This window comes from Pelecanus crispus, chromosome 2, assembly GCF_030463565.1.
Source record: "Pelecanus crispus isolate bPelCri1 chromosome 2, bPelCri1.pri, whole genome shotgun sequence".
Lineage (NCBI taxonomy): Eukaryota > Metazoa > Chordata > Aves > Pelecaniformes > Pelecanidae > Pelecanus > Pelecanus crispus.
In genome coordinates, this window is record NC_134644.1 from 162,180,608 (window position 1) to 162,242,062 (window position 61,455).

The window sequence follows — 61,455 nt, forward strand, 5'->3', positions numbered from 1 at the left end:
ATATTACTCTTTTTTTCTCACCTCTTCCCTCCTTTCCCCAAAAGAAACAAAGAGCTGATATTAACAAGGCCTTATTTTTCCCCAGAGGAATCAAAGAACTAGAGAATTTAAAAAAAACAAAAAACAACTTGTCAAGGATCAGATTTAAAATAACTGTTTGTGGACTGTAAGACAGAATACCCAAAGTTGTAATCATTTCACAAAAAATAGTCTCCTTCCATCTTAAATTATTTCTTGTAAAGAAATAAAAAAGATTAGTTCTCTACTTGCCCACAAACTTCTCCAACAAATTCAAGTAAAATGTATTAAGAAGTCACATTTGAAAAATAACATACAAGGAGTAAAGTTGTGGGGGTTTGCATCATTTTTAAACAGATACCTACAATGCCAGCAGGGATGTTGTACAGGCACCAATTCCTCCAACTGATCCATGCACAAAAAAATTGAACTCACACGACGCTCCAAAGGTGAACCTTTTGTCAGTCCAGATCCCCACTGAGAAGTTTGGAGGACAGAGAGCTGTTAAGTATTCAACACTGCAAACGAGGCTGGACATTGTGCACTGGTGAATGCTCCAAAAATTCCACCGAAGCTACAAATGTAGCTGAGAATCCTACTGAGAAACAGAAACCCCTGAGTTTTTGTGGTTGCTCCATCTAGCTCACTTGGCAACTGCTGCCAAATGCCTAACTACTCCTGATACAGCTCTGATTTGCAGAGCGCCCTCAGCTCCAACTGACGTTGCTGAAGGCAGCTGACCTATGTATAAAAAGGCAGTATTTTCTACTTCAAGAGTATTCTAAAGATTAACTAGGAATCTCGACTTTTTGAAGACACACACACAGCTGTAGCTAAGGTTTAACTACCAGACTTTTACAGCCCAGGTAGTAATAATTGTACTTTCCTGACTCCTTCCCCATTGTGTCCCCTTTACTCTTTTTAGGACGTACAACATTCCTAGATCTCATTTTGACCTAATTACCAAAACAGAGCCTTACACCCATGCACAGAGCCAGTAGAAGAGTTTTAAAATCAACAGCATTTTGACATATGAAGCATGTCTTTCCACTGTAACACAGGGATGAAGGCAATCACATCAGTACCACGTTTTGTTTATGCTAATACACTGCAATTTTTAGGAAAGCCAAGCTTAGAGTCCTCTACCAAGACTGTCTCAGACTGTATGAACATGCATCTCCATCTGTGAAGTTCTGAGCACCTTTGGAAGGTAAAATAATGTTAAAATAATTACACTCCTAACCTATAAACAAGGATTCAAGCCTTAAAACCTAAATAAAATGATTGCCTAATTCACAGTATTCATTGTAAGCTAACAGCTACTTTCTATCCAATATATGTGGTTCATAAGATGCTTTGAAGATTCAGAGTGCTGAACATGTGGAACTTTTACCATAACCATTAGAAAGTTCAAAAGCTCATTTCTGTTCTTCTGCCTGGTGGGGTGAATTTGGCGCTCGCAGCACTCACAGAACGATGCTGGCTTTGCCAAAGAGCGAGGGCTGGCGTTATGCATGCCTCATTACACAGTTCTGTCTGCCCACTGTTTAAACAAAACTGCCAGCCTTCAAGGCTTGCTTGAGCAACGACTTCAAACTGTGGGTCCCCTGGCAGCGTGATAAATTCCTTCAACTCCTAGTGAGACCAATGGATAAGGAAGGTGAGCAGATGGCAAAATGCCACTGGGGAAGGCCAAGTTGCACAGACTGAACCTGAAATACCAAAGTCACTTTCTTAAATGGCTCCAAACACAATACAAAGCCTGTTCTTTGGAAGTAAAATATATTGATCTCCTTTAGATCTGTTAGGCACAAGCAGAGGTCACACTGCTAAAAGACATCAAGTTCTTTGCTATCTTTTATGTCATTTAAGGAGTAAAAAGTAGCATATTCAAAGTTCTTTACCATTTTTTCTAAAAGTTCTCCCATGTAGCCACATCCATTCCTCTGTCATGAACAACTTGCCTAGTTTCTGTGCTTTAGCATGATACTGCCATTTTTATATTTTTAACGATATAATAAATGTACTCTACATTCCAGTTCTTGCCCCTTTAGATCATATGCTTTTTCAGTGAAGTCTGTTTAACATCTACTATGATCTCACAACTCTTAAGTGTAAGAAAGTGGTACACATCTTCCCACAAGCAACAACAGGAGACTTTTGCTCAATTTGGGCTGATTGCTGAAGCTGCTTAGAAAGGATCCACTTGTAGTAGAGACACTGTTCTATGAAATACATTACAGTTCACTGAACCCTGAAGGATATGAAAGACGCTTGAGTGGACCTTCTCAGGTTCCTTCCAGTTCCTTGACAGAAAGACAGCAGAACTGGAAATGAACCATCAGTTAAACTGATGCAAGGCACCGAATTATGAAATGCCATCTGGCTGGTACAGGATAAGGAAATGTATCATTTTTGGTGGCTTCCACCTCCACAGAAAAAGAAATAACTGTTTATGCAGCAAAGTGGTTTGAGTATTTCGGAAGACCCTGAACTAGCCACAAAAAATGAAAAAAAAAAAAAGAGAGAGAGAAAAAAGGAGAAAAGACAAATTGGAACAAAGACAGTAAATTGGAATTAATAATAATAATAATGCTGAAAACGTAAGTAATCACATCCCTTTGACAGCCTGAAGAAAGAGGCTGCTTTAATGCTTAATTTGACAATATTAGAAACTTAAATACTAACAACACAAAATCGAATTCTTATAGGTACGTATTCAACAACGGTGATGCTACTGACATGTAGTGGGGAGATACATGAGTAGAACACTAAGATCAATATTGCTGCCCATTTAGGAAATAGCAAGTAAACAAAAGAAAAAGGGGAAATGATACTATATTGAAAACTGCATCACTTGTTTACAAGTCACTGACAGCTTGGAGGCAAACCGTCTTGGACATTTATGGATCAGCGACCCCACATCTAAAGCACAAGGAGAGGGAATATTGACCATCAAGACACACAAGAGAACAGCACGTCCATGCACTCAGGTAGAAATGTTCAGAACCTTCCCCCACGCCATGACCCCAAAACTGTTATCACACAGGACTTTAATAAGCAGACACGGAAAAGATCATTCTGAACGTTTTGCAACAGGCTCGGGATTTCTAAAAATTAGAAAACATAAAAATACTGGATTTGACACTGTGGAATTCTTGACTAGACCTCAGCTTGACAGGTAAAGAGAAACTGATCACCAAAGTAAAGATTAGCCGTAGCCCACCTACAAGTGACTGTGCCTTGGCTGTATTTATTATGTGCAAACAGATGAATTAGACCCCGTTTATACGCACTTGGTGCTTTACAAGTTCCAGTTTCATAAAGCTGGAAAAAATCCTGAACTCCAACTTGAGAAGACAATCTGACTTCAAAGATACATGACTATTCTTTAAGTTAAGACTCTTCTGAAGTCACATCCAAACAAAAGGGTCACCACTGTCAATCATAAGTAGATGAAAACAACCACCAAAATTTAATCCTTTCCCTCAGACTACAGAGAAACAAACCGGGGAGAGCTCAAGGATAGCAATAAGACCAAGTAAAATGCTACAGAGCGCTCAGCAAAGCAAAAGCCACAAGAAACGGTCTTTTCGGTACATTAGGAACACAATGAATCCTAACAACAGTACAAAGTCCATTATTTGATAGAAATTCTTCAGTACCGAGAAATCTACAGAAGCCAGAACTGTTCAATACACAGCTCTAACAGTCTCCAGTGATACACTGGTACGCAGTGACAAATACTGTCAAGTCCAATAATAACCAAGAGTGATAAATGACAGCAATTCAGGCTAGCCACCAGCACACTGGATCCAGCTACAGCACGGCCAGGTCATCAAGGGTGTTGCAAGAGAGGAAATAATCCAGAAGAGAGTCCTACGAAACATTAAGAGAGCACAGGAGTATGCCTCACACAGAAAAGCTCCCCCTCAAACTGCTGTGTTTTACAAAGACAAGTTTGGGGACAATCACAGTATACACACACATTCCCCAAATGCGATAGCAGAGGGCTTTTCCGTCTAGCAAAGGTAAAAGAGCCACTAGCCTGAAGTTAAAAGCAAATCATTTCAGTTACAAAAAATGGCATCTACTTCTAATCGGCTTAGGGGAATTCATTTACCACCACAAGTGAAATAGACTGCCTGGCTGGCAATATTTAAAGACAGCAACAAAAGGGTTTTCTAGAGGATGCGTGCTCGCTCAAAGAGGTCCCAATTCAGGGCACTCCTATAGTTTGCATCATGCAGGTTGTTCTAAACAGGGTTCCTCTAAGTATCCACAAGCTTTCTTTTTTTGCCCGAAATCCTCCTAAGCAAAAACAAACAAGCACCAGACTGCTGGTCAAAACCAACAGCACCGCTTTTCAAATCCCTCTCTCATTCCTCCGTTTAAGGGACTATTTGTTTTCACGTAACGAGTTTCGTAACAAAATCCACTTTTTATTTATACAACGTTTATATGCACTTTGACATCCCCAACGTGCTCTCTGCACATCTCCCTCTTACAAATAAGTGGCATCTATCCCAGCTTGCAGACCAAGAGACAGCTCAGCCTTCGCTGTTCTACGTGACGCTTTGTGCAAAGTCAACTTCGCCACCCTCCAGCTGCCTAGTTAACCTACCAGCAAGCCCGAGCAGCAGCTCACAAATAAAGCACAAGTACCTACCAGATAGCCTTCACTCCTGCAGATACTCTGAGCCCTTTTAGGGATCCAGAACTGCCTCCGTTACGCGGTTTATGGAAGTCGGTGTCGATCTCCAGTGCCGCACATCCTGATCTAGGGGAGAGCCGAGCGTCAGAAGGCACCCCAAGACCCCGGCACCCCCAGAAGAGTAAACCAGACATCCTCCCCAACTTTGCCTGCGCATACACCACCGTACGGCTCCTCCACGCTCGCCCCCGCGCTGCAACGCCGCGGGATGCGAGACAACTCCGGAGCCAGAACTTCATGGCTCGCTGGCTGCCGTCAGCCTGTCCCTCAGTCCGTCAGCCCGAGCGCCAGCAGCCCGGGGACACCGGGGGGGAGCTCGCCGGCTCCTCCGGGCGCACCGGCATTCAACTTCTCGACTCCGCGACCGACCAGCCACACCGATCGTCCCCGCCCTGCGGCGAGCAAAGCCGCGCACAGGCTCCCGGCGTCACGGCTGGCACCGGGCGGAGGACGGAAGCACGGCGACAGGACACGGCCCTCGGACCCGCAGGGGCTCGACCCCGCCGCGGGCCGGGCAGCGGGGGGCGCGCAGCGGCCCGCTTCCAAGTTACGCCCCGGCGCTCCCCCCGCCCGGCCTCCCCCCGCCCGCCCGCGGCCCCGCCGCCCCCGGCAGCCGATGCCCCCCGGCCGCGGGGACAGCGCCGGCCGCTCGCCCGCCGCCGCCAGACAATGGGGAGGCGGGCGGGGCGCGGCCGGCCCACCGCGCCCACCCCGCGGGCGGCAGCGGGGCGGCCGCCCCCGCCGGGCCCGGCTCGGCCCGCCCGCCCCCGCCGGCCGGGAGCCGCCCTCGCCCCGGGGAGGCGCGGGGCGCCGGGCGCGCCGGCGCTGCCCCGTCCCCGCCGGGAGAGCACCTGGCCCGCTCCCCGGGGGGCAGCGGGGGCGGGCGGGGGGCACGCCTCCCCGGGGGGGTCGCCCGCCCGCCTCCCGGCGCCGAGAGCCCCTCTCCGCCCGCGCCAGAGGCGGCGGGAGACGCGAGCCCCTACCTGACGGCGCTGCTCCGCCTCGCCCCCTCAGCCCGCGCCCGCGCCGCCCGCCTGCCTGCCCGCCTGCCGCCTTCGCTCACGGCCGCGCCGCCATCTTGCGCTTCGCAAACTACTGCACTTCTTTTGGGGCGGGGGGGCGGCGGGTGAGCCGGGAACTCCCAACGCCGCCGGCCGCCCGGGCCCTCGCCTCGCCGCCGCCCGCAGCGCCCACTCGCATCCTCCCGGCGCCTCGCTGCCCCGGGGCGGGTGCGCGGGGAGGCCGGGCAGCGGCGGCCGGTGCCTCAGCCTCCCTGGCAGGGAGCGGGGGCGGAGCCGCTCCGCCGCCGCCCCGCCCGTCAGGCGGCGGACACCCGCCGGAGGGCGGCCCGGCCCCGCCGAGGCAGCGGCCGGCCGCGGGGGGCTGCCCCGGCGCCGCAGCCCGGGGGCCGCCGGCGCCTCCTCGCCCCTCGGCCAGGCGAGCTGCCGGCGCGCAGCGGCCGCGGCACGGAGACGCGGGGGCGGCGGGCCGGGAGCGCCGGCGGGCCGGGAGCGCCGGCGGGCAGCGGCGCCCGCACAGCCCGCTCCTCCGCCCACAGAGCCGGGCTCCGCGACAGAGCCGCTCCTCCGCCCACAGAGCCGGGCTCCGCGACAGAGCCCCCCGCCACGCAGCCAGGCGGGCGCGGAGGACGGCGGCGTCTCCAGCCGCGCCAGGGCTTCTCCTCCGACGCCAGCCCCGAGTTTCCCCTCGGGCGCCCCGAGCTGTCGCCGAGGGAGGACGTTGCCGCGGGGTCCAGAGCCCCAAACCGGCGGCGAGGGAGCACAGAAGGGACGGCTCTGAGGGAAAATACCAACCCCCGCCCCCTTTTTTTTAGTAGCTACAGAACTTGGAGAAAGGGGACCTCTCCCTTTGGTACCTACCCAGGTACTGTAGGCAATATTTACTTCTAACTCCCACTGCGTACTACTTAAAAATGTTGCGTTTTCGACACACTGTTTCTGTCATCACTGCTTGCGTTTTGGTTCAGACACCATCAGACGACTGGATTCCCTGAGAGAGGAGTGTAAAGATGCGGCTTGTGGGAGCTGTTAGGAGTTAACCGTTAGCAGTTGGTCATGGAAGATCAAGACTTACAGAGCTGTAACGAAGAAGCCCCCAAACCCCTAGAGGTGCAGCGTCCTGTGGAGACCAGTGACAGCAAGGAGTTCGACCAGCGCTTTGAAGAGCAAAAGTCGATCCCAGGAATGCCTCTGGTTCCACACTGCCGCTCTGGTTCAGTTTTTCAGTCAGCCATCTTGGGCAACGCGGTCACCAAACCACCCCCACCGTCCCCTCGAAAATGGGTAAGAGCAGCCAAGGGGGAGATCAAGGACGTTAAGTCCTGTATTCCATTCTAATACACATTAAAATGTGAATTTTCGGTACAACTTTTCGTCCTCCTCCTGGCCTTTGCCATATCACCAATACACCAAGCGCGGAGTAAGCTGCTCACGTGCAGTTCTTATTCCAAAGTCCTAAGACGCATGCTGGGTTTTCGGTGTAAGGTGGTTAATGATCAAAATGATTCTGTGACTAAACTGGAGCAGACAAAACCCCCTAAAAGGATGATTCATTTTTTTATTAATACCCATCCAAACAATACAGAGAAAAGAAAAAATTCTGCATAGTACACAACTGTTTGGACAAACACTAGAAAGAAACAGAAACAGAAAACAAACATACATAAGAAACAAACCACACACAGAGGGATTGCACAGTTGGGCATTCAGCATCACCAGACACTGTGTATGTGAGGTGACATAACACAACAGCAGCGTATCGTGCCACACATTTTATTGCAACTCATATAAAATTTTATTCTCATAAAATTAAACTTCGCCTATCTTATTCTCAGCTTTTTAAAAATAACTATCAAATTAACTGAGAGACAGTTGCTGCTTTGAAGAGGCATACATCTTCAAAACGGGGCATCGCTTTGCTTTGATATATTTAATATATCACCAAAAATATATTCACTTTTTTGTAATAAACACATATATTTCTCTCCAGGTAACTAGGAAACTATGTACAATTTAATTCAACTACAGGCCCCCTGACCCGCAACTAACAATTTATATTAAGGGTTTACTTTTCATATACCAAAAATATATTCATAGGATGAAAATATCAAAAGCAGTTAAAGGACGTTATTTGAGCTTTCTTCATAAACTTTAAGATCTATTTGTTTCAAATATGTACAAATATATATATGTAGAAGTAATCTTTACTAAACAACAGCATGCCATGAAAACATTACAGAGTAGAAGTCAAGACGCTGAAATCAAGTATCACTGAGCATAACTGAAGGCTGTGATTTCTTTCTTCATTTCCTAGTAAGACAAAAAGACAAACTAGCAGTCAGCATGAATAAAGGCTCAAGAACCCTGTTTATTTCTTCATAAAAAGAATAAAGAACCTGTACATACATACAATCGTTAGTAATATTTGGCAAATACATGTGCTACCACCATCACAATGTTTTTCTATACCCACTAGCTTCAAACGCATCCTCACGCATCCAAAAGAGAGAGTAGCCTAGAGAGACCGTATAGATCTGTGTCAAGAGACTACGGGTCTGTATCAACGGTGGTTTCAACAATTAGAAAGAGGAGACAGCTCCTGAAAAGCCACAACTGAAAGCTGGAAATGTTATTTCCTGCGCTCTGAGTAACTACTTGTTAAAGCCTCCCTCTCCATACAGCAGAGCTTGCTCCTGACGGACTTGCACAGTCACTCTCATAGGAGATGTTTTTTTGTTAAAGCTAAAGGTAGAAGTAGAAACAAGTAGAAATCAAGTCCGTTTCCATTTAAGCATTCACAGTGAAGTCACAAAAGCTCACAAGCCCTGAGGTAACATAAATAAAGTCATTCTCATGCTAAAACACAGCACTATACTAGGGGGGAGAAGGGTGCAGTTTTCAGGAATGGCCTCCCTGAATCCCAATAATCCTCACTGTTGCACAGTCAGAACGGAGCGTCCGTTCTAAACTCTTTATCAGGTGTGGAAGAAGCGATCGAGACGGCCAGGGCCAAAGAGAAGAGGCTTCCTCTTTTTTAAGGCCAGACTGAGAGGCATAAAGAATTTTCGCTGTTCTCAGGCCCAAGCATCTCAAAGACAAATGGATTCGAGGATCTTGACTCTGAAGACAGAATGGCCAGCCTGTCTAAATGGGCTCAATGCTGGGAATGCCCGACCGGGACCCCGGGTGCCTCTGCAAGATTCCTGCCCAGTTCCGACAACTCGGAAATCCTCTCTTACAGGCACAGATCAGAGAATCCGACTCATTAGCATTAAACTGCCATAGGCAGAAATCTCCCCATAGGTCAAATTGAAGATGCTTGAGCCATGCTAGTTCAAAAGAGATTATGGGGGCACTAGAGAAAAGTCTCAACCTCTTGTTACATCTCATACTGAATTTCTTTGCAAGAATGGAATGGCTACTAGACGCACCATTACCACGCCTGACTGCCTGTAAGGGCAGAAAGAGGAAGTGCCGGACTGAGAAAAGCACCCTCCTTTCACAGCCCCCCGCCCCTAAAAAGGTTCTGGAGAAGGACTATTGACAGACTGAGGTTAACTGCTTTGAGAGGGCTGCGTGGGTGGACCCATTGTCTTCAAGTTCAAGCCTTTTCCTGCTGAGACTGCCAACAGCGATGCCAAATACAACAATGGTTTTGCAATATGGATAAATGTCTTCCAGACTGAAATGAAAAAGTCTTGTAACACAGGCGACTAAACACTAAAGAGTCATGCTAAATAAGCGTGACGTCCAGAGCGCGGACATACGCATGCATAACACACACGAGCATAACAGTGATAGGAAGTGCTGTAAGACAAAAAACCAAAAACTTACCTTCACTAATTCGGTTTTGTCGTAATCTTCCCGATGTTGGTAAATGCACTGACTAAGAACACCATACAGTTTTTCCAAGTGAAATATATTGAAGTTCTTAGTTACCACAGTGACAAAATGCAACAGTTGCTGAAGGAAAAAATGGAAACTACAAGGTTAGAAGAGCGCAAGATCTTTTGAATGGGCTCGTCATGTTTTCAGAAGCTAAGCAATAACAACACAACACAGGTGACATCCTAACCTTCTTCTGTTGTTAAACAAAAGATGAATGACACTTCAGAGAAGAGATTAAATCTCTCCCAAGATTTAACTGGAGAAAATGAGTTAATTTTTCACACTTCAGAGAAAAGGAAGGCTTACATTTCAGACAATATTTCATTACTAATCAATCTATCACATCAACGAACATAACTGCAAAGCAACCGCTTCCAGAACAGCAGGGAATGACACAATCCACTTTGTCGTAGAGTTGCTGCCGCCGCAAAGCCACTGTTGCATTTCATTAGAGAAACTCTTGCTGCAATGCAGGGCACCGTAAAATGCATCTTTGGAAGCCAGGCTACCGATCTTCTAGATACAGCTGTGCCAGCTGGAAACGGAAGCATCCGTAGGTGCTCACCTTTACCCGTTAGCTGGACACGTACCGTGCCTACAACTCTGCTGGCAGAACACACTGCTCGCGTGTCTGAAGCAGGCGAGTTAGCTCCTGCCTTTCAACTGTGGAGTGGATAAACTAGCAGAGTGCCTCTGCCTGTAGCAGATTACCAGTCTCTCACACAGTCGTTTCTGTTACCAAAGATGTGAATGGGATAATCTCTGGGAAAGCAACAACAAGCTCATGGCAGCGCCTTCTTCCACTGCAGCGGCTGTTCAGTATCTGCGTGTCGTGTGAGGCTGTGAAGATGTAGCTTAAGAGAGCAGCCACACCAAACGCAAATATTACTGCCTCACAACTGCCCGTCATCAAACTCTGCCTCCCTCACATCAGCTGCCACAAGATTTGAGTATTCCCCCCAGCTTCTTTCTATACAACACACAGGTAAAACGCACAAAAAGCACGCAGCGTGCTTTCAGCTGCTGCAAACAGAAAAGGTAGGATGTGACAGAGGTGTAGGGTCAACATCCCCTGTGAAACTATTTTGAATTGCTGCCACATAGACGACTCCAGGCTCTTCTGTATGTCCATAAAGTTCTAGGCCTATTCCCAAGCAAATAAACAAACAAAATAAACCCCAAACAAACAGAACCAAGCAGCTATGCTTTGGAGGTTCACCTCGCTTATTCACTGCAGGTGAGTTCCAAAGAGGCTCTCTGGCACGAGCCGCTAGTTCCAATGGCACCCACGTCAATGAAACAAGTTTTCTAAAAGATGCGTTTCCTGACCGTAGCTCTCCTCATAGCTGAAACATGTATAAGCTGCAACATATAGAAGGGCTCTACCGTACCTCTTCTCCAGTGGGCAATAACTTCAGAGCACGTGCTATGACTCTATGAAAAACCTATGTGGCTTCTCTGCATACACAGGCAGGCATGAACAACAAACCCCCCTGAAACCTGCTTCCTTAGGAAGCCAGCTTTAAAAAGTTAGTTTCACCTCTACGAATTAGGTCACAGCTTAAAAATGTGACAGAAATTGTGTCGACAAGCCCCTTCGCTCACCAAAGGGGATTCCCATCTGGTCACAGTCTCCCCGCACAGGGGAAACATCCATGTAATACTCCCTTTCTCATCGTAAGGCAGGTAAACAGCAGCCCTCCTCTGTGTTGGCCAACTTCCAGGACTCCGACCTAGCAGTTCTCCTCATTTTCCTCACTGCAATATCCCCTGAAGATCAGGTCCTTGTTCTACCCTCTCCAATTCACGCAAAGGAACCCAATTTTACCCCTTGCAGCTAGGCCCATTTTTAACCCTTTTCCCAACTGTAGCCTAGGACAGCAACTTCTCTCCTACGATGGACTGGAAAACCTTTCTAACACCGTAACTCCACGCAATGCAAAATTCTAACACTGGATTTTGACAGAATTTCAGAAAAGTACCAATTAGTATTTTATCCATGATGAGCTTTATGTCAACCTGCTACCTTCAGGTTTAAAGTCACCACTGCTAGAAATAAAGGCCCTTTTCAGGTTCCTAATAAATGAAAACATGCAAAAGCCAAACCAAACCAAAACCCCCAAGTCCATCATAAAAACTCTTAAGACACTAACAACCAACAGTACTAGCAGGTTATCAGTGGGAAAAAAATTCAAAAAAATTCAACAAGCCCTTTTACATTAAAAGTTAGGAAGAGAACCCAGTCTCCTAAAATTTAGTTCGTCAAAAGCAAGAACAGCAGTCCACACCAGGTGTGGAAACACAACAGTCACGGTCCGTTACAGGTTGAGTTGTTTCACAAGCTATATAGCCTTCCCATAGATTGTTTTAATTGGCATTGCTTAACAACTGACTTAATTTACAACTGTACAGGTAGCAAGGAAATGTCCTACTTCGGTATTAACAAAACTGAATTTAGACTTACTTTGAGCTCATAGTAATCCACAATCACTCGTTGTGTGAGAACTTCCACTGCTGTCTCGACACCTATCACCTGTTGCTCTTCTACCCGAGAAGATCTCGCATGAGGTGTACAGTGTACCCACGAATCTGGAACGACACAAATTTCTTCAGTCAGGATTTCTCTTTATCTGGAATACAGTTGTAAGTCAAGTATCCTCTACCTGGAATACAGTCTCTCTGTGCAATGTGAGAGACAGACCCGTTAGCATTTTTTCACTGAGAAACGCTTGGCTTTTACTTTCCTTCTGGCAGAAGTCACTGCTCCATAAAAATTAGAAACTCAGACACACAAAAAAAAAAGGCACTAGAGAAAAAGGCAAGGTAAAAACAGGAAAAAAACCCAGTCACGTTGCCATTACAGCACTGCATGGTAAAACTCCAAAGCCGTTTCGGTTAGGAAACACATCTTACATTGCAAACATTAGGACATAAGTCTTCTACTCCACATGTGACTCTGGGTCCACACTGCTTGAAGCACAGCTTTTTAACTTATGCTGCTCATTACTGGGAGGAAGACACTCATCCAACAGAAGAACGTCAACGATTATTTTTCAGTTAGGTACCATTCGAAAAACAAACTTCAGAATCAAAAACCCAGCAGCTGCAGAAAAACATGAGTTTGGCTAGCAGAACTAGAGGGGCAGCATCATCATGCAAGAACACGGTGTGCTGATTTGAGAGCGCTACAACAGTAAGAACAGAATGGAATTACAGAAGGCTAAAACCTAATAAATAGTGTAATCCTCCTCCGGAAGAAAAAGGAACTACATGACCTGCTTGATCTTTCACTTACCATTTGAACCTCCCTCTTCAGAACTTCCTGCTATTTGGCAATCCAGCATTTCACTCTCCTTTCTTAGGTCTGAACGTTCAGGAATCATGACGCTCTTCTTTTCAGAAGCAGATTTAGCCACGAGGAGGGCTCGCTCTCTTTCATTTTCTGTCCCAGATTTATTTTCATTCCCATTTTTGTGTCGTTCTTGAAGTACATTTTCATTTTCTTCCGTAGAAGACTCCTGTGCGGACCCGACTTCAGGGCGATCTGTGTTAGAAACACGTTTTTCCGGAGACTCTTCATCACTCTCTTCTTCATTTTGGTCTTCCGGAACTTTATTCTCTTTATTGAACTGAAGATTCCTCCTCTTTGCTGCGATTCTTGAAGACCCTTTGTTCCTTCTGCGTTTTCTTTTGGACATATCTACAAAGAGATATCAGGAGAAGTAATCCAAAACTACCAAAACAATTCTTCCTTCAAAATCCAGCGTCCTCATCTCACTTGACTTACAAGGCGCTCAAGTACCATTGTCTGTTTCCCTACAATAGGTCTAGAGAAAGAGTTCCAAGTTCATGAGGTCAATTTGCTATTACATTTTAAAAAGCCAGCTGCAGAACCTCATTGACAAAACCATCAGCTTCCAGATTTTATGAGCAGAAAAGTCTTACTTTAGATAGGAAATATTACCGCAAAGCAAGGTTATTAGGTGAAGTTGCTTCCTGTCTTACGACGTGAACTAACAGGGATGAGCAACGGAAAAGTGTTTGGAGACAAGCCCTTCTTCAAACCTGTTACAAAGCTGTAAACGTCAAAAGCTAAACACACGTTGGGCAGAGTTAGAGACAATTTTAAGGGAATATTTGCTGGAGAAAAAGTTGTCTGTAAAGACTTACACCTCATATGCTTTCTGATGCAGTGAACCCCTTGTTTAAAACAAACTTCGCATTTTTGCCTTCCCGAAAAGCCCACCATTCTTTGTATTCACGGAGTACTGCACAAAGCATATGGGTGAAGTCAGTGGCAAAATTCCCAGTCATGCCAGTGAGACCAGGAAACTTCACACCATGTCATGCGCTTTAACTGGAAGAGACCCAGGTCCCCTTGTTCTTTCATGGCCTTTTCACAGGAAAAATTGAGGAAATAACGATCTTTCCTTTACATATCTATTATTATTGCTCCCCTATTTTTTTCCCCTTTCCCCCCTTCAGTCGGAAATCACAGGAAGAGGTGGCATAGATGTTAGCATTTGAGGGCAGGGAAGGGAAAAATACTGTTTCATGTAACTGAAAACTAGGGGAGTATTCAGAAACCTGTTCTGTCACAAGAACAGAGAAGCTACCAGTGAGTTTAGCACCTTCTCCCAGAAAGTCTGAAAAAAATGCAACTTGCCATTAGAGCAGGGTGTACTGGAATCCACAGGCGCTGCTGGCATCTTCGTTTTTTCGTTACACTGTGGGTCCGTTTTCTTACGCTCGGGAACAGAGTTCTGCTTTGGCATTACGTGGTAGTAAGATGGAGCATACTTGGAAGAGCTACAACCTTGCAATAAAGAACAGGTAGCAAAGAATTGTGTCTTGCATTGCTGGCTACAAGTACTGAGACAAGTCTTAAAATCCTTAGCATCAAAAACCATACCTCTTCTCTTACGAGATTCTTGAATTTCTTCACAGCACTGCTCAAATTCTTCATCCATTTCTTCCCTTACTATGGCGTAGGCAGTATCTCTCAAAGTACAAGCTCTGTGCCTAATGAGACGATCTGAAATTTTACAGTCGGAACTGAGTATGTTCTACCAGCCAACGAAATCCTTTCTTTTGATTACTGAGAAAGATTTTGCTCTTTCCATAGGTAGGTTCTCAAAGGTTCTCCCACTCAATATTTTCATCATAACAGCATGAAAGTTAATTATTAAAGCAAAAGCACTCGTTGCTGATCAACACTTCTATCACAATTTCATGCCCAAGCAGTTTAATGCTACAGCATTTACAACCTGGCAAGAAATGCTCTCTGTGGATGCTTAAAATGATCTAATCCCAAGTCTACTGTCCACAGGCGACATTTACCAATTCATAGATTTTAAATTTTCTCCAAATTAGGGATAAAACCACATCCTCACCTCCAGGATCTTTATCTGGGTTGTACTCTAAAGCATTGCTACAGATTAGATCGATGTCTTTTAGAAAATCTCGTGCAGTTAGGTACTGGTGCAAGTCAATTTTAGAGAGAACTGCTGAAAGGTCCATGGGCTGTTTGATAACTGCATCATAATCGGGCACCTACAAATGAAACGTACGTGCTCAGAGATTTAACATAGTATCGACCAAACCTAATTATTTTAATGAAGTCAAACAAAGGATTTCTTAAAAACCCCAAGTATTTACGACATGTCCAAAGATGCAGAAATGAACCAGTTAGTTGCTTGAAAATAGAAGGGCTGTTTCAACTGGCTTTGAAGAGACAGGCCAGAAGAGGGAAAAACGAAGCAGGCAGGTCAGAAGCATGTGTGGGGCAGAGAAGGGAAACGACACCCAGAGTGGGATTCATTTCACGTCGCTTCAGAAAATCACAGCAAAGAAACCTTTCTCCGTAAAGCCACCCGAGAGTCTCTTTGCTGTTGGCGGCAAGAAAAAGGCTGCAGGAGCTGCACCTTTGAAGTACCTGTCCTACGCATCTACTTTAGAATGAGACAACTGGACCCAGAGGTGCTGATTTCTTTACTCAGACCCCGAAAGGAGCCTAGTGACTAGTTTAGATGAGGACAAGAGACCTAAGAAGTGTATGGGAGGACGAAGAAACCACACAGCCCTTATGGTTGATGTTATACTGAGAAGCCCCAGACAAAACAGAGAACAGAATCTTAAAATTTATTTTAAAAACTGCTGCTTCTATTCCTGTTCTCACAGAAACTATTGACAGTCAATTAAAGAGCCTTAGGCTTTATTAAAACAGTCTTATAGATACTGTTGATAATTATAAAGGAAGACACCTCTCTGCTTTCCAGTGCTGCAACATGCTGACACACCAAAGCCTTTTCATGAGCAAAATGTCTTGGCATTTGGTCTAACTGGCAGTTGGACTAGATGACCGTTGTAGGTCCCTTCCAACTGAAATATTCTAAAGTTCTAAAGACGTTTCAGAAGGAACCTGGCGCCTTCAGCAAATACTCAAATAGCAGACATTTGAGAGCTTTAAGGAGTCAGCAAAAGTAAAAGCAAAATTCACTTCCTGCTTCTTGAAAAATCAGAATAGTACGGTCCTGCAACCAAAAGACAAACCTTCCTACAAACAGCACGCAAACACTGAGAAATACAAACGCGGAAAAATTATGAATACACACAGGTACAATGGTATTACAGATCAACACTAATTTACCTCCTCTGGGTCAACAGGCTTTGTAAATGCTCTGAAACGTCTGTCAACAGCAAGTCTGTCAGTCACATCCCTTAAGAAAATCCTAAGTTCACGCAACGTATCCTCCTCCTGCTCCTCCAGCTGTCTCATTTCTTCCTCTGTCAGCTGTCGAGGCTTAGGCGGCGGTGCTACAGGCAGCACTTCCAACGTCCGCCAAGCTTCAATTATTCAGAAAATTTTAGTCAATTGATGGTACTCAAATACAAGTATATGAAAAATTATTGATAGGAAATTACCACCAAAGCAAATACTGTATAACTACTATCTTGACAGTTAGCAACGTTTTATACGTAGAATATCCTCACCCGTGGTGTTTTTTGATGCAGGAGGTTTAGCAGCTTGATTCATAATCAAGTCCTCAAAAAACGTTCTTCTTTCTTCATTATTAGGCAACTGGATCTTGAAAACTTCTTCATAACTCTTAATAAACAATTGTTTTATCTAAAGCATGAGGAGAAAAGAGATTTCAGCTCTAAGGCCACACAAATCCTTATTCTATTCCAAAAAGACGAGTACCTTTCTAAATGAAACTGAACAATCACCTGGATAAGACAAACTGTGAAAAGTTATCTTCTTGGCCTTAAAAGGCTGGATTTTCATGGGTTAGCATGGCAAATTCAAATATCTTCTCTAAGGAACGCCTCTAGAGTTAAAGCTCAATGAAGGGACCATATGATACACTGATAAAGTGGTGACATTCACCACCCCCAAAGACTGCTTGTTTTGTATTTACCTGCCTTGCTGTCCTTCACTTTGAATCTTTATGGCAGCTATAGAGGGAACAGGCAGGGTTCAGGAGACAAGTGTGGGCTTTTTGGTAAGGTGGGTTTGGGTTTGTTTTTTTTTTTAAATTAATTTAAGTGAGGTGTCTGAAGTTGCACACTTCCAAGTTTTACTCCATTCTTCAATCCCTACTACCAAAAGGTATGGAAAGAATTTCCACACTTATTTTAGAAGGAATTTATTAACAGTACAAAAACTTCTGTAGAAAGTTAAGCCCTTTCAAAGCATTTGATGACAAACACATCTAGGTAGCAGCTCCCAACCCCGCCCCGCCCTGTAGCTGAGACAAAATAATCACAGCAGCATATTCACATTTTGAACACCTTCCTTTAGTGCACACTCTCAGATGCCTAGAAAGATGATAAGCCTGTACTCTTACTGAATTGTGTTAAATACAACTAAAAACTGATTTCCAAGTTACTTAACAGAAGTTGCAACTTAGCTTTCTAATTTGTAAAGCTTTCACCTACAGGAAGAAATTGGAATTTTTATTAAAGAATTTAAATGTGAAATTACATTCCATCATTAACAGCGTGACCGTCATACTTTTTCAGTAAAAATACCTTTCACTTGTCAGTAAAAATGTTTTCAGTAAAAATATCTTTTTCCCATTTACATTTCAAGCACCGTAGATTCTTGACTAAGTACATACCTAACCATCTTGAAGTCCCTGGAATTACTGTCTGAAGTAAATTTATACATCTGTCTAATAAGCATGAGCGTGTGAGAAGGGGGAAAAAGTTGTGTCCAAGCCAACCTCTTTACTCAGAAAACACTGTAGACAAATGGTTTCAGCATTGTTTTGTCTAAGCAAACTTTAAGAGACCTGGCCAGGGTGCCTGAGTACTAACAGGATGAATTTGCTTAAGAGTGCACAGTACTCCAATGTTTCAAGGATTTCTAAATTAACAAGAAATTAAAAAAAAAAAACCACATAAGAAAAGTATGGACAGAAGTACCTCTTCCGGGAGATCTGCGTAACACACATCAGATGTTGCAAGCAGCAAAACTGGAGCAAATGTTGGAATGTTCTGCAGCAGTGTTGTAAAAGTAGCTTTCAGTGTAGCTCCAACAGTCTCCCACCACAAATGGATATGTGGGATATAAATTATACTTGGTGCTGTTCTTTGAGCTTCTTGCATCAACTGGTAAAATGAAAGCTTGGATAAGAAAACTAAACCATGTAGAACAGGCTAATAACTAACTACGTATCAGTCAAACTATCTTACGAAATAGGAGTACGCAAAGCCAAAACGTCAAAAACAAACCAACAACAGAAAAACTCCTTACCAAGGTAAAATTTTCACTCTGACACAACTATAGACATTGCTCTGCAGACAGAAACAGACCTGAATCTCTGCCTGATTTCAAAACTACTTAGGTGTAACAAAACTCCTGAAGAGCCTCACAGCTCCGCTGGTGTGGTGGCGTGCCTGAAAAAACAAGACTAACCCTTCAGCAAGAGGCATCAGCCTGGGTAAATCGCGACACGACTGCCACTACACCATTTTCAATTCAGAGCGGGCACATATCCAAGTCAGTCTGGAGCACAGGCTGAACAAACAAAGACCTATGTGAAAAGATGAGGGCTGACACTGTAAAAGAAGCCTGCTCGCAATTCATAATTTCAAGCACATTTATAAGAGGTGACCAGTCTTCAGCCTGCCTGAAGAGCTAAATCACTCACAGCCTCTCATTACCAAAGGATCCATCAGACCAGATTGCGTGCTTTGGAAGACCACAAGCCATTGCCTACAGATGGTACCTCAATCACAGAGGAGGACACGCATCTACCGCATGAAGGAAGTGGCAACAGTCCTTTCACCTGACAAATTTCTCCATGCACCCCTTTCAGATTATCAATATTCAGGGAGTTCCTGTCACAAGATGGGAAGCGCACGTGGTATATGCGGGCAGCGACTAGACGTGGTAGTTATTTGACTGCAGATGCAACCATCACGTAACAAAAAAGGAATTGTTCCTCTTACGTGACAATTGAGTACCCACGCATTTCATGTGTCCGTCCTTACTTGTACAGCTCTCAAACGCTGCTACTAAAGGTCAAAATATTTTAATACAGTGATGCCAAACAACAAAATGGATTTCCTGCCTAAAAGTGAAAAGGAAGACAGCACTAAGTCTGCTTATATTTAATTTTCCCAGTTCAGAAAAACACACCAGTGTACAAATGTAAGCGTTCCAGGAATTTTAATGCTTTTACATAAAGCATTATACAGCAGTAGAAGCTGTATATGTACATGTAAAAAAAGAAACACTTCCTTTCCCCAAAACCTTGACTGCCTCACAAATATAATAAAAGAGGCAGCTACAAAAGTGCGTGACGCACAGTCAGGCTGATGCAGAGCCATCTACTGGGAGCACAGAGCCTTAAGGAGCAATGAAAACCGTTTTCTGGATCCCACCAAGATGGGCAGGATTTCTTGCCATAAAGAGGGCTTTATTAGCAGCACCTCCCAGCTTCCCGAGCTGGTAGCAACATCCTCACTGTTGAATTTGGAATGGAAAATACGGCCACGTACAACACCCTTAATTCGGTATCATTCGATCGAGAAGAAAAGTGGATTTTCAGACAGAAGTAAACAGAACAGCACATTCAAACCAGGCCACCTCCGTTAACAACAAATTTTGCTTACTTCACTAGCTTATGTACAGTTCATGAATCCTACGAGATTAAAGAGGAAAGAAAGATACCTGTACGCATGTTTCTTCTGGTGATGTGACGCTCACAAACAAAACAGATAGGCTTAGTGTATAAACTGGAAACTTTTCCAAGGCATGTATTACTGCAGGTGCCAAATAAGCAGCTTGCCCACATCCTGGCTCTCCAACTAGTAAGAACCGTGGTCTGCAAGCTGTTGGCTGGTAGTAAGCATTTCTAGAAAAATAAGAAGAAAATAAGTTTAAAAATGAAGTGATAAATAGGCACACAGACGTTAAAGGTTTTTTCCTGTACTTTTTTTTTTTTGTTTGTTTTTTTTTGTAAATACTCTCCATATTCCAGTAAATAATGAGCTGGTCTGTGACCAGGAAGACCAGCAAAGACCATTTTCTTACAAACTTGTACCACACCTGCCCAAAGAAATCCTGCCAATCCCCAGCATGTCTGCTATTTGTTTGGCTGGGTTAAGTAACAGCTCTTAAATCACACGGGGAGACTGTCCAGCTAAATACACACACGACAACTGGTCAGTAACCTGATGCGGGAGAGTAACAACTCTCTCTCTCTCAGCACACACCAGCCTCGATCTCTTCACCACCCGTACACACCAATTTTCAGTAGGTCTTGAGTTTAAGTCACTGTGAGATCTCTACATCTGCCAAGTTTTGCTGAAATTCAACCATAGTTACTGGAGACAGTGGGAAGGAAGGAGCAGAACAACATTTCAATTAACATGGGCAGTGAAACACAGTAGCTGTATCTGAAGAAGTACACAATTGGATTGGTTAAATTACAGCAGTACACTAAATACATGTAAGATTCATATTTACTTTGTTCAGTCATTCCAGTCGTTTCATCTTTGAATTGTGTTTTAATGACCTAGTAATCTTGCTTTACTAGCATGAAACACATTTGCGAAAAGCATTTGGTTTTTCCACCACTCCCTTTGCTGGCTGAAGACAAAGATCCTAGAGACCTAACCAAGCTCAGCAGGTCAGAACATTTTCTGGACAGGACAGCAATAGAAATTGAGAAAAATAACTGACCCAACAGTAATGACAACAATCTGGTTTTTCAACTGTTGGCTTGTACAACTTCCACATTAACATGTCAAAAGATTAACATAAATTTCATAGGTTAAAGGTACAAAATGCAGACATTGTTTTTCTCACAGCGTCTGAACAAACCATGTCTCAATTTTGTTTCTGCTGCATAATTTGCTACTAGTTAAAACAATCTTGGAAGGCACAAGGGCAAAAGATGGCTACACAAATCCATACAGGTTTTATCATTAAAAGGAGAGACAGCACATGCGTTTGGTCTTGAGTCTTTCCAGGAATACCATGGATTAAATCAACACATTCTAATACTCTGCGGATCGCTTTGACTGAGGAAACGAGGGCTGGGCCGTTCAGTTTGATGGGTTATGGCAGTGTACGCCATTAGAATATTAGTACCCAGCTGGATCTTCCTGCTTACTTCTTGCAAATATTGATCACCCCCGCTACACATTTTACTCCTTCATCTACCACCCCTCACACCAAAACCATTTATAGACCCAGCCATCTTAAAAAGGTAAACAGAAAGGGGACAAACATTCACCTGCTGAAATTGAGGAATTTTTCCTTTTCTCTACCAAGCATTTCATCCATTGGCTTATCTTCAAAGATTGATGGCGATTCCTCGTCACTGTCAATTGCATCATTTCTTAAAACACGATTTAAACTGTCTGAAAGGCAAAAGAGGTTTGTTAACTTTCCTGAATAGTCCATCTCTCCCCCTCGCGTTAAAACAGCGATTAAATTAAACTCTAGATCAGTGCTGGAAACCCCTCATCTTGTATTTCTTCATTTGAGGGCACACGCTGAATGCTATCTTCTGAAAAGTCCATCCTACCACAGATCTAAGGACATTGCACAAGTCTCTACAAAGCTGTCCGACGTCCCATGACTTGCGTAAGGTATATCTCTCCGTTGGTGAAAACTTGGAGGTTGTTTCCTTAGAATAAAGATGATTAGGAGCAACTTCTGTAGTTAGTAACTACTCCTGAAAAACCCAACAAAGCCACTTCTTTCTGCAGCACGTTCCCCCACTGGAAGTGGGGGAATTCAGTGAACACGATGGCCACAGACTTCCATTTGTCTACGACTAGGGAGTCAGCTATACAGACCTACACATCTTTTCAATAAGGCTCCTCAAACATCACGGAAGGAGGAGATAATGGAAGGCAGGCAACGGAGAGGGAATGCAATTACTAATTCCCCCAGCCTCTCTGCTTTTCTTTTGCTGGTGGATTTCTGCCCCTATTTTACCAATGCAAACCTATCTCCCAGCTCTGCCGGGAGTAATACTGGTAGGATAGTCTCAAGGGTTTAGCATAATAACTAACTATTCATGGATCTCCATTAATCAGGAGTGCAGTGAGTTTATCAAGTTATCTGCTCTCACCAACTGACAGACTAAACTTGACCAGGCCTCATGCAGTCGGGAGCATCAGCTCACATATACTGTGCAAGCCAAGCCCCAAAGTATACGCTACTAAAACATTCTGATCTCACGTGCATGTGTACAGTGTGATGCACAAACATTTAAATTAAGAGATTATGGTTAAAAATCAGGATAGCTAAAACAGGATTTAGCTTAAACCACTTACACTTGTACCGTGGTCTTGACGCTCCTCAGACAGGAATTAGAAGCATTCATGTAAAAATGCCCTTCTCCCCCCATTTAAATACTTCTTTTGAAAGAGGTGCCTCATACATTAAACCTTAAGCCCATCTCTACAAATGATAAATATGATGCTAGCTCCTGTCAGAAACAGGGTGCTCTGGTAGAGAACGCATATTTCTCTACTGCGAATTGCGAGTCATTCACAGCTCCCACCCAGCACTTCAGTTTAGAATCCAGAATAAAAACTATGCACGATATTCCCAAAATAAAGGCGTGCACATGCATATTATAAAATTCTACTGTTATTGCAGCTGAGAGGTTTGTGTACGTTGATTGCACAAATCAGAAGTTTTTGCTTTGGCAGAATTGTAAAGAAATGGATGTTACTGTTATACCTTGCTGTTGGTCCTTCTTTAGCGCAAGCTCTGCATGGGGAAACACTCTCTGCAAGGCTTGTAAAATTCTTGCTAGTGTGTTTTCAAACAGTGGTTTTGAAATAGGTGATAGCGCTTGCCCAGGTGAAGCCACAGCCCTCTGTGAAGCCGGAACAGTCTTCTGCATAGCCATGACAAAATCCTTTGCTGTTACTTTAATAGAAGCGGTATCTAACTGCAGTTTCTCATTACTTTGGTATATCTGGGGATAGCGGCGGCGCAAAGCACAGAGGACAGCTTCGGCACATAAGGATTTAATATCAGCACCACAGTATCCTAATAAACAAAACAAGAATCAAATGTTACGTCAGTCTCGGGCAACACAGAAGTCAAGGCCAAGGTTTCCAAAGGGCAACACTGAAAGACTTTGTATGCAGCCAAAAATTATCAGGCTAAGAGAGAATTTAAAGAGTTACTGCACTGCAGAGAAGTTTTGTTACATGTCTCGCGGCCTGATACCCTGCACGTATGAAGCAGCCTCCTAATCAAAACTTTGCTCCTGAGGAAGATGCCCCAAACCCATCCAATGTTCTGAGAGACAACAAGAAAATTAAAAGAAAAGAAGCATCTAACTTTGTTTGCTCTCAAGGCGTGCCAGCTGCCTCACCGCCTCGCTCTGCAGCAAGGCACAAGAGCTCGGGTACTGCCTGGTACAAGCTCGGATTCCTTAGGACTCAGTCACATGCAGTAACTCACTTTCTTTTCAAACTTACCAACACATTTTTCAGCTAGCTCTTCAAGAAACACGTCCAATGGCTTAGGGGTCCAGTCTCGTGTGTGAATCTTGAAAATCTCTTTTCTAGCCTGGAAACAAAATGGTTGCATTTTAGTTGGTCCTAAGTTTTCTCTTCAAAAAATCCCAAACACCACAAAACCCAAAACCCCCTCACATTAATACAAACACTTTTCTTCTCTGCTAACTTTCAAGTATTCTGAAGTTCAGTTAATAGGCTCTCTTCTTTTGCAAGCAGGAAATTTAATAGTTCTCTACTTGTCACATTAAACTCTTGCTGGGGGCCTGCAGTGAAATGGAAGCCATTTATAGCTTCCAGAAAAAGCACGTTTCCACAAGTATGAGACACCTAATGGTCCTGAGGAAAAAATTGTAGTAAAAAACCTCATCTGCAAACAGAGATTTTTCATCAAAGAAAATTCTTGCAAATTTAGCAAAATTTCACGGTGAGAGTCTCATTAGTTCATCAAATTTGCTTTTCTGCCAGTTCATTCAAGGAAAACAGTCCTAGCACTACATTTCAAATTGCTACAATTACTACAAAGAACAACAATAATTATGACTCAAACTACTGTCACCGATTCAGAAAATGTCAAACGTTGCCTATCTTCATCTCCGATCTGAGCAGGACTTGCATTTAAGTATTTCCTGGTACACAGAATAATTATGGCACATTTCTAGAATTCTGCCACAGTAGGGAATCATGCGTTATATCTGTTTCATGGCACTTCCTCTCCCGTTCCCAAAAGCAGGTAAACACTGGAGACAAACGTTTGTGTTAAATACACTGCTCAGTGTATATTTTTGGGTGGCTGTATACCTAGTTTTTCATTGCTTAGCTACTGCCATTGAACTAGAAGCAGCCCAAGCCCTGCACCTGTGCAGTGTACTTCACATCTTTGTCCAACTCCCTCTTAATAAGTACCAGTAACAATCTCAGATCCCCAGATACTTATAGGTATCTCCCAGCATACCCAGCCTGCGAACAATCCAACACTGGTACGTCCCCTCTCCATTCATAAACCAAGAACCGAGAGCAAGAGCACTTCAGGGAGAAAGTGCCTCAGTGGATTAGATAAGTAAGCAAAACACGAATCACTTCAGCAATGAAAAATTTTAATTCGCTCCAGCACCAGCCTTGATAAAAGTTTTTGTTGGCAAAAAGGCATGCTTGTGTGCACACCACTTCTTTCATTTTCACAATGAGAGAGCAGTAATTTATAGCTAATTCAGACATCCATTCTTACTTAAACATTTCCGTGACTAGCCGCATCCCATTTTCTCGGCTGGTCCCAGCGAAACCAGAACTAAGTATAGAACTAACTACTTGCTGAAATCGTCTTAATCGTATATATTCAGTACCAGATCTGCCCTCCGCAGTACAACGCAGTCTCTCCAGATACCCCTCTTTTGTGCAACTTGTGCAATACTGATTCTGACTTTAACTGCTCCGTGACACTGCATCGGTTACGTGGTTTTGCTATAAAGATGGACTTTGCCACATAAGCGTTAAGGTTGAGTTTTAAGTTCTGACCTCTTTATTTGGCAAGCTGAAGAGGAACTCTCGATCAAAGCGTCCGGGTCTTCGTAAAGCAGGATCTATAGAATCCAGTCTGTTGGTGGCTCCGATTACCACAATCTCATCTCTGCTGTCTAAGCCATCCATAAGTGCCAGAAGTGTTGATACAACAGAGCTAACACAAAAATATAATTTTCGTTCACTGGTTTAGTAAACTTTGTTACGTTCTACGTGACCTTCTCCAATGATCACTCAAAAAAGACAAGCTTCTATTGATGAGATGCTGATTAGCGAAAGACTCATTTTAAGACATTACAAAAATAGGTAAGGTAACACAGGCCTTGTGCTCATATCAAGCTTGGTGAATTGCTTTCAATTATTGCTTAAAAGTCATCTGAAATTTAGTACCACTGACTCACTACTTTTCAGGACAAATGAATCTGTCACATAAAGTTAGATAGGTTGTGGTCGCCTTTTCACAAAGATCAAGCAGCTTCTCTATAGATACAAAAAGCGTACTACCTATGAATTTGGTCTTGTTTACTGGACCGTACAGGAGCAAGACCATCTATCTCATCAAAGAAAATAATTGAAGGTCGCATCCGGTAGGCCTAGAATGAAAACACAGGAACATTGACATAAGGAAACCAGCACTATCTTAAAGAGAAAATGCATGAAAAACGTTATGGGTGGGAAGTCACCGGAACTAGATTTTCCAGACTAGCGTCAGGGATCTCTACTAACTGACCTAATGGAGTAAGCAGCACGAGTAACAGAAGACAGCAGCCTGTGTCAACCCACTGAGACTGGCTGACAGGAAACAAATGGTACCAGCAGTTTCTACAGCTATTTGGCAACCACTGAGAACAGAGCCAGGACTTAATTCAGTCGCAGGTTTGGGAAGCAAGCTTCCATTAGGAATGTAAATGACCATGCTTTCAGCCCACATCTGTTTCCCTCTGATCTAAAGCCACCATCTCTTGCCTCTTGCAACCTTTTTTGTGGCTGGGTTTTTCTTTTTTTTGGCGGGGGGGTGGGGGGGGGGGAGGTGGGGGCTGCTTTGCAAGGTTTTCTCGTTTGTTTTGTTAAACTTTCCCAACGCATCTCAAGATTTCAAGCCCCTAAAAAACCCACTGAAAAAGGAAACACTCACAAACCCATTTCAGTGGAAGGAACTGACAAAACACGAAAAGGAGTGAGTTCTTCTTAAAAATTTTGACCACAGAAAATTGCAGTTACAGCTCGGACAGAACACACGCACATTTCAACCTTACCTGATCAAATAACAAACGAAGCTGTCGTTCAGACTCCCCCACCCATTTACTCAGGCAGTCGGCACCTTTTCTTACAAAAAAGGCTACTCTCCTGTCACCTTGGCTACATTCATTAGCAAGTGCACGAGCAACCAGTGTCTTTCCAGTCCCTGGTGGACCATAGAAGAGACAGCCTCTGCAATTAAAAAAACCAAACAGATTCACCTAAGAAAAACATCATGGAAAAGTACCTATCACAGCCCCCATCCCTAAAACACACCACTCTCCTCTCCTAACCAAAACACTTCATGTATAAGATAGGGTAACAGCTGAAGCATGAGAAAAGTCAAAACAGGTGGAAGTTTTGCATTCCTACACAATTCAACGAGGCAGTAACCAAAATGAATAAAGAGGGTAACGCAGATACACAAAACCTTGAGAAAAGACCATCGTGCCCCAGAAGGACACTTCCAAAACTGCTGACAAACTAACAGCGGTGATTACAGCACAGCGGAGCCAAACAAGAACAAACCTCAGCACAGAATCTGAGACTGGGCTAACTTACAAATCACCAGTTCATTCTTCAGCCATACACTGCGTATTCATTCTTGTTTTCACAAAAGGCAAGTTTTGGTAGTAAGGCATTTCATTCTCCCTTCAAAAGCTTTAAGTTACTGGACTTGGTCTCCCAGACCATCCATTGCTGATGATAAACGAGGAGGAAAGCTAAAGCTGGGAGGGTATTCTGCATTTCCAGAGAAATATAGCCATCAACTAGAAAAGCCAATACGCTGCTGTTTCAGAAAGAATTTCAATGAATAAAAAAGCAAAACGCTGAAAGATTTGAAAGCAAAGAATTTAAAGTCATACTTCAATATACCGTGATTGAGTTTTGCTGACCAAGAACATCTAAAGCTAGCAATTACGTCTCTAATAATTTCATTTCATAACACAGAACTAATTTAGCTGTGTAAGAAGTGGACAGATTCTTATTTTAGCCCAAGCACAACAAACACTGCAACGTTCTAGTTGCAAGTCCTGTCAATTGTAAAACTGACCCTTGAGCACTTGGAGAAAAAAGAGAGTCAGTGGGAGAGACAACTGGACTTCCAAGCAACAAATTACAGTCGACTACCAGCAGATGATTCCTTCCTGCTTACAAACTAATCAAGTTCACTTGTACATAGCACTTAAAACAAAACCACCCCAACCCCACCTGTGTAAAGGCAAGACACTTTGAAAGTGTATTCTCACCACACAGTAAACCTTTGAACCTACCTATATTCTGGATTCTACCCATTTTTAAGAAAGTACTTTTCACGACTGCTAAAATCCCCCTCAACACTGCTGAAAATTTTGAAGCCTGGAAACATATTGATACCTCAGCTGAATATTCTCCTGAAAATGGGTGAATCAGAATTTATAGTTTTAAACAATGTCTGTTACCTTGGAGGTTGAATTTTGAATCTCTCAAAGACTTCTGGGTAAAGCAATGGAAAAACAACCATCTCTTTTAGAGCTGAAATGTGGTCAGAAAGACCACCCACACCATCAAATCGTACCTACAGAGAATTCAACAGAACACGGTTTATATGTTAAAGAAAGCTGCAGCCTTGATAAGGTTCCATCAGAAACCGTAAGTCAGCACAAAGGAAGTGTTCTGGGCAATTTTCAAATCACTTGAGAGAAAGCTGTAAACCAAAGTGGTTGTAGGCAGCATGTTATCAAACACTTTCAGAAACACTGGAAACATCTCACTGACACAATGAACTAAAAATACTTACTGAACAGTCTATTTGCATTGGATCAACGTCAGCCAGACTTGCTCCAATTTTCATTCGATCCTTGTGAATTCCCTTTAAGTCACCTTTCTGAAAGTTCACTGGAAGACACCTGATTTGAATTAAGGAGAAAGAGAAAGAAAGGCATTTTCTAACTCAACGTGCAGCTAGAAGATTTCTGCTTTTATCATGATGGCAAGTGAACAAGGTGAAGACGACCTTATAAATGAGCATAAAATTCCTGAAGAGTTAAATATTCCTTCAAATTGGTTTACATTTAATGTCCATGAGCAAATAAAGGAAAATGGTCACTCCAGGCATTAAACTGAGTTTACTATTTTCACAACTCTTAGCACGTACGAATATCCCGGCCTGTCCACACAGCACGTATATGAATGCAAGCTTAGAACAAGTTATTCCGTATGTGGAGACTGTGAACTGACCTCGATTTGTGTGATGGAAGAACCCCCAAAACACACTGACATCTTTCAAAGATTTTTTGCTTCTGCCTTCAAAAAGTTACAGCCTGAGGCGATACTTATTTCAGTGTGGATTAACCTTATAAAGGCTGCCCAACCACTGCTGGTCCTTCCCAAGGACTTTGGGATGTGTGTGCCAGAAGACGCACTTGCCTGAAAGACGTCTGGCTGAAAACTTATTTGTTAGGTTGTTACTAAAGTAGTTTTTCTAGAGCGTTTGTTAAGTAACAAAACCTCCATAATTGCCTCTATTTATAACAGTTTCTGTTATGGTGGGTTTCTTTCTGAATAAATTACTGTAAAGCACAGGAACAGTAGAATATTACATTAAAAAACCTACGTAAGTGTTCCTCCCCACATTCCTGCCTAGAAATCAAACTGCTTATTAAAAATCAATTCTAAAAGTCCAATGTTAGAGAGTCCAGTTACAGTTGTCGGTACCAACAGCTATGATTAAATATTGCTGCAATTTAGAAACTGTACAAGATGAAGGGGATAACACTTCATGGTTAGGCAGATGCAAACTCCTCCCAGGTAGATTCCTCCCTCCCCTAGTCTCCAATTACATCAACCTTCTTAAATCTCGGTTACGGCTGTGCTTCCTATGCCTCTCAAAATGCTCTTCATCATCAGATGAGGGCGATGAGGAAGAGGATGTGGAATCTCTTGTGTGGACTGCGTGTCTCCGTCTGCAAACATTTCAAACAAACAAGTAAAAAAACTGAAGTACACACTAAGTAATCTCAAATTGCAAGTGAATTCTATCTCAGAATCTACTTTGAGATCTATTGAGTTTCCAGATCGTTGTAGTCCTTATGAAACCGATTTCCAAGTCCATCACAAGATTTTTCCTTGTGACAGCAAAGTTTAATTTTTCTTAGGAAGGTAAAATGTTTAACTATTTTGCAAAGAAATTTCATAAACAAAGTACTCATTTTGTCCCATCTCTCTCTCTCTCTCTCACACCCAAATCGAGTTTCACTTAGCATTACGTATCCACTCTGTGAAACACAAATTTGGCTTCAAAAACCCTTCCTTCCATAAGTGTCTGCTTTCAAGGATGCTAAACAAAATGCTCCTATCTAGCAAGCCATGGCATTCTCCATGCTCTCATTGCTTACAGGATCCAAACCCCCTTTGTCATTACTATGGCAATTTATAAGTTATAATTGCAGTTTACAATTTACAATTTCATTCAGCATTGTTCTTGTTTAAGGATAGTTTCATACAGAAACATTAACTGATTCCAAAGAGAAACCAGAATCACTATTGGAGTGATTAAAAAACCATAAAATCCACTAAAACTTCCATACAGGCTCTCCCTCTAACTAAATTACCTTCAGTTTCCAGAAAATAGTTTGTATCCTTCAAGATTAAATAGTCTAAGGTTTTCAGAGGGAGATTCTGGCTTCAATTCCAGAACAAAAGACTTTCAGTTACACAATCTCAGCCACAACCTCCATAATCACCTTATCAGTGACCACAAATACTGCATTTTTTAAAATCTAATGGCTAATAAAAAGTATAGTCTCTCCCCTGCCCCACTCCCCGGCAAGATTTGTTTTCTTTATACCCTCAGACTACCACAGCAATAATCATACTATGAATCTGTAATTACCACCAGTCCGACAACCTTTGAAAGCATTATTCAGTAATGCGACTGACAGCACCATTGATAAATAAGAACTATCGCTAACCGTACACCAACCTTTTAGTTCTTTTGCAGCAAGAGCCTTGTGACTGAGCACTTCTAAATGAATCTCTCCGTCTGACAGGTGAAGACCGGCCCGAGAAATAGATCTTACGTTGTCTTGGTTCTGTTGAAAGCAAACAATTTGAAATAACATTACAAACAAGTGTAAGAGACAGCAGGATAGTGCAAGAGGCAGAAAATGTGACATGTGTCCCCTATCTCTAATTTCAGGGGAAGTTTCAAGTGATTTGGGGGAGGGGTGGATTTTTTTAATAAATCAGTACACAGCAGAAGTGAAAAAACACACACCTGCTTTTTAAGGACAACTGAAAACCACAAGAGTAAGATTATCAGGTCTGTTTAATTCCTGTTCCTTCAAGGGCACATAGGTCATTTTTTTACTGAAAACCAACAATAAGTATGGCAAATGGCAAGGAAATATAACGTGCACAGGATACATGCCTTTAATGACATTTACTTGCAGAATGAAGGCAAGAAATTTAAATAGAAGTTGAGTGTGTGTATATATTGTCATTAAAAAAAAAGTCACTTATATGCAAGAAACTGGCTCTTAAGAGAAACCGTGCATATAACCTACTTGTCAATGGAGCTTGATAGCGCTGAACGGTTTTCCTCTGTCGAAGGTCATAACGCTTTCGAGTGTCTTCACCGTCATTATCTTCTTTCTCTTCACTTTCTTCTGATGAAACTACCACACATCGACATAACATTAAACTGCTTAAGTACTGCTGCAAATTATATGAAATTCAAAACACACTACGCAGATGCCTATAGGTTTTACTATTACCTTCACGTTAGTGACACAATAGATCGGAAAACCTGCAAAAGCTTAAGAGCAATTTATGCAAGACACATTCCAGAAATTACAAAACACAGAGGAGCAGACATATATTGTTCTGGCCTTGGCGGAATTGCTGGGTGATTTCTCACCAGTCTTAGTAACACCAACTCTGTCATCTTGCTTAGCTAAGATGCAGCTCCTATGAAAACCACTCTTTCAGAAAGTAATTTCTGGTTATTTTGCGACAGCGTTTCAAGGAAATGTTTTGAATGCTCTGCAGTGGTAAGACTAAGCATGGTCATCTAGCTCCAAGTCCTAGCTCTGCCACAGATTACATGAGCAACAATGGGCAAGTCACAGCTTTGAACTTCCCCAGTCAGAAAATGATGTCAAATGCATACAGTTGATGCCACTAGCTTCTGCAAAGTAACTTAAAGTTTTTGCACAAAAGTTGCTAAGAATGCAAAAACCAGAGCATGATTATCTAGCAGGTTCTTCATAATACCCTCTCACATTAATAGCTGGACACCAGGTGAGGAATGTGCGTGCTCTGTTCACCTACCTGCTCACTAAAATTAAGTCAATCGTATTCTTTGGAAAGCACCACCCTTTTCTTTCTTCCCCCCCAAAAGGTCACACTGCTTTCTGAATGCAAGATGAGTTACACAAGATAGGCAGACAGCACATGGAAACCTGAAAAATTATTTCGGCATCACTACCATCCTCAGTCCTTGGTACTCCAACACTCCTGCCACAGAGGCGTGAATTTCTCTGCTTTTCTGCTCCGCTAGTCCTTCCCCTTGCTCCACTCATCTTCTTTACACCAACACTGACACACCTGCCCCACTCCTTCCTGGCATGCTTCCCATTACAAAAGTCTATTTTAGTTTTTTCCTAATTTAAAATGCCAGAGTTTTCACTTTCACCACCAATGTATCGCCCCGTACTCTTATTTCCCATTCAACACACTATTTCTAATTCTTTTCTACAAGTCTCTCCTGCCTAACACCATGAGAGCCACCCACTGGAACCAAGCCATATAGTTCCTCCCTCTCGACTGCCAATGCCTTGTATTAAAGCTGCTCTTATTAAGGCCTCGAGCTGATATTCTCCTAACTAGATCTCCAAATGATGAGGTAGCTGTCCTTCTCCCTTACCAGCCAAATAGCCCCTGGCACACTTGATCATGTTTCTTTCTGTTAATGCCTTGCCCTACCTTGGTTTCTTTAGGTCTCTGGCTGGGCTCCTCCTGCGGCTCCAGGTGTTCTCTGGCTGCTCTGCGAGGAGCTCTGATCACCAAGGCGCACACCTGGGAGCCACAGGCTAGGTCTCAACTAACAACAGGCCTAAAACCAGGCCACAGACTGTTCTCTGGCCTGTTCACGGTTAGGAACAAGATCACCCCAGCGCACATTAACACCTGGACATCTAGCTCGACCCCTTTTGTAGGCCTCCACTGCCAGTGATCAAGCCTTTCACAGTCTGTGTAACACGCCCAAGATGCTGCCCTCGCTGGGTATGGCGTACATCATCTCTCATGCTCCCCACAACTCATCCCGACGGGTTTCACGCGGGGACACTGGGGCTGATGGCTCTGCTGGGACAGCCCTGGGAAGGGCCCAGACAAGGAGGCTGCTCCTCCTTGATTTGAGGCCTTCATTTGGGTCCCTGCCTGCCATTGTGCACCCACCCCTGTGCTCCTCTGGCCTTGTGCAGATAGGACTTGGACGGGCTGATGGCCCTGGGATGAGCCTGGGAGTAGCACGGCAGGGTATTACTTGGGCTCCCCCTCCTGCCACGGGCTCTCCGAGCTCCCTTGGGGGTGTGCAGAGGAGGTCTGTCACAAAACCTAACACTGATCGGCTCAACTGCCGCCACATCCTTTTCTGTCCTTAGGCACAGTCTCACCCCCTGCTCTTCCATCCAGAAAGCTCCTCCAAGGATCAGTGGACTGACCGCCTTAATCACAACTATCATTCTCCTTAAAACCTTGAAGTTTTTCCCCCTCACTTCAAACATAAAGTTAATATGGCCTTTTACAATTTAACGTATTCCTCAAGTTATTTCCCACTGAGTACCGCGATGACAGCTCCTAATTACAGGCCCAGGCAGCAGCTTCCACTGACTACCTGCTAAACACAAAAATGAACAACGCTGTCTTCTCCCCTGCTCATCTTCACCCTCGGGAGCAGCTTTCCATACACATCTGGCAGCCTCCCTTACTTCCTGAAAACTCTTGCTGTGCTGCTCAAAACCGTGAAAACTGTCATGCTCCTGCTGTAGCGAGACCACTCCTCCTCATTCTGAGTAATACCATCCACTTCTTTGTATTCCCACCTGTCCACAGCCATCTGTTGCCTTTTATCTTGTAAACATTTTGGAAAAGCACCAATTTTTTTTTTTTTTTTCCTCTGAATACCTCTTCTGAGCTCACTACAGTACAGCCCTAGAGTCCGTGACTATGGCTTGTAATGCCAATAGCAATACAGATTTTTTTAACCGATGAAAAATACCCAGTAGTTCAGCTCATCTCAATTGTTTAAGACAAAGCTTTTGGCTAGAGCACAGGAAAGAAAATTTAAAACAGAACCCAACTACGGTGCCACCTTGATTATCAGCTATTTCTTCGTCAGCTCTTTGGATTTCTTCCTCTCCTCGGGAGTACCTATCGAGGTTTTCCTAATGAAAACAAACAAGAAAGATCAGTCACAAATATGCAGAAAACCTGACGTGGGCATATTTGGTGCCCATGTAGTAACATTATCAAGGCACTCCGTCTACACAAAAGATTAAGGTACAGGAGGAGAGAATCGGAACATCATTCGGGCACCCAGGATTAGTAACAAGAATTTCTGCGCTAAAATAGGGCTTAGTACATGCGATAGTTAAATACTCATCCAGATACAAAACTGAATGTCTCGATTAATCACAGGTTAATAATCCAAGAGTGTGGCAGAACCCAAGAAAAAACAACTCCTAGCAGACAAGAAAAAATTCATATGGGCATTTGAGAGATGCTATACAAAGTACTATGGACAATTCCGGTTTCATTCAAAAAAAAAAAAAAAAAGAAATTCAGATCTAACCAAAAACCTGTGCAAGCAGGCTATGAAGATGTTTAAAAAATGAAGTGCCTGTCATTCAAAAAGACAGTGGAAGAACAATTTAATAAAGCAAAACTCAGACAGAGGAAATACGATTGCTGTATATAATTTTCACATAAGTTCCTCTAGGGACAGAGGGCTACTTAAGCTCAGAGGCAAGGCTGGCAGAACAACAAACACAGATAAAGCAGACATCAATGCATTCAGTTTTTAGTCCAATTTGAAGTGAAAACCCAAGCCCCAAAACCGCTGTTTGTAAACAGTGTCCACTCAAAAATCATAAGGCAATTCAGAAGGCACGGTATAAGACACGTATTTCAGCGTATCGCTGCTATTTCATGGCTTCTGAAGAAGGTATTTCCTCCACCCTTAGAGCATATCTATATATGCTTAATATAACATAACAGTAAGATGTTAAATTATAATTAGAGAGCAAAACCAAATGCTATTGTAGATGACGCTAGTCTTCGGAAGAAGTTATTTCAGCTAAATTAAAATTACAGCTCAATAATTTCCCTATGTGAAATACACTACTTATACAAAACCAGGAAAATAAATTAGTATCTACTTCTTCTGCATCCTGGAACACCCCAAGGTCTTCCATCATTCGCCGTCTACGCATCTTCTCCATGTCATCCATTTTTTGCAAGACTGCTTCTGCAGTACTAAGACAAAAAGTTGACATGTAAGAGCAAAGATAGGCAAGTACAAAAAGATAACAACATCTCAAACACTACACATAATCAGTAGGACATTTTAAAAAAGTATGCACAAAGCAAGAGTCATGGACAACTTTTTAAACACTACTTAAAAATTAGGTCAAATGTTCACTTTTTTTTAAAGAGATTTAAGAACAAGTGTTTGAGGATTTGCAAATATACACTGTTTTCAGGTTTATTTTCCCCTCTTGCTGAACACAGTAAAAAAATGTTGTAGTAGGAAAAAAAGAATTCTGAAGATCATAGTAAGATAACAGGAAGAACTATGGCAGTTTTTTATAACACTTAAGTTGCTCTGCATGATTGCATTAAGTCATTTTCAGTTCACAGCCTTCCTCAGACAACAGGTTGCTTATTCTTCTCTTAACTGTAATTTAAGTTTCATGCTGGTTTTCCATGACTTTATATGCTGGAATAAACATCCCACTGCTGTTACACTTTGCAAACCTTTCAGAAAACAATGTCAATTGGGGCTTCACAAAGAGAATTAAGCCATGGACAGACAGGCAGAAACACTAGGGCTACTTCACTTTGGCTGTATTCAACTTTCCTCGGTATCTTAACTCAAGCGAGCATTATAAAATTATTAGTAAGCATGGAAGACAAGTTAATTAAAAGTGAAGGCGCTTCTGACACTAAAAAAAATTGATTTACAGGGCAAGTTAAATCTACCGAAAGTCACAACGTAAAGCAGGTCTTTTGGTTCACAAGACAACACACAAACCCACCCAGCCCATACATAAAAGATCCTCTAGTACGAAGATCTCTCTGCAACTGGCAATCCCAAAACAAAGAGACCAGTGGCCACTTTAAACATTGGCTGTGCCCAAATTCTTTACACATGAAGCACCTTCCAAATACATCCTCCTGCACACACTCTCAGACCTGGAAGTCTGTTAACAGCCACAAGCACCTACTTCTGAAAAACTCGGGTTGAACACCTTGGCTGCGAAGTACAAAGGCCCACACCTTACAGAAGCCAATACACGAACAACAACTACAGGACATACCAGCGCAGGCAGAGGAGCAAGGAAGAGGAGCTACCTGATCAACGGCAACGGAATGTTAGCAGAGGTTGCCAACAACATCCTGCAAGTTCCGAGCCGGGCAACCCTGGTGGGACTCTACTATGGCGGGCACCTGCAGCACAGCAGTTATCACAAGGACGTCGTGTATACAGAGGGGCATGTAGGGAAGTCTCAGCCTAACCGCTGAATGCATTTAGCTCTTGCTGCCAGGAATAACAATACCTTTTTCTGTTGTCAAAAGAAGAAGAAAGTCCCTAGCCAGTATTATGCCATAGCACAAAGGCTTGCTAATAAGGTTCATTTTAGTAGCTTTGCAAGATGATGAAAAAAAAACCACTTACTTTGTTATCAGTTTGTCAAACAAAACAGATTGATTTGTAGTGGTGTAACGACTTCGTCGAAGTCTGCAGCTTCGGCGGACCTCCAAATCCCCATTTGCTTCACGGACTTGTTCTGCAGCTTTTGCATCAGCTCTGCTCTTCAGCGTTCTGGTGACTAAAATGCATCCATATATAAAATATTTTGAGACAGAAGATGTGTTATTCCCTTTATTTCACCGTTACTCTAGTACAATGTAACAAAATCTGCAGGGGATTGATTTTTTCTTTAAATACTGAATTAGAACTTATTCTCATGACCACTGCATTCAACTTAAAATTACTTATGTTTAAACTACCTACTTACAAGCATGACTTGCACGACAACTTTTTAATAGACTGGAAAGCCAATCTGATGAAAACAAACACACAACTTTTGTTCCATGTAGGGGGCAAGTTTATTCCAGTTACTTCTTTCTGGAAAAGCGAAAACCAACAAATACCTCTCTCTAAGGTGTTTCTACTCCATTCATGTAAACTTGTATCTAATAGGTTTTTTAAAAAATTGTCTACGTGGGAAGTCTCTTCTTAAGATGCATGTTTTTAGTACGCTGTTTAAGCATGCATCACTTTCATTTTCTGCATCATGACGCAAAAGCTCTACAAGATAACAAATGTCTCAAGATAAACTCCTCAATACCAAACAACTCAAACACTTGCCTGCTTTAAACAGAGATCTGCCCAGTATTTACCACACAGCATCCTTTGCCACGGTTCCGTTACTTGCATCATTAAAACAGTCAGGAGAGGTCAGTGAGAAAGTAGTGCACAATTAGAACTTGAATTACCACACACAAAGTGCATTTCAGGCCTTCACCCTGCTGGGGTACTCAGCACGGCAATTCGGTCCCAAGGTAAATCGCTGAACTTCAGCGACACTTCCCCGTGTCAGTGGGTTTGTGCGCCTCATGACTGAATTCCTTTTCAACTCCCATATATTATAATACTGCAATATTCCCTCTTATTTGCAACAACGGTTTTCAATTAATTTGTGTCCTGCAGGCTCCAGAAAATCCACGTCACAAAGAAACCTGAGCTAAGGAACAGATTCTCTAGTGCCTAAGAGCAGCCTAGAATTCACACTGCATTCTCCCCACGCCCAAAGGAATTGATAGCATATCCTCCTATTTGCACCTACCTCTTCTCATAAACCTCATAGGAAATTCACTGTCTTTGAGAGATCTGCTCTCACCACTGCACCTGATTTTGGCTGATGAGCTCAGAAGTTTTGGGGGCCAAGTTAAATGGAGTGACCAAAAGCAACCCTTCTCGGGAAACAGGCTAAAAAGGAATCCTCGGGAGTTACCACCACTTACCTTCTTTATATTCTTCTTCTTTTGGGTCTGATTTTGGCTTTGCCAACTGCCTACATTAAGAAAGAAGGCAGAGGAGAGAAGGGAGAAAAGAATTATTGTATAGAATTGTATAGACTATATAGGATAATATTGTATAGAATCACTGCATAGAAGTATTGTATTGTATTGTATTGTATCGTATCGTATTGTTCCCCATCAAGACTAGGGAACCGACCAAGTTTATAATCCAGTGCTCCACATCATGCAAAGAAAAGCCTGTGGACCACACGGAGGATTCAGATCCCAAGTCTGCTGCGTACCACAGGCAGGCAGTTCTATAAGGACATAACTTTCATAACCTGCTAACCTTGAAGTCTCAACGGTGCAAACAACATCTCAGTAACTAAACTGGAGGAGAGATCCCAAAGGAGTTGGGAAAAGATGCTTGGTTTTTATACAAGCACAAGACTTTGACTAAGAAGAGTGATTCTAGTTCTAACGTACTGGCCCGGATATTAACGTAATCGTATTCCCCCCCAGATTTTTGGCTGTAGATTTATCATGACATGACTCGTCGGGCATGCTTTCACTTTTCCTTTTAGTTCTAGGACTTGAACAGAGATTGGACACCTACAAATACAGTACCTCGTAAAGTGTCTTCGACTGACATTTTCACTTAATATTTCCATGCTTTTGTCAAAGCTAGAGTCTGAACAAGGCGGCATGTTTTTTCTCATTGATCTTAAACAGTGTCCATTGAAGCATTCAATTTTGCCAGCGGAAAATTCCTAGGGAAAGAAGAATGTATTTATCTGAACCGTGTATGTTAAGCTAAGAAGGAAATTCTCCCTCATTTACGCAAGTTTATTCTCGAACTCTCCTGACTTCATACTGGTGCAACTAATGGCAGGTAAGCCTTGAACCACTTCTGCACCAAGAAGTAGCTCTCAGAAAAAAAAAAAAAACCCACAAACCAACAAACCAGCTTTCAAAGCTAAAGCTCCCCTCCACCACGCTTTTCTTGTGGACAACTTAATATCCTTTGAAAAAATTACTGCGGCAAAGCCTTTCATATAAACTTTCATGGAAAAACAAAACCCTTTTATTTCAGAATTGGCTCAGAGGAGCAGTCAAGCTTGACCTTGCATGTCCTGGGATTCAAGTGTAGTTAGGAGAGTTTTGCTCCTACCTCTGTTCCATTTGGAAGGACATTCAAAGATTTCCTTCAGGAGGATGGCATTTATCCACGGGAAACCAAAGAGAACTCAAGCTACATTTTTTTTTGTTGCCGTTGATCTTGTCACGTTGGTATTTCTGCAAGGAGGATGACTACTATCACTTTTACTACGTGAGGAAAGCTGTGATGACCGTGAGAAGTGGCTCGTTTGGTTTACAACCCAAAGATTCATTAAGAGTACACCAAGCTAAATCTCACACTGAAGAGGGCAGAAAACAGACCAGGTTCTTCTACTTCTTGACACTAACTTTACCGAGAGATACTTCCATTTGTAGTTGATGGAGATGATGACAGAAGCGTGAAGAAGGTCGCTACAGGAGGGCAACGATGCACACGCAAGGCCCTTGTAGGGCCACGCAATGAGAGCCGCGGCCACCCGCTGCTGGGGAGTCAGCCCTGAGCCACAGAGCTGGGCAATCCTCTAACTGTCTGATGGTCTTCTCTTCAGCCAACCTTGAAGAAGCCGTCCCCAATGTTCACCTGTGTCCTGGTTCTGGCTGGGACAGAGTTCATTTTCTTCCTAGTGGCTGGCATAGTGCTGTGTTTTGGATTTAGGATGAGAATAACGTTGAGAACACACTGATGTTTTAGTTGTTGCTAAGGAGTGCTTACACTAGTCAAAGACTTTTCAGCTTCTCATGCCCTGCCAGTGAGCACAGCCAGGACAGCTGGCCCAAACCAACCAAAGGGCTAATCCATGCCACGTGATGTCATGCTCGGTATATAAACTGGGGGAAGCCGGCTGGGGGGCAGCGATCGCTGCTCGGAGACGGGCTGGGCATCAGTCAGCAGGTGGCGAGCAATTGGACTGTGCATCGCTTGTTTTGTATATTCTTTTATCATTATTATTATTGATTTTCCCTTTCTTTACTGTCTTTTAATGGGACTGTCTTCATCTCAACCCATGAATTTTACCTTTTTTTTTTCTCCTTGATTCTCTCCCCCATCCCACTGAGGAGAGCAAGCAAGCAGCTGCATGGTGTTTAGCTGCCTGCCGGGTTAAACCACAACAACCTGACAACTTCTCATCATAAGACAGACCTTTTACATGAGGAGGATTTCAATCACCTTTCCTTTGTCTCTCGTTTTAGAGAGCACCTCCCCTCCCGCAGTACCCCGGGCTGGTGGAGCCAGGCCTCACGAGATGCCTCCCATAGCTGGCTTTTGAATTTGGGCATCTGCGATGAAACCCCTAAAGACATTTTCTGCTTCTCGGATCCAGCACAGACGGATGTAACGAGACCTAAAGCTTAATGAGAGGCAGTCTGATCTGTCAGAGTCACCTTTAACATTTTTCCTCTCAAAGCAAATCTTAAGAAAGAAATTGTAACAGAAAGCCTTTCAACTAATTCTTAATTTCACAGAGCCCTAGGTTCACTTGAAGAAGGCAGGTCTTTGTGCACGCTTACACATAGGAGTATTAAACCAATACTTTCAGCACTCATCGCTGAGACAGCTAGGAAAAAAAGCCCAGACCAAGAAATAACGATGTTCTCTCACCTACAAACGTACTCAATGGCATTCCTACAGCTGCTATGACTATGGCTCACATATCATCCTACAAAATCTACAGGCATGCCTGGGAACTACCAGTAATGCTAGGTGACGTGATTAGCGGCTAATCTGCATGATGAAAAGCGGCAGAGAAGCACCGGCGGGCAGAGGCAGCCCGGTAACGCAGCGCGGGGGGAGCAGCCCGGCCCCGCTCCTCGCGAGGCCTTCGGCCAGCCCGAGGCCTGGCTCCAGGGTGAGGGACCCCCCCGGGGCACGGGCGGGAGAGGCCTCGGGGGTCACCCACCAGACCGAGCGGGAGCCTCCGCCTAGAAAACGACTCACGGCGGGACGCCAATCACCACAGTCCGGCCCACCTGTGTCCCGGGGCACAGAGGTCGAGTGCCAGTGACAGGAGAAGGGGCCACACCTCCTCACGGCCCGCGCCATCGCCGGCAGACACTGAGCCAGCGCAGCCAGCGTGAGGGGCTGGGGTAGCTAGGGCTAGAGTTTGGGAACCAGGTACTGGAAAGGCCACGAGTCTGGGCCAGCTACTGGAGAGACCGGGGGTGGGGTCTGAGCCCAGCGCTGGACTCGGGGGCAGCTCCAGGGAGGCCACGGGTCTGGGCCAGGGACCTGGCTGCGCCTGCGCGCGGGGTGACTGGGAGACCAGGCCAGCCGGGGCCACTTACTGGCTTGACTGAGCACCTCAGGACAGTTCCACAGGGATACACGCAGTACACGTGTGCGTGCGCGAGCACACGCGTGGGGACTGAACACCAGCAGCTGGGACACGGCTGTGCACCTCTGGGGCCTACACACGCAGCTGCCAGCCCCTGGGGAGACCCAGGCACTGGGGGCAGCTACAGACAGACTGGGTGCCCAAGACCAAGTAACAGGGAGATCCGTACTACATATATGCATCTCTGTGTGTATTTTCCCACTAACAGGTTTTCGTCCTGATCAGCCAGAGAGGGAAGAAGGATCAGGCCACCTGTACTGTTCATAGGGCTACCAGATTCAGCTCCTCCAAACACACAGCGCTTTCAAATAAGGACAACTTCTTAAGTAAGATTACTTTATTTCTAAATACACGATTGCTTGTGAAATTAGACTCCGAAGTTGGGAGCAACTCTGGAAGATTTAGCTTGCTTAAACTCCAAGATACCCGAGTTATAACTGCCGCTTTGGATATTTCTACTTCATTGATCTAGAAGCAAATATCCCTTGGGAGAAATCTTAAAGGTTTGCCGTATCAGTTAAGAGATGACTACAATAATACGTGCCACAAATCTCCGGGCCAAATCCCAGACTGAAAGAATAGAATCATAGAATTGTTTAGGTTGGAAAAGACCTTTAAGATCATCCAGTCCAACCATTAACTTACACTACCAAATCCACACTAAACCAATCAAGGGTAGACTAGACTAAACCATGTCCCCAAGTGCCACATCTACCCGTTTTTTGAACACTTCCAGGGATGGTGACTCCACCACCTCTCTGGGCAGCCTGTTTCAATGCTTGACCACCCTTTCCGTGAAGAAATTTTTCCTAATTTCCAGTCTAAACCTCCCCTGGCGCAGCTTGAGCCCATTTCCTCTCGTCCTATCGCTAACTACTTGGGAGAAGAGACCAACACCCACCTCACTACACCCTCCTTTCAGGGAGTTGTAGAGAGCGATAAGGTCTCCCTTCAGCCTCCTCTTCTCTAGGCTAAACAACCCCAGTTCCCTCAGCCGCTCCTCATAAGGCCTGTGCTCCAGACCCTTCACCAGCCTTGTTGCCCTTCTCTGAACACGCTCCAGCACCTCAATGTCTTTCTTGTTTTGAGGGGCCCAAAACTGGACACAGTATTCCAGGTGTGGCCTCACCAGTGCCGAGTACAGGGGCACAATCACCTCCCTGCTCCTGCTGGCCACAGCATTCCTGATACAGGCCAGGATGCTGTTGGCCTTCTTGGCCACCTGGGCACACTGCTGCCTCATGTTCAGCCGGCTGTCTACCAACACCCCTAGGTCCTTTTCGGCCAGGCAGCTTTCCAGCCACTCCTCCCCAAGCCTGTAGCGTTGCATGCGGTTGTTGTGACCGAAGTGCAGGACCCGGCACTTGGCCTTGTTGAACCTCATACAGTTGGCCTCAGTCCATTGATCCAGCCTGTCTGGGTCCCTCTGCAGGGCCATCCTACCCTCCAGCAGATCGACACTCCCACCCAGTTTGGTGCCATCTGCAAACTTACTGAGGGTGCACTCAATCCCCTCATCCAGATTATCGATAAAGATATTAAACAAGGCTGGCCCCAAAACAGAGCCCTGGGGAACACTGCTCGTGACCGGCTGCCAACTGGACTTCATTTACCACTACTCTCTGGGCTCGGCCACCCAACCAGTTTTTTACCCAGCGAAGACTACGCCCGTCCAAGCCATGAGCTGCCAAGAAGAACAACAAACACTTAGAGAACGTCAGCACACATGTTTGAAAAAAACAGTATAGTGACCTGGGAAACCTTCCTATGTATACTTAGGCGCCTGTTTGCTTTTTTAAATTTATTTTTAACGCAACGTTCACGATACAATACTTGTGATATTCTTTATCCTCTGTATTTTCTCTTTACCTTAGTCTCGGCTCAAATCGGGACACAGGCAAAGCAGTAACAATGCATATTGCTAACTGACCGTCCTCCATTTGTAGGAAGGCATCCCAGTTCAGTGAGATGGCGGACACCAAGAACCATTACGTCAACTCCAGCAAGCTGCCAGCAGAGCAAGAGTAACTAACTCTTATCAACCCTATCAGGCTGAAAAACCACACTCAAGAAGCCAAGTTCAGCAGAAGCAAGTGGCTCAACTGGAAAGATAAGGCAACTGGATGAAAGAATTTTGTAAAGTACTTCAAATTTTGAAAGCATTTCCTATTTTGTTACTTTTCTCATGCTATAGGAAGCAATTAGCAATTGTTTCTAAAGTCTTTTTACAAAAACTGTGTTTAGCTAGCTGGGATCTCTGAGGCAGTAACTCTGCATTGAAGCACCATCAGAACAGATAAATGTGCTCAGGCAAAAAGGCTGTGAGCTCTGCTCCTGAGGTCCCTATACAGGCGAGCCTGAAGGCTTAGCCTGGAAGAGTGCCAGTTTCCACTTTGCCCAGACAAAAAGGGAACTCTGGAGCACACTGCTCTCAAATACAGGTCACAAGACAACACTCTTGTTCAGCCTGGTGTATTACACCAGGGTTACAGACCTGCAGATACACGGCTTCCAAAGGGGCAGTAAACCCTTTGGATCTGCCATGGGACTCCTTGGGACTGGAAACTTGGAAGACGATAAACCCATCAGGTGACGGTTTACCTTAGACCTACTGCCATATGCTCCTTACTGTCTACGGATGAAATAAGCTCAATAACTAGAGATAGACTGCATGCCGGTATCAGAAAAACTGCAAAAGCCGCCACCACCAAGTCCTTGCACATCAACAAGACAGGAAAGAGGCATTAGGACTTGAACATGCAGCTAGCACCAGCAGCAGCATCTCTGTCATCTCGGGCACTTCTGCATTGTCTCGGCAGTTAGAAAGCTCCAGCAAAGCCCAGCCATCCTACCAATGAAGAAAGAATGACTCCATACCTCAAAGCATGGGAAAGGTCTGGAAAAAGGGAAAAAAAAAACACAAAAGAAAAGAAATAAAAAAACCAAACCAAAGAATAACCTTACAGCCCGTTTCATAGCGATGACTCTGCTTGGGTTTCAGTGAAAAGTTTACATTTAGTTTCCTCATTCCTGTTCTCCACACTGAAAACGTGCCAGCTGTTTTATCTGCCTAACTGTGCAGAGCCTTCCCCCATGTGCAACCGGCAGCTGAATTCCCTGTAGCCCGACAGCCATTTCTAGCGCAGACTGCAAAAGCAAAGCAGCGATCTTTACGCAGATTCCACGACTGCTTGCAAAGAAAAAAAACCCAACTACCCCAAGGATTTCTTCCTTCTTAGTTCAGCAGTCTTGAAAATAATGAAGAAAAAAACCCAAAATTAATCCATGCAACTGAAAATCCTGAAAGAGTTCTGCTGGAAGGAAACAGGGTCCACTACAAGCATCACTCCAGGGCAGGGCTCCCCTGAAGAGCAGACCACTTCTGAGCTGGATCTGGTCCGCCTTCATCTGTCATGGAAATGCGGGACACCCTGCGGAGCAGATCCTGACTTGGAAAGAGCAGAGCAGAGTTTTAGCTTTTGAAGGCTGCAGCCAAACCAAGGAACTTGTCAAAGTGAAACGGTTCAGTTACTGGAGCAGCAACACCGAGGTGCAGGCACCATGGACTGCTTGAGACCCTTTACGACCACGTAAGCTGTCTCTTTGGCGACTTTCCTCTACCCTAGCAGAAAAAGCTTCAGTACAATTTTCACCCTTTCTAGGTGAAGTACAGAAGGGCTTCAACTACCTACGGGTCTCTAAGCAGAGCTCTGTTTTTAAAGCACCCCAAGCAGCACCTGCACCCACTCGACTAAGCACTATTCCACAGGCGCTTCAGGCCACCAAGGACGCAGTCCCACGTCACGTACACCTCGTGTCGAGTGCTGGTTTTGATGCGTTTCCTTCATCACAACAGCGAGCGCTCTCTCCACGAGCGCTGCCGCAGCTCAAGCGGTCTGTCGGACCTTCTCAAGACAACTTTTTAGGCAGGCGCACCGCGGGGGCAAAGCAAACGGGGAAGGGGAGGGAACGCGCCAAACCACGAGGCCGCGCCGAAAGTTCTCATTCGCGGGCCCGCGGGCGAGCCGGTGCCCGTCTCTCAGCCGCCGCCAGCGGCGCCCCGGGCCAGGGGCGCTGCCGAGCCCGCCTTCAGCTGCGGGGCCACCGGCAACGGGGCCGCGGGGCCGGGCCGGCCGCGGAAGGCGACCCCGAGCGCCACGCGGCCGCCGCTCCACACGCGGCCGCAGCCGCGGGCGCTCCCCCAGCGCTCGCCTTTGCCCCCGTTTCTCCCTCCACGTGAGCCCCCCCGCCCGTGCGTCTGCGCGCGGGCCCGGCGTTCCCAGCTCCCCGCCCCGCCAGCTCCCGAAGCCCCCGGCCGGCACCGGCAGCCCCCGGCGGCGGCGCCCACCCGCCCCGCCCCGCCCCCCCCGCGCCCGCGGCCCAGCGCCTGCCCCGCCGGGCCCGGGCCCGTCTCCCCGCGGAGCCGGGGCGGAGCCGTGAGGAGCCGGCGCTCCACCCCCGCCCCCCGCCCCCCGCCCGGTACTCACGGCCCCGTCGCCTCTTCTGCTCCCCCTGGATCCCGCCGCCCCGGCGGCGGCCGAGGCGGCGCCGGAGCGCGTCCAGATGCGGCGGCTGCCGAGCGAGGGGGGCTCCAAGGAGATGAACTCGGAGCTGGAGTCCATGAGGTCGAAGGGGGGGCGGCAGCGGCGGCTGTCGCGGGCCGCCGGGCCGGGCGGGCGGGCGGCGCTGCTCCGCAGGACCACCATGGCGGAGCGGCGGGGGGGGCGCGCCGGCCCCGCGCCCGACTCTGCCGCCGCAGCCCGCGCGCCGCTCGGGCGCCGCGCTCCCCGCGGATCCCTCCGCCTCGCCGCCCGCCCCGAGGGCCCCCGCCGCCGCTCCGCCGCCGCCCGCCCTCGCGGAGGCCGGCGGCGCGCAGCTCCGCCCCGCTCTCCCCGCCGCCGCTTTTCCCGCCGGCAGCTAGTCCCGGCCCGGGCGGCGGAAGAGCACGTGCGGCGCTGGGGCCTTTCGACACTTTTGGCGCGTAAAAGTTGGAGCGGGGAGCTTTGCCGGCGCGGGATTGGCTCGGCGGCGCGCGATGCGCCCGCCCCTCCGCCGCTTCCCGCCGGCGGGGGCGGGGCCGCCGGGCTGGCCGGAACCGCCGCTTAAAGGGGCCGCTGCCCCGCGCCGCGGCGCCCGTGGTGGCGGTGGCGGCGGCGCGGCTCCCCGTCCCCCCGCGCCCCGCCCGCGGGCTCCCGGCTGAGCGGGGCCGCCCCCCCCACCCCGGCCGCCTGCTCCGGCCGTGCCCGGGAAGCGCCCGAGGCGAGCCGGGATGGCGGCGCGGCCGCGTTTCCTCGGGGAAGGCGCAGCCGGCGGCTCCCGCCGCGCCCGGCACTTCCTGCGCCGCCCTCGCCCCTCCCGCCGAGGCCGGCCATGGCGCGGCCGGCGGCTGCCTACGAGGCGGCGGTGCCGGCCCGCCCCGCCTGCGCCTACACCAGCTGCTACTGGTAAGGGCCGCCGGGGCGGCGGGAGTCGCGAGCGATAGTCGCGCGTCGCGACAGGCTGCGCCTCGGCCGGGAGGCCCGTCCCGGGGCGGCGTGTGAGCTGGGGAGCCGCCCGCCGCGGCCGGAGCCCGCGCTGGGGACGGTGCGGCGGGCATCGCCCCTGGGCTCGCCCCTTCCCGGGAAGGAGGCCGGGGGTCAGCAGGGGCCCGCTCTTGTGTTTTGCAGCGAAGAAAACGTTTGGAAGCTTTGCGACTACATCAGGCGGCAGGACCAGTTCCCTTTGGAAGAATTTTACGCTGTTTTCATCTCCAACGACAGGAGGATGGTGAGTGCCTGAGGCGCCATCCCCGTGCGGCTTTGGCGAGTCGGGGCTGCGGGGACGGCGGCCCAGGGCGGGGGAGGCGGGGGACCAGGCCCTTAGGCCGCGGCCCGACACAGGTGAGATGGGGGCCCGGGAGCTTTAGCCGCGGCCCGACACAGGCGAGCCGGGGGCCCAAGCCTTTAGACCGCAGCCCCCCAGGCCTTTAGACCGCAGCCCCCCCTGTAAGGGAGATGTGGTCCAAAACCCTCTTGCCGCTCGTTTTGGCTCAGAGGCGTGCAAACCACACCATGTAAGGTCTTTCAGTTATCTGATGCATTCAGGACCATGGGAAGAGGCACAATGTCCCTGTGAGCTGTGGGGGAATTCTTCCCTGGAATCTGTCAGTTTAGGAGAACGGTGACGTTCTGTGGCCCAGGATAGCGTCTCCAACTTCATGCTCCTGAAAGATAGAAACTAGAGAAAATTTTCTGACCGCAGCACAGATGTAAGCGGATAAAGTGAACAGGTTAGCAAAGAACTAACAAGTTAACCCCAAATCAATGTGTATTAATCTGAAAGGTTTTATTAACTTCAGGTTTATTCACTTTGTAACTTTCAGATTCCGCTCTGGAAGCAGAAATCGGGACAGGGAGATGAGCCTGTTGTCTGGGTAAGGCATTCCGTTCTCTCTCAGTAATCCTGGGTGCGTGCTTCTGTAGTTGGTATCTGCAGGATCAGAGGTGGGCAGTCTCAGCCATCTTTACTGTAACAAACTGTTCCATCTGAACATCAGGAAACGCTTTTTACTGTGAGGGCGATGGAGCGCGGGAGCGGGTTGCCCAGAGAGACTGTGGAGTCTCCATCCTTGGAGATATTTAGAAGCCGTCCGGACTTGGTCCCGGTGAGCTGGCTCTGGATGCCCCTGCTCGAGCAGGGGGGGCTGGATCAGATGACCTCCAGAGGTCCCTTGCAACCTCAAGTATTCTATAGTTTTGTATTAAAATTTAGTATTCCTTTACACCAGATTAATAAAGAGCCTAAATCTGGTGCTCTTTTTACCATTCAGTAAAATGTACAGGTGACAAACATTGGCCAGAGTACATAGCAGATTTGTGAAGATTGCCATCTGGATATTGTTGAGGCTACCAGCTTTGTAGAATTTGAAGTAGATGTCTGTACTTGTAAGAAGTAGGTGTGTGAAAATATCCATGTAGGCCTGACAGAGGGTAGAAAAATATAAGCATTATCTGTATTCAGGTGTCAGCAATTAAACTGACCCATAAATGGTAGCTTTGGAGTGTCATTTGATCAATGAATGCAATTCAGTGATTGCTACAAACCACTACAAGGTGGGGGTTTTTTTCAAATATGTATCGTTACAGAGTTCTTTCAGTTATCTGGCTCTGGGAAAAAACCTCTATTTCTTGTGGCAATTCCTGTTCCTGAAACTCTGCAAAACAGTCTGCAGACTTCTGAAGTTCTGTGATTTCCAAATCATTCATTCGCTCCCCAGATATCGGCATATTTGTAGTACAAAAAGGGTTTAGTTTAAAAAGAGATCCAAGTGTTGTGAAGGTGATCTAAGAAGGAATAGGAGAGTCGAGAAAGGCCACCGCAGAAAGTGGATTTCTCATAAAAGCTCATGGATCAGAAGGTGTTTTGACTTTGATGTTTCAGTGGATCGTAGGCTATGTAAAGCTTGTAGTTAATTTTTCTTATACTCGGTAACGTATTCTTCTAAATACCGTAGCATATGGTTGTATGTGTATATCGGCCTGGCAAAATAGCTTGCCTAAGATCTTTTTCATTCCAATCCCTTTGTGTTTAGGATTCTTTAATACTGAAAGTGTCAAAAGACAGTGCTTCAAACTCTTTTTGTGAGTGGATTTAATGTAAGCTTTAGTAAGCTGTTAACAGGTACCTTCAGTTACCTTGAAAAAGTGTGATCTAGTACCCACAGGCATTTTTTCCCAGGTTCAAGAGCTACTACAGGAATTTGTCTTACTCCTGCGTTCCTCTTGATCTGAGGCTGTTTGCTGCTTTTTCATTTGCATGCTGTTTTTTCAGCAGCTAAATGCTCGGCACTCAAATTCACAGGCCATGTTACTGCAACGGGTACCGCTTCTCTTATTAAGAGAGATCACTAGATAATGTTAATGTTAAGCTATGATCATATATTGTTGTGAGCTTTTATCTAGGACTGGGTCTAAGACAAAAATGCTGCTTCCACTCAACTTTTGTGTTTTGGCGTGGTTCACAAAAGAGATTTTCTATTTTCTTAGGAGTAGCATACACTTTAGTTTAGCTGTCCAGACTTAAATCAAAGGGCGCTGCAAAGGAATGGGGAGAATACCGAGACTTCTTGAAAGGCGAGGCGGGCATTAGGAAATCTCTCTCCTGGTGCCAGAAATGTTACAGGCTTAATACTTCAAGGACAGAAAGCAGGGTGTAGAGAAAGGCTCTGTAGCTTCTGCTTTTAGGAAGCATTCTTTCTTCACTGCCTTTGCCAGTTTCTCATTAACAGCTGTTTACCTAATGGCCCTTACCCTTCTTCCCAGGACTACCATGTTATCCTACTTCATGTTTCCAGCGGGGAGCAGAACTTCGTTTATGATCTTGACACAGTGTTGCCGTTTCCGTGTCCTTTTGACTTATACAGCGTCTCCGGAGGCCTTTAGGTTGGATGACAGCCTTCACCCAGAATTTCACAGGTGATGACCTAAGTACAAAGACCACAGATGTTATTTCATGAAATCAAAGTTGAAGTTTTCTTTGTGGATGCGTAGCGACAGAGGTTTTTTGCCATACTCCAGCAAAATAAATGCACTGTGTTATTTTTCTAAAGCTCTTTACCTTCGGCATCAACAGCCCTTTTCTTTCGTACTGTAGTTTCTTGTTAACTAGTTAAGTGCTTGGCACAATGTTGCTGACTCTATGTATTTCATGAAATTAATGCTCCTTGATGGGAGGAAAGGGCTCTTGTTCCAAGTGACTAATGTGGTATTGTATGCACGCATCTTTTGATACAATTTTGCATTACTGCTTAGGAAAATCAGAATGATTCGAGCAGATTTGTACTTGAAGACATTTGCCTCGGACAGATCTCACATGAAAGATGCAAATGGAAAATGGCAGAAACCTCCTCCTTCATACCCTTGCATTGAAACGGCAGGTAAGCTGCCAGAGCTCCTTTATCCTGCTTACAGTGTTGAATGACATAGTCCAAGATGCACACAAGAAATGAATGTGCTTCCACAACCTGTGGCCAGAAGCACATCCAGCTAGTTGTCATGGTTTAACCCTGGCTGGCAACTAAGCCCCACGCCGCCCCTCACTCACTCCCCCCGTGGTGGGATGGGGGAGACAACTGGAAGGGTAAAAGTGAGAAAACTCGTGGGTTGAGATAGAGACAGTTTAATAGGTAAAGCAAAAGCCGCGCACGCAAGCAAAGCAAAACAAGGAATTCATTCACTACTTCCCAGCAGCAGGCAGGTGTTCAGCCATCTCCAGGAAAGCAGGGCTCCCTCACACATAATGGCTACTTGGAAAGACAAACACCATCACTCTGAACATGCCCCCCTTCCTCCTTCTTCCCCCAGCCTGATATGCTGAGCATGATGTCGTATGGTGTGGGATATCCCTTTGGTCAGTTGGGGTCAGCTGTCCTGGCTGTGTCCCCTCCCAGCTCCTTGCCCCAGCCTACTCGCTGGTGGGGTGGGGTGAGGAGCAGAAAAGGCCTTGACTCTGTGTAAGCACTGCTCAGCAAAAACAAAAACATCCCTGTGTCATCTACACTGTCCTCAGCACAAATCCAAAACATAGCCCCATACTAGCTACTATGAAGAAAATTAACTCTATCCCATCCAAAACCAGCACACTGGCTTATTATTTCATCTGGAGAAAGATAGGGCTATGAAGCATTTGGTACTTCCTTTTCTGAACACGTAAAGTCTAGCATGCCTCCTGGCATTTACCATTATCAAACATTAATTACTGAGCTTCATAAACTGAGCAGAGAATGAGAGGTAAGTAATACGTTTCTCTCCTTACAGGGGAGAAGCAGGGAACTGAAGCAAAGAGGCCAAGTAACTTGCCTGGGGCTCACAAAGTGAATTTTTAACACACTGATTATACCACACTTCAGCTGGCAGGTCCCATCCTGCCAGAGCAGGTTGTTTTGACAGGAGGAAGTTTTCAGGCTCCGCTCAGCGTGCTAGGTTTGCTTGCATGAGATGTTTGAGGTTTCTCTACCAGGTGGACAGACCTGAGGACCTTCAAGGCAAACTGGCAGGTCAGCAAATATTTCCCCAAGCCTTAAGCCTCTTTGAAGTGATAGTCTAGATAATGGCCTCTGGACCAAGCAGAGAGAGAAGTAAACACTTGTGATCTATACTGTAGAGCTGCTTAAACCATTCTTATCACACAGCATTTCAGCTGCTTCTAACCATGTGTTTGGCAAGCTGGCTGACATTTGCCGTGTGTGTGTGTGTGTTCTCTCACTTTCTTCCCAGATGGAGAAAACTGTGGTGAAGTTTTGCTTTGAAAGAGTTTTCGTGTTATTGCTCTGCACATTTGGTTCTGTTGCTTTTTTAACAATGCAGTACTGCTATGTGTTTATGTTACAGGAGACAGGGTCAAAGAAACATGTGTTGTGTTTAGGTCCAAGTTTATGGTGGTTTGAAGTCGCTGGGAAGTTAATTCTCAGTCTTTGCTCTGGCTTCTAAGGAAGCTTGGGGTTTCACACTAGAGTAGAAATGAATTACAAATGTGGGCAGGAGCACAGATGTAGCCTTCATTGTGAAGCTTTAGGTGTTTTCTAGACAATCCAAGAATAAATTCTCTGTCTTTGTCCTTAGCTCCAGTAAAGGTTTATACAAAGGTGGTGTAGCAAGTGGAGAATGCCTGGACTGCAGTGGATGGTTCACTGTTAGCTGGAGCCTCCTAGGTGCTGAAGCCCTTTATTCTTGTGATAGCTGAGAGCTAATGAAAGTGGGAGGAATGTATATCAGGCCAGACCAGGAAGGTGAAAACTTCTACTCCAATCAAAATAGTAGAAAACCTTACTTGCAGACAGTAAGTTACAGAATGCCTCAAACAGTTGCACATGTGTACAGGTGCCTCTGGCTGTGGGGAATGACTCTCTAGCTGCAAACCCTTGTAACTCTCCCCTTATCTGTCTTGCCTGACCAAGCTTTACCTCACTGATGCGCAGCAGCCACATGGTCTCAAGCAACCTCCAGATTGCCTCTGTGATGTTAAGAGATAGTGAAAGACACACAGATCTTCAATTTCTCCCATGCTTTATTTCTTTGCTCTGTACCTTGCCATGCTGAAAGGAACATCCATAGGTCATCCAGTCCAACCCCTGCTCAAAACAGGGGTTCCTTAGGGCTCTGTCCAGTCTCACCTTGAACACCTCCAGGGATGGAGATTCCACCATCTCTCTGGGCAGTCTGTTCCAATATTTGACCACTGTCATGGTTTTTAAAAAAAAAAAAAAAATTCCTCATACCTCATTGGAATTTCCCATGTTCCAACTTCCATTCTTGGCTTCTCGTCCTGTTGCCAGGCTCTTCCGAGAAGGCTCTGGCTCCATCTTGTCTGTGTCCTCTGATCAGGTAGATGTAGACAGCAGAGAGATCTCCCCTGCATCTTCTGGGCTTAAGACTGAACAGGCCCAGTTCTCTCAGCCTCTCATTGAATATCATGTTGTCCCGCCCCAACCAACGTGATGTTCCTCTTCTGGGCTCACTCCAGTATGTCATTGTTTTGGGGTTTTTTTGTACTGAGGAGCCCCAGACTGGACACAGTCTTCCAGCTCTGGGCTGATGTGCGCTGGTCTCCTGGTCAGCTGCCTGAATGTTGCAGATGAAAGGAACTGGTTACCCTGCACCCACGGGAGGTGGAAGGTCATTCACTAGGTAGCTTCAAGACCTGCATCAGAACAGGAACAGATTGTAACAGATCTAGGATGTTTAGTTCAAGTTGTCTTTCATTCGGTACCACTTTCTCCAGCTTTGTTTTTTGTCTTCCCTGTATTCACTTGAGGTATCTTACAATGATGCGTGCTTCAACGTGCACAATGCTGTAAGTCAGCGAGGGCTCTGGGTTTAACTGTGGTGGAACAATCACGTGCTTTAACTTTCCGCTGACTCGAAGCCCTATGCTTCAGTGACGCAATTCCGTAGATGGGCACGTGTCCTGCAGGCCAACATACAGGGTTAGAAAACAATGCTGTCAACAAGTGGAACTGTTAATTCCCCTCCTTTAGAGACTGGTAAAGTAATTTTAAACTTGATGGAAAACTGGGTGGCAGACCTTTTGTTATCATAAAAGAGCTTGGGGCATTAATGTTCCACTGCAGATAACTGTTTTCTCCCTGTTGTTTCACTTAGACAAGAGTACTCTGCTTTCCATGTTAATTTGTCTTTGCGCAAGATTAAATTGCTTACATGGTTAATGTTAGAGGTGACTGCAATTTAATGGCTGAGAGAATTTACATATTGCAAGCTTGTATAATAGCCACAGCACCTGAGGAGGACTGCAAGTGGAATGTAAATCTTTAAAAATAAAAAAAATTCTGCTGCTCTTGACCATGTATAAATGCTACATAAAGGGTGCTCCTCCTTGCTTTTGTGGAGAAATCGTCATGGTTTGTCAACTGCAGCATCCAGATGTCTCTTCTGTAAATTCTGCTGTTTGTCACTCTTCCTCTGCTTCAGGAAGAGGACTTTGTGGTGTTCTCACAAAAATGTTGCTGAGCTGTTTCCTAAAGCTGCAAGGTCTACCATAACATGCATGGCATTCAGATACAGCCCATGAGTTAAGAAGAGTGGCACAGAGAAGACTGTTAGCTCCTGAATTGAATACAAGGGGAGAGATCTCACTAGGTTTTTTCCTGTGGATAGCTCTCATACTGCTTCAGTGCCAGCTGCTGACCAGTTCTTAGACCATCCGCTCTTCACAGGAATATTCCCGTTTGCTTTGCTGAAACAATTTTTCCTTTCATTAAACTTCTCTGATGGACTGTGTTATGCTCTGCCCCGATCCTTCTGAATTTCAGAGAGTATTTCACTTCCTACAGACATTGTGACAGCAACTTCCAAGCTGTTAGCAGCAGCAGCAGCTGTGTTTGTAACTCTACTGGAAGAATGCCCTTTGGGCTTCTTCACCATTCACAGAACAGTTTTATGAAATTCTCATTCTGCTATGCTCGGTGCACATAAAGCAGGGAATTCTTTATCTTTCAAATCTTGAACTAGATGAAGAATCACATTAATTTTACAACAAAAGCATCTGGGAGGAGAAGACAAGTTGGGAACTGGAAAACAGGCTTACCAGCCTACCAGCAAGCAAGAGCTGTTAGCCACTACTAACTGTTCTTGAGCTACACAGCAAATTGCTGGGCTTGTGCCGCTTTAAATCCCCACATAGTCAGGCAGAAATTGGCCCTGTTCTGCCAGACTCACTTCAGCAGTAGGAAGATGCTTGGCTGGATGTAAGGATTTTCAACGTGCAGAGCCCGAACAGGCTAACGCGAAAAGGATGAGGGGCCAGACCTCGGAAGTGCTGAGAGCTGGGCTTGGGCAAATCACAAAGCTGTGCCACGGTGTAGGTGTGGTGCAACCAGAGGGCTTTGGGGGCTGGATTATGGCTGGGACTGCTGGGTCTGGTATTCCCAAACACCATCTTCCCTTCCTCGTATGACGCTGTCCATAACGGTAAGCCTAATTGCACAGGCTTTTTGCAGCTGAAGCAAACTCCATTCTATGGATTTTATAATCCATTCATCAGAGCCCACTCTTGTTTGGTTCTTAATCCTTAAATGCGCACGTGAATCATCCATGTTAAAATAAATACTTAAATACAGCATGAAAGCTATAACAGTAAATCCAATGGCTCTCCCACTCTGTTCTTTAAACTCATTCTCTTCCTGTTTTCTTTTAATGGGCATTTAAAAAGATGATTTGCACAGATGGTCAGTGAGAACATAAAACAACAAGCCCATGGATGTTTGCAGTCAGAGCTGAATAGGCTGAGGAATCGGGAACCTCTGATCAGCACGGTGCTGAGTCAGCAAAGCTCGTACCCAGCCAGCTCCAGAAAAAGGATGTACAAGGCACCTGAACCCAAAACTGCACACCCGCACTTCCCACTGAGCTCTCTGGGATCCACGAACGGGACAGAATGGTTTCCACCTCTCCTGTGGGGGTCAGAGCAGATCACGCTCCTGGCAAAGAGCAGTCACGGTTACTCTTCTCTTGAAACTAGGGCAGTTAACCTTTTCCCCCTCTGACTTCATTCCGTGGTTCAGGATGCAAAAATAAAAAGCGTTTGCCCCTAGATTTGTGCCCTTCTCTGCCTGAGCATCCCTCTAGGCTACGGGCCGGGTTACGTCAGGCATTTCCTCCGGTCTCCATATTCTGGCCTTGCAGCGGGCCGGGCCACGTACAGCAAGGACAAAGTTTGGGGCTGGAGGGAAAGCAAATACGGAGCAAATACTGCGGTGTGGGGAGTAACAAAGCATAGGTTTGCCAAGGGGCAAATCGCTTCCGAGAGACACAAAGCAACTTCCAATTCTGACTGCTGCTCTCATCCAGCTCCTCTGTAGCCAGTGCAAGAGCTGACTCAGTTGACTTTGGTTCAGAACTTAATGGGGGAATATCTCCCTGCTTTTGAGTAATCAGATTTGTGTGAATGCAGGAAGGCTACAAGCACCTGTTGCGCTGCAGTTCCTCATGCTGGTTGTTATTTGCACTTCAGTTCTCTGATGCTACTCGACCCTTCTAGGCTGCTGTTGCAGGGAAAAATCTTGGATGAACTTGGATGATTTCATCAGTATGAATCCCAAAGTGGGATGGGGCTCAGTGTTTCCCCTTCCGGACTTTGTGCATCGATTTGGCAGACAGACTGATTACAGCTATTCCTTGGAAGGACAGTGAAGTGAACAAAGAAGTTCTCCCCGCTTCTGTTTTGAGTGGGTGTGTTTTGTTTTGCTGCTCATACATTGTATTTATAGTTCACATTTCCTTACATGGAATAAGTATTTGGGGGAATAGAATACCCAATCAGAAATATCATGAACTGAATAAAAACTTTTGATTATGTAAGAATGAACTTGGTTTTTAATATATCAAATCAAAGGCATCAAACCGTAAGCATATTAGTTCTCCATCTACTGTGACCCAAACTGAAAAGAGCATTTGCATGCTGTAAGAAAAGCTTTTGGAAAAATAATATGCATAAAATGCTGAACACAGAAAAAGGGGAAATGAGACTATATTGAAAACTGCATCACTTACTTACAAGTCACTGACAGCTTGGAGGCAAACCGTCTTGGACATTTATGGATCAGCGACCCCACATCTAAAGCACAAGGAGAGGGAATATTGACCATCAAGACACACAAGAGAACAGCACGTCCATGCACTCAGGTAGAAATGTTCAGAACCTTCCCCCACGCCATGACCCCAAAACTGTTATCACACAGGACTTTAATAAGCAGACACGGAAAAGATCATTCTGAATGTTTTGCAACAGGCTCGGGATTTCTAAAAATTAGAAAACATAAAAATACTGGATTTGACACTGTGGAATTCTTGACTAGACCTCAGCTTGACAGGTAAAGAGAAACTGATCACCAAAGTAAAGATTAGCCGTAGCCCACCTACAAGTGACTGTGCCTTGGCTGTATTTATTATGTGCAAACAGATGAATTAGACCCCGTTTATACGCACTTGGTGCTTTACAAGTTCCAGTTTCATAAAGCTGGAAAAAATCCTGAACTCCAACTTGAGAAGACAATCTGACTTCAAAGATACATGACTATTCTTTAAGTTAAGACTCTTCTGAAGTCACATCCAAACAAAAGGGTCACCACTGTCAATCATAAGTAGATGAAAACAACCACCAAAATTTAATCCTTTCCCTCAGACTACAGAGAAACAAACCGGGGAGAGCTCAAGGATAGCAATAAGACCAAGTAAAATGCTACAGAGCGCTCAGCAAAGCAAAAGCCACAAGAAACGGTCTTTTCGGTACATTAGGAACACAATGAATCCTAACAACAGTACAAAGTCCATTATTTGATAGAAATTCTTCAGTACCGAGAAATCTACAGAAGCCAGAACTGTTCAATACACAGCTCTAACAGTCTCCAGTGATACACTGGTACGCAGTGACAAATACTGTCAAGTCCAATAATAACCAAGAGTGATAAATGACAGCAATTCAGGCTAGCCACCAGCACACTGGATCCAGCTACAGCACGGCCAGGTCATCAAGGGTGTTGCAAGAGAGGAAATAATCCAGAAGAGAGTCCTACGAAACATTAAGAGAGCACAGGAGTATGCCTCACACAGAAAAGCTCCCCCTCAAACTGCTGTGTTTCACAAAGACAAGTTTGGGGACAATCACAGTATACACACACATTCCCCAAATGCGATAGCAGAGGGCTTTTCCGTCTAGCAAAGGTAAAAGAGCCACTAGCCTGAAGTTAAAAGCAAATCATTTCAGTTACAAAAAATGGCATCTACTTCTAATCGGCTTAGGGGAATTCATTTACCACCACAAGTGAAATAGACTGCCTGGCTGGCAATATTTAAAGACAGCAACAAAAGGGTTTTCTAGAGGATGCGTGCTCGCTCAAAGAGGTCCCAATTCAGGGCACTCCTATAGTTTGCATCATGCAGGTTGTTCTAAACAGGGTTCCTCTAAGTATCCACAAGCTTTCTTTTTTTGCCCGAAATCCTTCTAAGCAAAAACAAACAACCACCAGACTGCTGGTCAAAACCAACAGCACCGCTTTTCAAATCCCTCTCTCATTCCTCCGTTTAAGGGACTATTTGTTTTCACGTAACGAGTTTCGTAACAAAATCCACTTTTTCTTTATACAACGTTTATATGCACTTTGACATCCCCAACGTGCTCTCTGCACATCTCCCTCTTACAAATAAGTGGCATCTATCCCAGCTTGCAGACCAAGAGACAGCTCAGCCTTCGCTGTTCTACGTGACGCTTTGTGCAAAGTCAACTTCGCCACCCTCCAGCTGCCTAGTTAACCTACCAGCAAGCCCGAGCAGCAGCTCACAAATAAAGCACAAGTACCTACCAGATAGCCTTCACTCCTGCAGATACTCTGAGCCCTTTTAGGGATCCAGAACTGCCTCCGTTACGCGGTTTATGGAAGTCGGTGTCGATCTCCAGTGCCGCACATCCTGATCTAGGGGAGAGCCGAGCGTCAGAAGGCACCCCAAGACCCCGGCACCCCCAGAAGAGTAAACCAGACATCCTCCCCAACTTTGCCTGCGCATACACCACCGTACGGCTCCTCCACGCTCGCCCCCGCGCTGCAACGCCGCGGGATGCGAGACAACTCCGGAGCCAGAACTTCATGGCTCGCTGGCTGCCGTCAGCCTGTCCCTCAGTCCGTCAGCCCGAGCGCCAGCAGCCCGGGGACACCGGGGGGGAGCTCGCCGGCTCCTCCGGGCGCACCGGCATTCAACTTCTCGACTCCGCGACCGACCAGCCACACCGATCGTCCCCGCCCTGCGGCGAGCAAAGCCGCGCACAGGCTCCCGGCGTCACGGCTGGCACCGGGCGGAGGAGGGAAGCACGGCGACAGGACACGGCCCTCGGACCCGCAGGGGCTCGACCCCGCCGCGGGCCGGGCAGCGGGGGGCGCGCAGCGGCCCGCTTCCAAGTTACGCCCCGGCGCTCCCCCCGCCCGGCCTCCCCCCGCCCGCCCGCGGCCCCGCCGCCCCCGGCAGCCGATGCCCCCCGGCCGCGGGGACAGCGCCGGCCGCTCGCCCGCCGCCGCCAGACAATGGGGAGGCGGGCGGGGCGCGGCCGGCCCACCGCGCCCACCCCGCGGGCGGCAGCGGGGCGGCCGCCCCCGCCGGGCCCGGCTCGGCCCGCCCGCCCCCGCCGGCCGGGAGCCGCCCTCGCCCCGGGGAGGCGCGGGGCGCCGGGCGCGCCGGCGCTGCCCCGTCCCCGCCGGGAGAGCACCTGGCCCGCTCCCCGGGGGGCAGCGGGGGCGGGCGGGGGGCACGCCTCCCCGGGGGGGTCGCCCGCCCGCCTCCCGGCGCCGAGAGCCCCTCTCCGCCCGCGCCAGAGGCGGCGGGAGACGCGAGCCCCTACCTGACGGCGCTGCTCCGCCTCGCCCCCTCAGCCCGCGCCCGCGCCGCCCGCCCGCCTGCCTGCCCGCCTGCCGCCTTCGCTCACGGCCGCGCCGCCATCTTGCGCTTCGCAAACTACTGCACTTCTTTTGGGGCGGGGGGGCGGCGGGTGAGCCGGGAACTCCCAACGCCGCCGGCCGCCCGGGCCCTCGCCTCGCCGCCGCCCGCAGCGCCCACTCGCATCCTCCCGGCGCCTCGCTGCCCCGGGGCGGGTGCGCGGGGAGGCCGGGCAGCGGCGGCCGGTGCCTCAGCCTCCCTGGCAGGGAGCGGGGGCGGAGCCGCTCCGCCGCCGCCCCGCCCGTCAGGCGGCGGACACCCGCCGGAGGGCGGCCCGGCCCCGCCGAGGCAGCGGCCGGCCGCGGGGGGCTGCCCCGGCGCCGCAGCCCGGGGGCCGCCGGCGCCTCCTCGCCCCTCGGCCAGGCGAGCTGCCGGCGCGCAGCGGCCGCGGCACGGAGACGCGGGGGCGGCGGGCCGGGAGCGCCGGCGGGCCGGGAGCGCCGGCGGGCAGCGGCGCCCGCACAGCCCGCTCCTCCGCCCACAGAGCCGGGCTCCGCGACAGAGCCGCTCCTCCGCCCACAGAGCCGGGCTCCGCGACAGAGCCCCCCGCCACGCAGCCAGGCGGGCGCGGAGGACGGCGGCGTCTCCAGCCGCGCCAGGGCTTCTCCTCCGACGCCAGCCCCGAGTTTCCCCTCGGGCGCCCCGAGCTGTCGCCGAGGGAGGACGTTGCCGCGGGGTCCAGAGCCCCAAACCGGCGGCGAGGGAGCACAGAAGGGACGGCTCTGAGGGAAAATACCAACCCCCGCCCCCTTTTTTTTAGTAGCTACAGAACTTGGAGAAAGGGGACCTCTCCCTTTGGTACCTACCCAGGTACTGCAGGCAATATTTACTTCTAACTCCCACTGCGTACTACTTAAAAATGTTGCGTTTTCGACACACTGTTTCTGTCATCACTGTTTGCGTTTTGGTTCAGACACCATCAGACGACTGGATTCCCTGAGAGAGGAGTGTAAAGATGCGGCTTGTGGGAGCTGTTAGGAGTTAACCGTTAGCAGTTGGTCATGGAAGATCAAGACTTACAGAGCTGTAACGAAGAAGCCCCCAAACCCCTAGAGGTGCAGCGTCCTGTGGAGACCAGTGACAGCAAGGAGTTCGACCAGCGCTTTGAAGAGCAAAAGTCGATCCCAGGAATGCCTCTGGTTCCACACTACCGCTCTGGTTCAGTTTTTCAGTCAGCCATCTTGGGCAACGCGGTCACCAAACCACCCCCACCGTCCCCTCGAAAATGGGTAAGAGCAGCCAAGGGGGAGATCAAGGACGTTAAGTCCTGTATTCCATTCTAATACACATTAAAATGTGAATTTTCGGTACAACTTTTCGTCCTCCTCCTGGCCTTTGCCATATCACCAATACACCAAGCGCGGAGTAAGCTGCTCACGTGCAGTTCTTATTTCAAAGTCCTAAGATGCATGCTGGGTTTTAGGTGTAAGGTGGTTAATGATCAAAATGATTCTGTGACTAAACTGGAGCAGACAAAACCCCCTAAAAGGATGATTCATTTTTTTATTAATACCCATCCAAACAATACAGAGAAAAGAAAAAATTCTGCATAGTACACAACTGTTTGGACAAACACTAGAAAGAAACAGAAACAGAAAACAAACATACATAAGAAACAAACCACACACAGAGGGATTGCACAGTTGGGCATTCAGCATCACCAGACACTGTGTATGTGAGGTGACATAACACAACAGCAGCGTATCGTGCCACACATTTTATTGCAACTCATATAAAATTTTATTCTCATAAAACTAAACTTCGCCTATCTTATTCTCAGCTTTTTAAAAATAACTATCAAATTAACTGAGAGACAGTTGCTGCTTTGAAGAGGCATACATCTTCAAAACGGGGCATCGCTTTGCTTTGATATATTTAATATATTGAAAGGGCTAAACCTCTGACAATACCTGACTCAGATAGTTTTAGTTATCTGCTGAGACAGATATTTCGAAGAATGTGACTCCTTGTCTGGCACGATTAAAACAGACCCTGAGCAAGCATGTTAGGCTTCCTGTGTAAAACACTGATAACGTAGACTCAGGACCCCCGTGCTGAGATAAGCACTCAGGGAGCTGGTCTCCTAGCATTCCAAGGCCAAAGGACTGATGAGCTAATTCGAATGACCATAAATGGACAAAGGAAGCCCAAAAGTTCAACTAGCGGACAAGTGAAGAAGACTATTGGAGACCACCAGAGGACCCCTGAAGACCACCAAAGAGGATGACTACGCCTGCGGATTAGACATTTGCATATGTTAATGAGTTCCAAGAAATCTCATGTTTTTGTAGATGAATTCCCAGAAATCATATGAATATGGATAACTTGATAGT

General features: G+C 46.3%; 2 protein-coding genes and 1 long non-coding RNA gene across 4 annotated transcripts; 1 reads left to right on the forward strand and 2 right to left on the reverse strand.

The window, feature by feature from the left end:
• Nucleotides 1–7,295: 7,295 nt before the first annotated feature.
• Nucleotides 7,296–45,853, reverse strand: LOC142597269 (ATPase family AAA domain-containing protein 2-like). The gene is made up of 28 exons (XM_075728151.1): nucleotides 45,635–45,853; nucleotides 38,323–38,465; nucleotides 37,699–37,748; nucleotides 36,347–36,500; nucleotides 34,827–34,923; nucleotides 33,758–33,833; nucleotides 30,951–31,061; nucleotides 30,368–30,476; nucleotides 29,232–29,348; nucleotides 28,184–28,292; nucleotides 27,846–27,961; nucleotides 26,421–26,595; nucleotides 25,669–25,757; nucleotides 25,162–25,321; nucleotides 23,608–23,698; nucleotides 22,856–23,170; nucleotides 21,393–21,519; nucleotides 19,823–20,006; nucleotides 18,070–18,255; nucleotides 16,633–16,768; nucleotides 16,289–16,485; nucleotides 15,033–15,192; nucleotides 14,552–14,674; nucleotides 14,306–14,455; nucleotides 12,935–13,339; nucleotides 12,104–12,228; nucleotides 9,586–9,714; nucleotides 7,296–8,061 (listed from the first exon to the last, which is right to left on the reverse strand). Exons 1-28 carry the CDS (start codon nucleotides 45,851–45,853, stop codon nucleotides 8,020–8,022), a joined length of 4,095 nt encoding a protein of 1,364 aa, XP_075584266.1. The 3' UTR covers nucleotides 7,296–8,019.
• Nucleotides 45,854–46,877: 1,024 nt separating this feature from the next.
• On the forward strand, nucleotides 46,878–55,861 carry LOC142592948 (protein N-terminal glutamine amidohydrolase-like). The gene is given in 7 exon segments (XM_075705708.1): nucleotides 46,878–46,913; nucleotides 47,509–47,559; nucleotides 49,448–49,546; nucleotides 49,548–49,600; nucleotides 49,937–50,061; nucleotides 51,960–51,966; nucleotides 55,693–55,861. Coding segments are annotated over 7 exon segments (477 nt in total). The 5' UTR covers nucleotides 46,878–46,910; the 3' UTR covers nucleotides 55,832–55,861.
• Nucleotides 49,512–58,106, reverse strand: LOC142592949 (uncharacterized). Of its 2 annotated transcripts, none has more exons than XR_012830852.1 (3): nucleotides 58,000–58,106; nucleotides 52,402–53,090; nucleotides 49,512–49,608 (listed from the first exon to the last, which is right to left on the reverse strand). It is a non-coding gene; the product is annotated as an uncharacterized LOC142592949 (long non-coding RNA). The 2 variants fall into 2 exon arrangements; XR_012830853.1 differs by lacking the exon at nucleotides 58,000–58,106 and adding an exon at nucleotides 56,196–56,250.
• Nucleotides 58,107–61,455: the final 3,349 nt, after the last annotated feature.

Bases quoted from the DNA above. Each gene is read 5' to 3' on its own strand.
- LOC142597269 (XM_075728151.1), bottom strand. From the start codon at position 45,853: ATGGTGGTCCTGCGGAGCAGCGCCGCCCGCCCGCCCGGCCCGGCGGCC. The intron at 33,834-34,826 runs GTAGATACTAAT...TGTTTTCATTAG, and splicing joins TGTTCCAGGATGCAGAAGAA to GAAAACCTCGATAGGTACTC. The intron at 26,596-27,845 runs GTAACAGACATT...TTTTAATTGCAG, and splicing joins TTCAAAATTCAACCTCCAAG to AGGCTGTCTCTTCTATGGTC.